The sequence below is a fragment of the Emys orbicularis genome, chromosome 15, assembly GCF_028017835.1.
Source record: "Emys orbicularis isolate rEmyOrb1 chromosome 15, rEmyOrb1.hap1, whole genome shotgun sequence".
NCBI lineage: Eukaryota > Metazoa > Chordata > Testudines > Emydidae > Emys > Emys orbicularis.
Window position 1 is genome coordinate 11957515 of NC_088697.1, and position 70980 is coordinate 12028494.

The window sequence follows — 70980 nt, forward strand, 5'->3', positions numbered from 1 at the left end:
GCTGCTTTTTACAGGGGTTAAAAAGGGGCAAATCGGAGCAGGGGGGTGGCCAGGGTCTGAGCAGGGGGTGGAAATTGACTGGAAGGGGGGTTTGAGCAGATGGAGGCAGGGTTAGGAGAGGGGCTGAGGGGAAAATAAGGGATGGAGTTAAGGAGCTGGGGTTAAGCCCACGGGAAAGGCGCTGCCAGACGGTGACAGAGGGCAAAACCCGGCACAGGCAGGGGCAGAGGGGGTAACAGTGACCCCGGTGGGCTGAGACACCCGTGTTTGTAAAAATAGGGAGAGGGGATTTTTTTACTTCCCCTCCCACAGGACAGCACCTCTCAGCATGGGCTTCCCAGGGCAGGGTTCTTAAAGGTGTAGTAGAGAGGACCTGAGACTTAAGGCCTTGTATCAGAGGCCTGGTATGAGGCCTGCGGCCTGGGCTAAAGTAATAGTCAAAACTTTGCTGATATAAAGCAAAGTTAAGTTGTGAGCAAGAGGCAGGCCCGGCTCCCAGAATCTGGCAAGCACAGGGCTGATATTGCAGAAACACACATTCCTAAGTAGTGGCAGGCACAAGAATATATATGCAAACATATTCCAAAGAGGTGGCACCAGAACACCTCAATACCAGCACATTCACCAGAGATAACAGGAACATGCTGACCCATCTTAAGGATAAGGTCAGGATGACAGCATGATGAATAGAGAAGTTTTGATCGAACCAACAGGTACAAGGTACTGGGCAGGGGTTAGCTATGTCAGAGGGGGCAGTGCATAACTTGTTTGTGTCGGGGTATAAAGATGTATCTCAGAGGACGTGTCTTTGTCTATCCTAGGGAGGAACAAAAAGTCCCGCCGTTCACTGAGCTGGTCCATTCTTACAGGTTTACATGTATTAACGGTCCAGTAGAGCCTGTGGGATACTAATATCGTGCTTCGTCAACAATAAACCTGGCTGGGTGCCTTCGTCCCTTAACGGATCCTGTGGTCATTGGGCAGTTTGCTCGAGCTCTGCCCTGCCAGCTGTCTGCACAGAGCTGGGATGGCACACAGAGGGAACACACACACACAACCAAACATCTAACCACAAAAGGCACAGGCATCCCAATGCCTAGTCACTGCAGCTCCTCTCTATCTGATGTCACCTACTGAGGAGACTTGATTCAGTGAAATATTTTACAGAAACAAAGAATCCCTTATCAGTGTATCTGACTGCATAAAGTCTCACAGCAGTTCACAGATTTGTCTTATCTGCTGCCTGGATTCCCTGAATGACGCTCCCTTTCTTGTACTCCAGTTTAAATATACTTTTGCTCCTTTTAATGTATTAATTTTTAAAATGTTATTTTCATGACTCTTAGCACTTCATCATTGACCTTTGTTCTTGTGCTATCGAATTTATATTTTAATAACAAATACGCATCGAAAATCTGTATAAGCAAGTAGTTGCTAGTAGTTTTAGCAATGACGTCTGTGTTCCTAGTATTGCACTTGCGATGTTTTTTACGGTGATTTCTCATCTGGAATTTTTCATTCTCACCTTCTCTTCTTATTTTTCAAGCACACGTTTATTCTGTTGGATCGTGTTGGAAAGTTGAGAGGAGAAACTGGAGGCACAGAAGGTGATGTGACTTGCTCAAAGTTACACAGCAAGTCAGTGGAAATTCTGGCTCTCAGTTCCCTGTAGTTTTCTGCAGAATCACAATTTAAAAACTTTCTGGAGTCCCCTTGCAAATTCTCCAAAGGCCTGGTGAGTTTAATCTGGCTGGTACAGTCCCCTGCTGTATTTCCAGCAGCAGCAGCTATTATCTGGCAGGTTCATCAACTGAAACTCTCATCTTTCTAAATGTCATCTTGTGTGCATTCGGGTTTGTGCTGAGTGCGAGAAGCCAGAGCGTGAGTGGACTGGGCATGTGCAAAGCTGAGCCGAAAGCGCTGGGACAGAGAGATCTGTGTGATACTTGCTCATATCAAATTCTGCCAGCTGCAGGATTCAGCATCAATTCCCCTCCTCATGTAAATAGCAGGATAGGTTTGTTTATTTTGCTAGGCTGCTTGGCTGGTTCATTTGTTTGTTGGTGGGTGAACCCTGAATCTCTAAAGAGCTGTTCACCTCACCAAACACACCATGTCACGTTTTTTCAGTCGAATTCTTTGCCTCCACATTAAGGTTTGTCTGAGTTCAGGATCCTCCGTAACAACCGTTATAATCATCCTGTGTTGTGTTTCATGGAGATCGTGAGCACTTTACCAACTGGCGCTAAAGCTTGAGCCACGGGGTGGAGGAGGAGAAGCTGGTGCATCTTCAAGCAGTGGTGCTAGGAGGGTGTTTGTGCTGGTAGAAGCCCTGGGGACACCAGGAGCCCTGGGGCTTGCGGGTTGCCCTCGCCAGTGCAGAATAGGTGTATCAGCACACACTCCACACGGCGCCTGGCTCCTCTGGGGTGCTCAGTATAGCTAGTAGGGCCGTCCACCCCTACCCGTTTGCCGTCAGGGTATGTAGGCAGCAGCAACATTATGGCTTCCACATGCAGGGGTGTGTTTGGGGGAATGTGCTGGTATTGGGGTGTGCTGGGACCACCTGGGAAAGGACTTTGTGGCCTTCTTCTCACCTCCACTAATGCCTCTGTGATGGCAGCCATATTTGGACCCTGTAATAAATCGATCAGAACTGCTTCTGCCAGGAAAGATTTCAGGTGAGCATAGATGGTCCTCAGTCAGGGAAATAGGAAATCCCAAATATTTCTCTCGCCTTTCTACCTACCAGAGACTAAAATATACCTGCACGGAGACAAACCCATCTGGCTCATCTTTACCCTACAGATGTCAAAATCTCTTTCTGAACAAGTCCTTTCATCTCCAATGAGCTATTACCCCAGGAGCTTGCTGGAATCTACCCTCCCTTTGATCAGAAACCTCTCTCAGTCAAGGCAGCAGGACAAGTGCATTGCTGCCGGGGCCTGCCTGCCGAGTTGATGAACTGTAATGGTCAGAAATCGCACAAGCATAGAAGTATATCGAAGGCGAACCCTAAAGAAATTAAGAGTTTAAATTATCTGCCACGTGACTCGTATCCCACTACAATGAATCCAACCCACAGGTCACTTGGGCAGAATTATCAATTCCGGATGCTCCATTGTGAGCACAGTAAATGAAGCTGCAAAATAAATGATGTTTCAATGACCTCAGTGGTCATTTAAAGGTTGCAATTGATACATATGTACATCAGGCAGTAGCAAATGAAGACAGAGAGCAGTTTTTCACACCACAGCTCGGATATTGCAGATTCCAACCGTAGGGCTCTGCAGGGAGAAGGAAAGATTTAGGATGTCCCTTAACGGAAGAAGGGAGATGATTTTTGAGAGGGACGGAGGCCTCATCGTAAGGGCGATTTTCTGTCACTTTCTAGTGATTGTTCCTTACATGAATGCAGCCTTCGCCCCCATCCCCACACCCCCCCGCTGAGGAACTGTGCAAAATACCAGCGCTTTGCACAGAAAGGAGGGAAAGGAAAGGGCCACACGATGGTGCCAGAACCTACGAAATGAAACACAACTGGCTTTTTCTGGGCACATTGATTCTGAACAGTGAACGAACCTGACTCCCCTATGATGAAAAGCCAAAAAGCCATTTCTTTCTATGGCCGGGAACACTAGGAGAAAAGAGTCCCAATAATTGCTGCCTGGTTACTTATGAATTCTTTTATACTATAAAGAAAATTGTAACAAAATTAGTCTAATATTATATTGAGATATCCTATCTCCTAGAAGTGAAAGGTCATCGAGTCCAGCCCCCTGCCTTCACTAGCAGGACCAAGTACTGATTTTGCCCCAGATCCCTAAGTGGCCTCGTCAAGGATTGAACTCACAACCCTGGGTTTAGCAGGCCAATGTTCAAACCACAGAGGTATTAAAAGCTTGTTCCCCGATTCAGTTCCAAATATGCTGATAGAGACACCCCCAGGTCCCTGCTTACCCCAGTAGGGGCAAAAAGAGAACCCCCCCAATGGGCGCTGCCCTTAGCTGCAGGCTGGTGGGAATTGATTGTTTGCAGCTGAGGAGGGAGGCAGTATAGGCCTCGGGTGCCCTGCTCCTAGCATCTGCCCATCGCAGGCTGTCTGCTGGCCTCACCTCCTGCCCCTTCAAACATGCAGGGCCCCCAGGGGGACTGAGGCAGCAGCCTGGGTTGGGCTGGGGAGATGCTGGGAGGTCTCGTTCCCCCAGAACTGGCCTGGCTCCCTTCTCAACAGCAAACCAATCAATCCCACGCTCCCTTGCCCCTCCCCCCCAGTATCTAGACAATAATACTCAGCCCTTCACTGGCCATGAATGAAAACCAGGTCTGCCGTAGGAGAGACAATAATGCTACTGGAGAACCACAAATGTTCAAACTATAAAAACGTGACCTCTGCATTATAGGCCACACTCACAGCTGGGGAGCTACTCAGAGATGGGGCTGACACTCAGAGGGTTTCTGCGTTTCTGGTCGAAATGGAATTATTTGGACATTAATTCTATGGGGATGAAGGGGTTCTAGTTACCGGGGCCCTGTCCCTTTCAGGGATTGGAGCAATGCTGGAGAGAAAAGATGGGCACGGAGCTGGGGAGCCGTGTGTGCTCCAAGGAGAGGAGTTGTGCTCTGGTGACACAGAGCGGGGGTGGGGATTTTGCAAGCCGTGGTGTTTGTATAGAGATAAAGTTTACTAAACGCCCAGTTTAAGCCCATCCCTAGTTTAGGCTCTGTTGAGAGTCTGGCTCAGTGGTTAAGTGATTGCCTGTAGGATAATAAGTTCCTTGTTCAAATCCCTGTGTTTCCATTCATAAACTTTTTTCAATGAAAATCTATTTCCATCCCCATCTCCAGTATGTTCAGGAGTTCCGCTGTATGGGGATGATTGAAACACTCAGCATTTTCCTACGCAAATGTATAAAAACTGAGCAAACCTGTCCATCGGCTGAAATCTGTCCCAGTCCTGTGTGTCTCTAAGGCCTGGTCCACACTAACCCCCCACTTCGAACTAAGATACGCAACTTCAGCTACGTTAATAACGTAGCTGAGGTCGAAGTACCTTAGTTCGAACTTACCGCGGGTCCAGACGCGGCAGGCAGGCTCCCCCGTCGACTCCGCGTACTCCTCTCGTGTAGCAGGAGTACCGGCGTCAACGGTGAGCACTTCCGGGATCGATCCGGGATCGATTTATTGCGTCTAGACAAGGCGCGATAAATCGATCCCAGAAGATCGATTGCTTACCGCCGGACCCGGAGGTAAGTATAGACGTACCCTTTGAGGGACACTCTGTATTGGAGGCATGTGGGACACCTCTGTGAGGAGGACGGGTGACAAAATGCTGGATCCAATGAAAGATGAGACCATAGGAGGGGAAGGTGAACAGCAGCACCACACAGGTCATAATACTCAGACACAGGGTCTCACTGTTACCTCCCCTGGGTTTTCCATCAGTTATACCCTGACACACCCTCACACACACTGTCACACACACCCTTTTCCCCTTGAGCCCCATCCAACCGTACCCCTACCCCTCTCCCACACACGCTCCATGGGATACAGCCTCTCGGTGACACACCCAAATGGGGGCTTGCGTCTGCATCTCCCCACCAGGGGAGCAGAGAGCCTGAAGGGCCACAGGAGACCAATGGAGCTAGGAAGGAATAGAAGGGACTTTCCTCCTTTTCTTAAAAGTCCCCTTAATCTCACCCATGAGAAATTCCAGCACTGGGTGGGCTTAAACCACCCACCTGCCCATCAGCAGCTGATGGCAGGAACCAGCTCCAATCACACAGAAGGACAGACACCCGCCTCTGTGCCTGCCATCCTGCAGCCTTTAACATGGATTTGTTTTAGCTAATGCAACCCACCCCACTCCCCCAATCCATCGTGAAACACAGAGAGAAGCCCCCCTCCTCCCCCTCAAGCTGTGAGCTCCAGTGGCACAATGAGTTAGTGCTCAGTACTTATAAAGCAGTGCTGAGTGGAGTGATGCTGAGGTTGTGAATTCAAGCCCTATCTAGAATATCAATTTCTTTAAGCAAATGGCTTCTGCTATTCATTTTGCCCTGAGTAAAATACAATTCCAGCTCAGAAGACACCGAGGTCCCCTTCATACAGAGAGCAGGGCAGATTCCACAGAGTTACAAGGCTCTGCTCTCCACCAGCCACCTATGTCAGGGGGGGACAGAGGGATAGCTCAGGGGTTTGCACATTAGCCTGTTAAACCTCAGGTTGTGAGTTCAATCCTCAAAGGGGCTATCTGGGGAAGAAAGAAAAATCTATCAGGGACAATACTTGGTCCTGCTAGTGAAGGCAGGGGCCTGGACTCAATGACCTTTCAAGGTCCCTTCTATGAGATAGGTTTCAGAGTAGCAGCTGTGTTAGTCTGTATCTGCAAAAAGAACAGGAGTACTTGTGGCACCTTAGAGACTAACAAATTTATTTGAACGTGGGCTACAGCCCACTTCTTCGGATGCATAGAATGGAACATATATTGAGGAGATATGTATAAACATACAGAGAGCATGAACAGGTAGGAGTTGTCTTACCAACTCTGAGAGGCCAATTAAGTAAGAGGAAAAAAACTTTTGAAGTGATAGTCCAGTACAGACAGTTTGATAAGAAGTGTGAGAATACTTACAAGGGGAGATAGATTCAATGTTTGTAATGGCTCAGCCATTCCCAGTCTCCATTCAAGCCTAAGTTAATGGTATCTAGTTTGCATATCAATTCCAGCTCAGCAGTTTCCCATTGGAGTCTGTTTTTGAAGCTTTTCTGTTGCAAAATTGCCACCCGCAGGTCTGTCATTGAATGACCAGACAGATTGAAGTGTTCTCCTACTGGTTTTTGAATGTTATGATTCCTGATGTCAGATTTGTGTCCATTTATTCTTTTGCGTAGAGACTGTCCGGTTTGGCCAATGTACATGGCAGAGGGGCATTGCTGGCACATATCACATTGGTAGATGTGTAGGTGAATGAGCCCCTGATGGTGTGGCTGATGTGATCTCCATATGTTTGTCTTATATTTAATTACCTTCCCTGTCAGAAAGCTACACCTTATTTCCAATCTGAATTTGTCTAGCTTCACGTCCAGCCATTGGCTCATATTAGCCATTCGTCTGCTAGATCGAAGAGCTTGTTACCAAGTATTTGTTCCCCATGTAGGTACTCATGGACTGGGATCACCACCCTCTAACCTTTTCCGAGCTCTTTGTGTCTATCTTGACAAGGCAGGTTTTCTAAGCCTGGCATCCTCCTCACGGCTCTGCTGACAGTGCCAAACACCGAGGTCAAAGGACCTCTCAACACCAAGTTGAGATCCTGCTGTTCCTGTCAGCATGGCTGACGTTGGTCCTAGATGTACACGCTTCCATTTAGCCTTAGCCGCAGGAAATAGTCATCAGGACTACTCTGAGCTCTCCAATCTGAGATGTATTTCTCAGTCCCTACCTAAGTATCTCCTTAGGATACCCAGATGGATGCCTCCGCTGGCTGGAACAGATGTTCCTGCTTCCCCTCCGAAATCTCCAGGCAATACGTGTTCTTCAGAGCTTGCCTTCCCAGACAGGATTAATATATGGAGATATACCTATCTCATAGAACTGGAAGGAACCCCAAAAGTTCATTGAGTCCAGCCCCCTGCCTTCAGTAGCAGGACCAAGTACTGATTTTGCCCCAGATCCCTAAGTGACCCCCTCAAGGATTGAACTCACAACCCTGGGTTTAGTAGGCCAATGCTCAAACCACTGAGCTATCCCCACCCATAGCTTAGAATTAGACCCCTCCTAACCTCCCCGCAGGGAGTGTGCAGACACAAAACAGCTCATGGGCTAAAACCACCCCAAACACTTGCAGCCAGCTGCGAGGCGGGCAGACAAGGTATCCCACCAATCACCGTGGAGCACCGTCAGCTGACGAGGTGTTAGGATCCCTGGGATATGATCGTGCACACCGCACAGGCGCTGAAGTTCTGACTCCAGTTTGCATAGCGCAGTGTGGATGCGGCAGCGCAGTGTGGATGCGGCAGCACGGTTGTGAGGCTGGAGTTTCCAACTGCAGTCTGGATGCTCTAACACTGGCCTGGCCCCACAAGCCCAGGCCCCACAGAGCTGTGTGGATATGCCCTCAGTATGTCAAACAAGAAAGTCATTACTTCATTTAAACTCCCTGGTAGAAGGGCCTGGTGATACTGGAACTCACCAACCTGCAGTTACAAGCCCAGCGTCCTAGCCACTGAGCGACAGGGCCTGCTGTGGAAAGAAAAATTTCACAAGCGACAAAGGGAAAAGAGAGGCGCTTGTCTATTGGGCCAAGCCCAGGTACGCCTCCCCCTGCAATGAATAACTTTTCTCTCGTTGTCCGTCTGTGTTGGGGCAGGAGCAATAACACGTCCTACTGCGTCTGCTATTTCAGAGAGTCGTTGCTGACGGTCTTCTCAAACACACGGTGCGAAACAGGACTCAAACCTGACTGAGTGTAAACAAGAACAATACAGCTAGACTGAGCCAGCGGAGCATTCAGATGGGCCCCTTTCCTAGAGTGATGGGGTGACCTGTGACGGGACTGGAAACTTGACCTACCAATTTTTAACTCCCACACGGTCGGCAACGTTCCTCTGAGTGCCTGTCCCTGTAGTTTAAATGCTCCAACGCCGGACTCTCTGCCAGCCCTGGGCCCGACAAGCTTTCCTTGTGACTAGCTTCTGCACAGCCGGGGGTGCAGGGATCCAGCACGTGCGTCTGACTCCTTGGGGAGGTTTTGCTTGCAAGGTGTGTGTGTGAGTCTTTGTGTGTCGGAAGCAACGAATGTGGCCCTCTCACTGAACCGACAGAGGGCGACAGTGGTCGGAGCGAGACAGCAGAAGAATAAAGGGACCACATGAACGGCATCACGAAAGGGGCTTTAATTACTAGGCTGATGCGCTTGCTGTCATTTAACTGTTTCTAAGGTCTCTGATTCCTGTCCTCTTTCCCCAAGTTCATTGCCTGGCTGGGCACGGGAGGGTCTGTACGACTGAAAAACACTAAGTGACAGGGATAAAACACTCACATCCCTCCTGGTGTGGGGAGCCAGGTTTGCTCTTCAAATTCTGTCGTTGGTAAATGGCCAGGTCTGGGAATGTCCCACCACAGCATTTCTAATGGGAAGCTGCCTGCAGAACGTTAAACTGCACAGAGCTCCTATGGAGGGGAGGGGTGGGTTGGGAATTAATAACATTTTGAGGATTGTTTGGGAAATTAGCCTTTGCTGACAAGGTTTGTCTCTGTTCATATTTCACCTTCGGGTGTTATGTAGAGGGATCGTAACGACGTTTTGTGAGATTAATAACTAACTCCTCAACTTTATTTACTCAAACTTCAAAATTGGGGTGATCTGATTTTTGCACCTCCCAGTAAAAAAACACAACCAAAATTTGTGGCTTTCTGCAGGGTGTCGTGATATTAGTTGGGGAATTCAGTCTCTGCACTTGTGGGGGGTGTTAATTCTTTACAGCTGACTCAGAGCTTCCAGCCTCGGGCTGCCCCTGCCTCACTGCCAGGCACACCGGTCTGTTAGCTGCACCCACTGTCCTTGCCAGGGGCCCTGCTGAACCCTGGGGGGCTGCACTGCAGTGCTGGGGTGACTCTGCAGGGGGAGACGCTGCTGTGGAGCAATGTAGAGCAGGGGCAGGAAGGAGCCGGGGTCACTAGTCACATTCTGAACTGCCCAATGTTCCACATTTGGGAATGGCCGAGAACAATTCTAAGGGGAAGGGGAATGCAGAGCAGTGACACTGGAGGTGCCCAGGCCTCCACTGGGGGCAGCGTGGAAATTCATAACGGGAAGAGCGTTTGCGAAATTAGTCGTCACTGACAAGATTTGTCTCTGTTCTTATTTCACGTTATGGTGTTATTTAGGGGAATCGGGACATATTTTTACTATATTAATTAAACCCTTAACTTTATTTAATCAAGCCTAAAACTTGGTGTCACTTATTTGTTTATATGAGAAACAATTTGCCTTGCCCAGATTCATGAACCGCAAAACCTCCCTGTGTCTCTTGTCTGAGACATTTGAAACCTTCTCTCCTGCAAGGGCAATGGTCAGACAGAGAGGACGTGGCACCTGCATCCCTGGCAGTGAGACCTTCACTCTCCTCTTTCTTCATGCTGCTGTTGTTAGTCCATGAAACATCAAGGGTGGAATGTAAGGCTGAGTTCACGCATCAACCCCCTGGAAAATGTCAGTGCCCCAGAGAGAACCTGACGCCGGCTATTGGAATGATGGGCTGGAGATTTGAACGGGAAAGGGACTGTCTGAATTGTAACCCTGGGGAATGAACAACAATCTACAGCAATGTCGTTAACACAAACACACTCTCATCCTGCTCCAGCCGGAAGGGAAACGGGCAGGAATTCTCGCTGTTCAGCCAAGGACACACTTACACTGATGCGCAGCGGTGAGTGTGCCGCTCCGGTCGGCTGGGAGGGAAGGACGCGGGCTGCCCTGCCGGGCTTGCTGCAGGGCGCTCCCGTCCTCTGCGCCGCCGCCCCCTACAGGGCGGCCAGAGCGTAACAACACACACACACACACACACAAAAGCGGCCGTGTCGCCCTAGGATTGGGCGGAATGCCGCCTCCTACAAGCTGCCGCCCCAAGCACCAGCTTGCTCGGCTGGTGCCTGGAGCCAGCCCTGGTTGCTTACACCGCAGGGATCAAAGGCTGCTGACTCATGTGAGAAAGTCAGCAGCCATCTGCTCTTTGTCCATTGCAAGGGAGAAATCAGCAATCAGTGAGGCTAGAACGTCTTTGTACCATGTCCAACTCATAAGTCCATCTGCAAAGGAACAAGGACAGATGAAGGCTCCAGATTACCTGAAAGTCCTCAGTCCCTTGGTTAGAAGGTTCCCATTAGTAGATGTTCATAGTCCAGAGGCTGGAGCAGGAATCAAAAACACTGTTTAAACACCTTCCATTCCCCCTCTTGAGGACTCCTGACCAAGTTAACAGCACAATTAGGGTGACCACATATCCCGATTTTATAGGGACAGTCCTGATATTCGGGGCTTTTTCTTTTACAGGTGCCTATTATCCCGCACCCCCTGTCCTGATTTTTCATACTTTCTAGCTGGTCACCCTAAGCACAATACCCACCGCGTCCCCCCTTTTAAAAGGTGCCTTTTAAGAAGAGGGAGGAGGAAGTGTCTCTTCCATTCCTGTCTAGCCCCACCTGTCTCCTGTGGCCCTTCAGCCTCTCTCCTTCCCTGCTGGGGAGATGCAGAGACAAGCCCCCGTCTGGGGGAGTCACAGAGTGGCTGCATCCAATGGAGTGTGTGTGGGAGAGGGAGAGGGGGTGCGACTCTCTGTGTGTGTAGAGGGTGTGTTTGTTAGGGAATGAGTGATGGAAAACCCAGGGGAGGTGACAGTGAGGCCCCGTGTCTGAGTATTATGACCCTGTGTGGCGCTGCCATTCACCTTCCTCCCCTATGGTCTCATCTTCTTCACACAGGGCAGAGTCAACTTGTGGAACTCCTTACCTGAGGAGGTTGTGAAGACTAAGACTATAACAGGGTTTAAAAGAGAACTGGATACATTCATGGAGGTTAAGTCCGTTAATGGCTATTAGCCAGGATGGCTAAGGAATGGTGTTCCTAGCCTCTGTTTGCCAGAAGGAGGTGATGGACGGCAGAAGAGAGATTACTTGATCATTACCTGTTAGGTTCACTCCCTCTGGGGCACCTGGCATTGGCCACTGTCGGTAGACAGGATACTGGGCTGGATGGACCTTTGGTCTGACCCAGTATGGCCGCTCTTACGTTATATTCTTGTCTTTCATTGAATCCAGCATTTTGTAACCTGTCATCCTCACAGAGGTGTCCCACATGCCTCAAATACAGAGTGTCCCTCTTAGACAGCAGAAGCAGATCACAAACTCATGTCGGGAGCTATGGGCAGCTACCTTGTCACTCAGCGCTTCACTCATCTGGAAGGTGTTTCACAAAACACAGCCCTTCCCCTCGGTAAGACACACACCCACACCCACACCCACACCCCCCATTCCCACCACCTCCCTTGACTCTCCATGGGGCTGTTTGCCTGAAGGACCTGGCTCTCTCTGGGAGGTCCATGGTAATTCTTAAAAAAGCATTTGAGGAGCAGGAGTCATCCTGGAAATCTCTTCACTTCTTTCTCAGGGCCACCCGCTTAGCTCTGGCTTTGGGGTTGGCTTTAGCCTGGATCTCTCCTGACTTGGTTTTAGGTGGGATGTTGACCACCTTCTGGGCTTGGCAGCTTAGACCTTTTGGGGGTTTTTCTCTGCCATTTTGGTCCCTGCTGAAGCCACCACTTTCTTAGGGCTATTCCTGGCCCTGGGCATGCTGGCCTTTCTGGGGATCCTGGCAACTCTGCCCAGCTTCCTGGTGGCTATTTTCCTGTTCAGAGCCACTGGATTCTTCCATGCCTTGTCCTGGGGTCCCAGATGCTGCTGGCTGAGTGTGAAGGAGCCAAGGTTCTGGTGACTTTAGCCTGCACCAAGGTGCCTTTGCTCGTCAGATTCCTCAGCCCCAACTGGATGTGGGTCTTGTTCAGCACATCACAGCCCGTGGTGACCAAGGACCTGCAAATGTGCACTCATATTATACCTTTGTTTAATCGATGAAAACACAAGCTAGAGCCTCAGAGGACTGGAATTGATTTCAGCTGATGGACGGGTTTGCTAAGTTTTTATACATGTGCATAGGAAAATGTTAAGTGTTTAAATTCATTTCAAGCCCCCCCATTCAGTGGAATTCCTGAACATACTGGAGATGGATATGAAAATATGTTTCCATTAAAAAAAAAATACCAAAAAGGGAGTATCTGGATTTGAACCAGAGACCTCTTGATCTGCAGTCAAATGCTCTACCACTGAGCTATACTCCCTGTGACAACAAAGTATTGGAGCCAGTGATCTTGAGGATTAGGAAGGACACACCCTCGTTCAAAAAGCTCCTGTTACATTCCCAGACATGGATGGTTTTGAAAATGGGGTTTCATTGAATTTTATATATACACATAAACACCACAGCTTGCACAATCCCCACACCTGCTCAGTCTCACCAGAGCAGAACAACTTTTGAGGGACCACACCCCGCTACCCAGCTGTGTGCCCTTTAACCTCCTCACCATTACTCCAATCTCTGAAAGGCAGAGGGCACATGTAACTTGAACCCTTTAATCTCTATATCATTGATGACTTAATTCCCAAAGAACTCCATTCTGACCAGAAGCCGAGAGCTCCCGGGAGTATCAGCCACACCCCTGTGCCCTGTAGCAGAGAGGGGCTGTGGCAGCGAGCAGGGCCCATAGTGCACCGGTCACTTTTTATATTTTGCACACTTCTGGTTCAGTGGGAGAATTCTTGTCTCCCATCCAGCAGGCCTGGGCTTAATTCATGGCCAGGATGGACCTGAGCTTTATGCTTAGATGTAGAAATTGCAGAATTTAAGCTTGAAATATGGGCCGGTTTCCCCCCCTATAGCATTTCACATCTTTACAGCCAAACACGATGACTTTCTGAGTGATCTGTCCTCGTTCAACCATAAGGTGTTGGGGTCCATGTAGGACTCACTGGGTAAAATTCTCTGGACTGTTAGGCAGCAGGTCAGACCAGATGTTCAGAGAGATTTAACCTGCCTTTAAAATCTATGAATAAACACAAAATACGGTGTCATATTAACCCTCAGAAGCTGCTTCTCCCCTATCCAGATCCCCAGCAAAGTGCAATCCAAGGAAGAGGGCTGTTTATGAAGGATAGTAAAAGGATAGCCTTCTCCTGCTGGAGAGATCAGACTCCAACTTTGTTACCTGCTGAATTGGTTTCTGTTCCCACTCAAGAGCTGTGCGTGGTAGTGTACTTCCTTAGACGAAGTAGGTTTGAATCCTATTTCTGATAACAGGCTGAGTTTTTCTTGAATGTGTTCTCATACAACATATTCCCCTTCATTTTAACAGAGTCAAATCTTTAATGAGGTGTCACTTTCTCCTCCTCATTCTCAGATTTTTTTTTCAGCCTGAAGGTTCCTGTCCTCACAGCTCAGTGAGAGGAGGTGATTTTGGGAAGGAAGGTGAGGCAACTCCCTTCTCTTCATGTGCCGGTATATTTATGCTTGTATCTGTAATTTTCACTCTGTGCATCTGAAGAAGGGGATTTTTTACCCACAAAAGCTTATGTCCAAATAAATCGGTTAGTCTTTAAGGTGCCACCGGACTCCTCACTATTTTGGGAAGGGGTTTTCACTCTGAAGTTTCCACGACAGGCCCAGGAGCGCAGAATCTCAGATCTGTGTGAATAAAGAGAGAAAATAGGAACCGTTCACCCACAAACTGCCCGTCCACACGCTCTGCTTCATGCAGCGTGAAAAGATCCCGCAGCATGAGTACATGGGGTTTTACCTGATATAAAGGTAGTTCAAAATGACCAATCAGCAGCCAGATTAAAGACAAATTAAACACTAGTTGACTTTAATTTGTCTTCTCAGGCTCCAGTGCTGTAGTGATTCTGCCGTTGGAGAAGCAATGTCTAGCAATGTTAGTAGATACAAGGAGAAGACCAGGTTCGCTATTCAAATTCTGCATTTCACAGTTTTCCAAGTCTGGGAATATTCAATAGGTTGCTGAAGGCTCCGAGAGGTGCGAATCCAGGAGTCGGTGGAGCCTGGGGCTTAACCCCCCCGAGAAGGGCTGTCACACTGAAGGGGGTTCCCCCCCAGGGACCATGCGGAGCTGAGAGAGAGCACACGTCCTGAGAGTCCATGACAGGAGTGATGATCAACGATTTCCATGAGATTGTCTGCGGTGCCTGGGCACTTCTTGACATCCAAGGTGGTCCCATGCATCCAGGGTGGTATGGACGTCCCCACCCAGCATGTTGTCAGTTACAGAGGGGAAAGGGGGGAAAAACGGGGGTTGTTAATTGGCTTATAGCTTGTTGTAATAAGCCATAAATCCAATGTCTTTATTCAGTCCATTATATTCAGTATCTAGCAAAGTTATCAATTTAAGCTTGAGTTGTGATGGTGTTGTGCAGGCTGCCTTTCAGGGTGAGGACTGAGAGGTCAGAGATGGAGATGTTCACCCACCGGCGATCGGGTGGTTTTGTCTTATCGTTTTTCTGTGTACATTCCTTCGAGGACATAGTGATTGTCTTGCTTCCCCCACCTCCTTCAAAGAGTCTGAATAAATACACAGGATTAAAGATTTATTACAACCATCTAGAACCCACTTTAATCCCCCACCTCTGTTTATCTGGAGAAAGTCCAGAGAAGAGCAACAAAAAAGATGAAAGGTCTAGAAAACATGACCTATGAGGGAAGATTGAAAAAAATTGCGTTTGTTTAGTCTGGAGAAGAGAAGACTGAGAGGGGACATGATCACAGTTTTCAAGGTTGTTACAAGGAGGAGGGAGAAAAATTGTTCTTAATCTCTGTGGATAGGACAAGAAGCAATGGGCTTAAATGGCAGCCAGGGCGGTTTAGGTCGGACATGAAGAACCACTTCCCTACTGTCACTGTGGTTAAGCACTGGAATAAATTGCCCAGGGAGGTTGTGGAATCTCCATCATTGGGGATGTTTAAGAGCAGGCTGGACAAACACCTGTCAGGGATGGTCTCGATAATACTTAGTTCTGCCTTGAGTGCAGGGGACTGGACTAGAAAACCTCTCGAGGTCCCTTCCAGTTCTATGATTCTCTCTCCTCTCCCCCTCATGATTGGAGAGGTGTTAATAAGCCACTTCGCCTTGCAGGGTCCCTTGAAATACATGTTAATTACTTACGTTAAACAATCTATTCCACCTCGCACTTCGCTGTAACACTCGGAATACGTTTCCCAGACCTGATGAAGAGCTCCGTGTAAGGGCAAGCGTACACACTACAAAATTAAATTGACTTAAATTACGTCCACTTAGGCCCTTGTCTACACTACACAGCTTTGTTGACAAAAGGTAGCTTTTGTCAACAAACCAGTGGAGGTGTACACACTGCAATGCTCCTCCCACTGATTTCACTTTCCCGCTTTGCCGAGAAAATAAAACCACCTTAACCAGAGGCATGGAGCTTTTTGCAACATCGGCTGCTGTCTGAACAAGTGTTCAGGCTGGTGAGTGCGCTACTTAAAGAGACAGTGCGCCAACAGACTCACTCTTCCCCAGCACACACACACTCTCACCCAAAACACACTCTGTCTGTCTTTCACACACACACACACACACACACACACACACACACAGAGTCCTCACCCCCAACAACTTCTGTGGGCTTCTTGTGTTAAGTGATCAGCAATGTCAGTTTGGCCATGTGCTACTTTAAAAAGGTATTTAAAATGCGTTACATTTCGGGCACACACAGCCATCATTACAAGGTTCATAGCACGGTGCAAACAAACAATGCCAGGCTCAGCACACTACAGCAACACACATTCCTGTGGCTCAATGTTAATCATAGAAGATCAGGGTTGGAAGGGACCTCAGGAGGTCATCTAGTCCAACCCCCTGCTCAAAGCAGGACCAATCCCCAACTAAATCATCCCAGCCAGGGCTTTGTCAAGCCGGATCTTAAACACCTCTAAGGAAGGAGATTCCACCACCCCCCTAGGTCACCCATTCCAGGGCTTCACCACCCTCCTAGTGAAATAGTGTTTCCTAATATCCAACCTAGACCTCCCCTACTGCAACTTGAGACCATTACTCCTTGTTCTGTCATCTGCCACCACTGAGAGCAGTCTAGATCCATCCTCTTTGGAACCCCCCTTCAGGTAGTTGAAAGCAGCTATCAAATCCCCCCTCATTCTTCTCTTCTGCAGACTAAACAATCCCAGTTCCCTCAGCCTCTCCTCGTAAGTCATGTGCCCCATGGAAGGATGGGATAGAGAAACCATCATCATGTGATGCTGTCCCTGCCCCCATGAGGCATTGCAAACCCTTCCCAATGCACCCTGCGACCAGGTGCACAGTGCGATCGCTACCCACAGCGCACTGCTCTCTGTGCCGATGCAAGAGCTGCTCGTGTGGATGCTCTCCGTCAACCCAGTTAGCGTAGTGTGGACATATAACAGCGGTTTAATTACACCAGTGGCTGAATGTCGACGTATCTTAAGTCGACTTAACTTTGTAGTGTAGACTTAAGCCTTACAGCCATCGCCGTAATTAAACCGTTTTTGCATGTCCACACTTTGTCCCTTGTGTTGACGGTGTGTGCCCTCAGCAGGTGGGTTTGCCTCGATTTAGCTGTCAGCATAGGGCATTGTGGGACGGCTCCTGAAAGGCAGAACAGTCAATGTAAGCAACTCAGTGTCTTCACTGACACTGTCGACCTAACTCCATCGGCTTACGCGCTATGCCTCGTGCAGAGGTGGAGTTGTTATGCCAATGGGACGGCTCTCTCCTATCAGCATAGAGCAGTGATTCTCAACTGGGGGTACAGATACCCCTGGGGGGACGCAGAGGTCTTCCAGGGGATACATCAACTCATCAAGATAGTTGCCTAGTTTTACAACAGGCTACATAAAAAGCACTAGAGAAGTTTGTACAAACTAAAATTTCATACAGACAATGACTGGAGTATACTGCTCTATATACTACACACTAAATGTAAGTACAATATTTATTATGTATCAGAGGGGTAGCCGTGTTAGTCTGTATCCACAAAAACAACGAGGAGGCCAGTGGCACCTTAAAGACGAACAGATTTATTTGGGCATAAGCTTTCATGGGTAAAAAAAACCCCACTTCTTCAGATGCATGGAGTGAAAATTGCACATACAGGCATATATCTATCTATCTATATCTATATCATATATATCTATATCTATTTATGCCTGTATCTGTAATTTTCACTCCATGCATCTGAAGAAGTGAGGTTTTTTACCCACGAAAGCTTATGCCCAAATAAATCTGTTCGTCTTTAAGGTGCCACCGGACTCCTCGTTGTATTAGTACAATTTATATTCCAGTCGATTTATTTTATAATTATATGGTAAAGATGAGAAAGTCAGTAATTTTTCAGTAATAGCGTGGCTGTGACACTTTTGTAGTTTTGTGTCTGATTTTGTAAGCAAGAAGTTTTTAAGTGAGTTGAAATATGGGGGTATGCAAGATAAATCAGCCTCCTGAAAGGGGTACAGTCACGTGGAAAGATTGAGAGCCACTGGCATAGAGCATTTTCACCAACTGCACTACGGTGGTGCAGGTGCACCAATGTTGTGCTTCTACAGTAGACCAGCCCTCAGTCGATGTAGTGAGCGAGTTACATTAGAAGGAGCTGCATTTAATGTAGACACTTGCAGAATAAGGTCAGTGTAAACGGCCGTACATCGAGCTAACGCTGTAGTGTAGACCAGAGCTAAGATCAAAAGCATGCCTAGCTCACCAACAGAAGCTGGTCCAATAAAAAAAGATATTGCTCACCTTGCCTCTCTCTTTTAGCAAAGGATCATTTGTCGTAAAGTCCGCAATGAATCTTAGCTATATTCTGGCAATCTAATATCTAGTTATGTGACCACACGGCCTTCAGGAAAAAATCCACATCCAACAGATCTGTAAGACACTTTCAGTTTCATATCAAGTGAAATTCCAGAGCAGGTTGCGTTTGATGACCCAGAATCAGGACAAGAGATTCACCCACTGCATTCTCCTCTAATCTTTTCAAATCTGCTTCCCAGAGAAGTCTCATTAGTATTATTATTAGTTATGTTATTTAAGGGTTAGAATCATCATAACGGGAACAACAGTCTACATTTCGACCTGTAAACAATCCGAACTCAGCAGGAAAAAGTCCAGAAGTGGCTTTGTAAATACACAGAACCTGCGATTTAAACTCTGAATGATCACATTGTGTTTGGGATCCATTCAAATTCCCCTTCCAGCTCGGTGACACTTTCATCTCCAGCCCTAAGGAGTCTGATTTAGGATCAAAGAAATCAAAACACGATTCCAAAACCCAGAGGAGGGCTATTAGGATGATCAGAGGAATGGAGAACCTACCCGATGAGAGGAAACTGAAGATTGATTTATTTATAGAAAGTAATCCTGAGACATAAAACCCCAGGGAGGGAGAGGAGGTTTTTAAGTTGGGCCCTGTGTGAGAACAAGCACAAATGGATATAATCTGGCCCTCAACAAATTTAGGCTTGAAATTACAAGAAGGTTTCCAACGCCCAGAGTAGAGACATTCCAGAACAGCTTGGTGGGCAATGGGGCCAAAAAACCTGACTTGTTTCAAGGCTGAGCTTGATAAGTTTATGGCGGCGACAGCATGATGAGATTTCCTACGGTGGCATATGCCCCCCGGTGGCATATGCCCCCTGGCATGATTGCTGTTACAAATATCTCCAGTGGCCAGAGATGGGACACTAGGAGGGAGAGGGCTCTTAATCCCTACAGAGAATTTTTTCCCACATGCTCACAATCTAACTCATCGCCATATTTGGGATAGGGAACAAATTCTCCCCCAGCTCAGATTAGTAGAGACTCTCTGAAAGGGGCAGAGAGGGGAGGGGATTTCCCTTCGTCTGCAGTGTGGGGAACAGGTAACTTGCTTGTTTGAACTAGAGTAAATTGTGGAGTCTCTCACTTGAAATCTTTAAATCATGATTTGGAGAGGTTCTGTGCCCTGCCATATGTAGGAGGTCAGACAAGATGATCATGATGTTCCTTCCTAGACTTCAAATCTACTCGCCTCCGAGAGCTGAGGACACGGCCTCGTGGGACAGTTTGGGAGGTGGAGAGGCAGAATGGGAAAAAGATAAACTCTACGTGGATCAGACAGAAGGTGACACTGCAGGGGCGATGGTGCAGGAGGGAATTCCTGCAAATCGCCCCATTGCCTTAGGATGTCACAGAGGCTGAAATGACATTTTTTTCTCCACCGTGTTCCTGCTCTTTGTTATATTTAAATATATTTTAAATGAGGAAAAGGGTATAAAAATCACCTTCAGCACTTCCCAGGGCAATGTGTGAACAACTGGGAATGAGACGATCTGTTCCAAAGGGTGAACTCAGTGAAGTGGGAGGAAGAGTATAAATGTGACGCTCCAGCTTGGCTTTGACCAGGAAACGGAGGTTAAGGCAGGTGACGAGGCAACGCGCTAGATAACAACGGACACGCTACACACTTTGTCATTACTGCAAGAATAGTTGTGTTTTTACATCAGGGTCGCTAACTCGAGCCACCTAACTCCATGGAAAGTCCTACTGGAGGTGAGGCCCAGGTAGATTTTACATTGATATAGCTAGTGGAAATCACCCACACCTTGAGCTGATGGACGTTCCTGGTAGGAGGGACGCACATTCTCATGACTGATATAGGATTATAGAGTTTACAGAAAGGACCATGGGAAGGGCTAGCTGCGAAAGACAATAGTGGGCAACCACATGGGGAGCAGAGGGCCCCCGGTGAAGCAAACAGCCTTAAAGGTCTTGACGTTGGAATCAGGAAAAGTATGAAAGAAAGAAAAAATCATTTGCCAGCCTTATATACCGTTTTTATGTTTTTTTAGGAGTGCTGGTGATAATGTAGGATTCAGGTCTGTATTTTCACCTGAGATAGAATCTTAGATCTTGTTTGCCCGTTTGATTCTTGATACACTTATATCCTTACTAATATGTGTGAACAAAGGACAAAGACACAGTGAATGTTGCTGCTGCCTAGCCAGATGGGTTCGTTAGTGTAATGGGAGCAGATAAGAACAGTTAAAGTGTTACTGGGCATGGTACACTTGAAGACTGCCTCTACTCCTATCTCAAGGCAAGGTCAAGCAACCAGTCGGGAGGGGACTGGGGGGAAGGCCTAAGAAATGTCTTTGTCTGTAGCACAACCTCACTCCTTATCCCTCCCATGGAGTACAAAAGAGGTGGGATGAAGACCCCAGACCCATGGCTCACCATAATGGAACATGACCATAAGTTGTAAGGAGTCGGACTGTGGGTGTGCATTTCCGGTATAATTATGCCTGCTGAGGAGGGGGGAATGGGACACTGGGAAACAAGGCAGGAAACTAACCCCAATAAATATCCCATTGCCTGCACTTTGAACTTCTGGTCTGCTTTGTGTCTGCGTGACAAGAACCAGGGGAGGGGGTGAAGGCAAAGCCCTCTACCATGGTTGATGATTTCCCTTGTGGATTTTCTGATGGGTAATAAGGTTTGAACGCCGCGTGAAGGTTTTCCCGCACTCAGAGCAGGCGTAGGGTCTCTCCCCCCTGTGGATTCCCTGATGAGTAATAAGGTGTGAGCGCTGAGAGAAGCTTTTCCCGCACTCACAGCATTCATACGGGCTCTCGCCTGTGTGGATTCTCTGATGACTAATAAGGTCTGAGCTATGAGTGAAGCTTTTCCCGCACTCACTGCATCCATAGGGCCTCTGCCCCGTGTGGATTCTCTGATGTGTAACAAGGGCTGAGTGCTGAGCAAAGGTTTTCCCGCACTCGCAGCATCCATAGGGTCTCTCCCCCGTGTGGATTCTCTGATGTGACATAAGGGCTGAGCGCTGAGTGAAGCTTTTCCCGCACTCACAGCATTCATAGGGCCGCTCCCCCTTGTGGACTCTTTGGTGTCTGATAAGGTTTGAGCTCTCACTGAAGCTTTTCCCACACTCGCGGCACTCATAGGGTCGCTCTCCGGTATGGATTCTCTGGTGACTAATGAGGTGTGAGCGCCGAGCGAAGCTTTTCCCGCACTCCCCGCATTCATAGGGCCTCTCCCCTGTGTGGATTCGCTGATGACTAATAAGGTCTGAGCTCTGAATGAAGGTTTTCCCACACTCCCCGCATTCATAAGGCCTCTCCCCTGTGTGGATTCGATGATGACTATTAAGGTCTGAGCGCTGAGTAAAGGTTTTCCCGCACTCCCCGCATTCATGAGGTCTCTCCCCAGTGTGGATTCTCTGGTGTCTCATAAGCGCTGAGCGCTGCACAAAGGTTTTCCCGCACTCCCAGCATTCATAGGGCCTCTCCCCTGTGTGGATTCTCTGATGCGTAATGAGAATTGAGCTCTCACTGAAGCTTTTCCCGCACTCGCAGCATTTGTAGGGTTTCTCTCCCTTGTGGTTTTTCTGATGTCTAATCAGGTTTGAACGCTTATTGAAGCTTTTCCCGCACTCGCTGCATTCATAAGATCTCTCTGCCGTATGGATTCTCTCATGATTAATAAGGTGCGAGCGTCTACGGAAGTTTTTCCCATACTTGGTGCAGGGTTTTTTTCTCTCGCCTGCGAGGACTCCGTGCTGGCCTGTGGTTCCCTTGAGGTCTTTGTGAGTTGCCTGACAATTAACAGATTTACCCCCTGGCTGCTTTGTCCGCTGCCTCGCTGGCCTGTGCCGACTCTCACAAGATTGTCCTTGCTCAAGACGTCGGGACACATTCCCTTTGGCTCTTCGCAATAACACCCTGTCTGGTCCCGCTTGCTCAGCATCCGTCTGCTGAAGCTTCCACTCCCTGTTCTCACTCCCCATCCCACCACCTGCTGGGACAGAGAGAGAAACCTCAGGAACAGGAAGGGAAAAGAGGAGAGGAAAACAAAGGAAGTGCTGGGGAGATGGGGAAAAAAATCAGGAACTGAATTCCCCAAACTTTCCCCCAGAGGGGAGAGAAAAGGGATCAGTTCTGCACCCCATCCAAACACTCAGGATGACAGGTCAGGGAGGGAGTTACGGCCGGTGTCAGGCAGGAAGCCCTGAGCGATATCTGCCCGGAGGGTATCACACATGCCGGGGACAATCCTGAACTGAGACAGCTCCCAAGGTCTCTGCGGGGAATCCCAGCTCCTTCCTTCAGGCACTGACAGCTTTTGAGTTCATTTAATGATTCCTCACCTGGGCAGGTGCATCTCCGGATCCTTTGTTCTTCTGAGTCCTGGAGATCTGGGACCCACGGCTCTTCCCCTTTCTCCAGCTGGGAGATCACATCAGGTTTGGGAAGTGGAAGCCCTGCTCAGGGGAAAGAAAACAAGGGACATCAGGTGAATTCATGGGACACTTCTCCGAAAACAATGTTCTGTTATTTTAACCCCAGCCCATGATAAGGCAGTAAAACACCAGGGCCAGCTCCCAAGTTGCTCAAAGGTGCTGGACGCTCTGCTTTTGGGGGATTTAACCGTCCCCATCTCTCCTGTGAGCACACAGAGCCCAACACTCATCAAACGGGCTCCTAAAACACAGCAAAGGTAATTCCATGTCCCAGACAGTGAAGACTCCAGACAGCGGGTAAATCCCCCGAGAAATGCTTCTTTCTGGCAGAGAGAGGAGCAGAGACTATGAGCCATAGGAGAGCTGGAACGGGGGAGCATTGGCTGGTGGGGTTCAGCACAGTAAGGAAGAAGAGGGAGTGCAGAGGTCCCAGAATGCAGTATGTCAGGGTATTATATGTCAGGAAAGAACATTTTGCAGAAGTAAGGACTCTAGTAAGTCAGGAAGGGAGTATGAATATCCCCCAGCGTGTGGATAGCTCCAGTGAATTAAATACTATAATTTAGGAGTGACAGAGTCTGATGCCTCTGGGAAAGGAGAAAGCGAGAAAGAGGAATCAGGCCCTGGGACTTCAGGAGGGACTGACTCGTAGATCCCAGGAACCTGCAGGGAAGACAGATTGTGGTCATTGCAGAAGGAGAGTGGGTGAAGTGAGACCCTTCAGTCCCCAGAACTTTCCCTACCAACTGAGGACATCACAAGAAAGCAGACGTTTGTGGCAGGGAAAGAGTGTATTGTCTTTGCGAGGAACACAAGATTTCAGCAAAGGTGGCTGGGTCACAGGGCATACAAAAGATGTGTGTGTGTGTGTGTGTGTGGCGGGCGGGGAAAGGCACTGAGCAGTAAAGACAGGAGTACCGTAGAATCGTAGGACTGGAAGAGATCTTGAGTTGTCTTCTATTCCAGTCCCCTGCACTCGAGGCCGGAATAAAAATGAGCTAGACCATCCCTGTAATGAAAGAGGTGCCAGGACTCAAGCTCGGACAGACAGCTCCCCAACCTGAAGCAAATACTCACCAGCAACTACACACCACACAACAAAAACACTAACCCAGGAACCAAACCCTGCAACAAACCCCGTCTGCATATCTATTTAAGGGACACCATCATAGGACCTAATCACATCAGCCACGCCATCCAGGGCTCGTTCACCTGCACATCTACCAATGTGATCTATGCCATCATGTGCCAGCAATGCCCCTCTGCCATGTACATTGGCCAGACCGGACAGTCTCTACGCAAAAGAATTAATGGACACAAATCAGATGTCAAGAATTATAACATTCAAAAACCAGTCGGAGAATACCTCAATCTCCCTGGACCACTCAATAACAGACTTAAAAGTGGCAATTCTTCAACAAAAAAACTTCAAAAACAGACTCCAAAGAGAAACTGCAGAACTAGAATTAATTTGCGAACTGGACACCACGAAATTAGGCATGAATAAAGACTGGGAGTGGATGGGTCACTACAAAAACTAATTCCCCCCCTGCTGATACTCACACTTGCTTGTCAACTGTTTGAAATGGGCCATCCTCGTTACCACTACAAAAGTGATTTTTCCTCCCTTGGTATTCTACTGTAGAGAATAGCCCACTTCCACTTTAATTGAATTGGCCTCGTTAGCACTGACCCCCCCCCCCCCACTTGGTAAGGCAACTCCCATTTTTTCATGTGCTGTGTATTTATACCTGCATACTGTATTTTCCACTGCATGCATCCGATGAAGTGGGTTTTAGCCCACGAAAGTTTATGCCCAAATAAATTTGTTAGTCTCTAAGGTGCCACAAGGACTCCTTGTTGTTTTTGTCTCCTGACAGTGGCCAATGCCAGGTGCCCCAGAGGGAATGAACAGAACAGGGAATCATCAAGTGATCCATCCCGTTGCCCATTCCCAGCTTCTGGCAAACAGAGGCTAGAGACACCATCCCTGATTACGTGTCAGTAAAACTTTTGTTGGTCAGGGGTGTGGTGAACCCCCCCCCCGACCGATATAAGTTTTATTGACAGAAGTGCTAGTGTGGACATTGCTATGTTGGAGAGAGACACTTTCCCACCAACATAGCCACTCGTTGGGGGTGGTTTTATTAGGCAGAGGGTACAGCTGTGCCACTGACAGGTCTGCAGTGTAGACACAGCCATAGAAGTCTGCTGTGAAAAGTGAAACTTCTTTGTTTGTTAGTATCAAATTCACAGCAAGCCCCGGGAGAAATTAAGCCCTGGATAACAGGTTAGAGGGGAGGCAGCGGCAGCCAGGGGAGATGGGGGGGGAATCGATGGGAGGCCGGCAGGGGCAGCAGCGGCCAGGGGCGATGGCGGTGGTGGTGAGCCCCACTGCCCCGTGGCCAGATCTGGGGTCCCCAAGTCCCGCTGCTGGAACCTGCCTGAAATCCAAGCCCCACCACTCCCCTCAAAGGTGGGTCAAGAACTCACCTTGATCCTCCAGGGCTGGGCCCCATCTGTCTCCAGAGGCAGTGCAGGGTGGAGGGGGAAGAGCCGCAGCTTTGTCCCACCCGCCTCCATCACCATCCAGGAGGCCGCTGGTGGCCACATTTGAGAAACGTTGGCCTGGACCCTTCCTGACAGATTTTGGCCTAACCCGGTCTAAAACACTTTGAGTGATGGGGATCCCACCGTCTACTCGGTAACCTATTCCAGTACTTCTCTATCCTCACCGTTAGAATTTTGTTCCCTAATATTCAACCTAAATCTCCCTTGCAGCAGATGAAGCCAATGACTTCTTGTCCTACCCCAGTGGACATAGAGTCATAGAAGATTAGGGTTGGAAGAGACCTCAGAAGGTATCTAGTCCAATCCCCTGCTCAAAGCAGGTCCAATTCCCAACTAAATCATCCCAGCCAGGGCTTTATCAAACCTGACCTTAAAAACCTCTAAGGAAGGAGATTCCACCACCTCCCTAGGGAACCAATTCCAGTGCTTCACCACCCTCCTAGTGAAAAAGTTTTTCCTAATATCCAACCTAAACCTCCCCCACTGCAACTTGAGACCATTGCTCCTTGTTCTGCCATCTACCACCTCTGAGAACAGAGACATGGAGAACAACTGATCACCGTCGTCTTTGTAACAGCCCTTAATGTATAGGAAGACTGATATCAGGTTCCCTCTCGGCCTTCTTTTCTCACGACTAAACATGACCCATGTGGAAAGGTTGAAAGAACTGGGCATGTCTGAAGATAGCGAGGTAGCTTTGTGAATGTTTACTTCTGAACGGATATGAGCCGGGCAAGACTGCCTTTGTCAAGGTTGGAGAAAAGGACGTTGGGGTAACTGAGATGGGGATGATCTCCTGCACACGCGCTTTAGCTGTGTGGATGGGTAGCAAGAGCCCCATTTTAGCGACATTATGCAGAAAGAAAACACAAGATCTAGACACGGCCCTATGGGGGGTCCGTGGTGAAGACGAGGCACAAATTACGGGCCTGCGTGACCGGCAGGATAATGATGCTTTCCACAACGATAGAGAAAAAAAGAGATGGTGGGATGGCTGGGGGGATATTAAGAGCTCTGTTTTAGCCATTTTAATTGTTGAGTTTGAGCTGATGGACAGACATTCCAAAGGAGAGGTTAGAGAGACCGGAGGGGACTTTAGTTTGGACAGAAGGAGACGGGTCTGGAGTAGAGAGGTAGATCTGTGAGTCACCAGTTGTATTTCAGTTTGTGGATGAAATTACCCAGAGATCAGGTGTAGAGGAAGAAGAGACCAAGGAATCCCCACAGAAAGTTGGCGTGGGGAGGAGGAGGACACGCTGAAGGAGAGATCAGAGAGGTAGGGGGAGAACCAGGAAAGGACAAAGGAAGACAAGATTTCAAGAGGAGGCGTATGGGCAGTGGTGTCGAGGGTGACAGGCCAAGGAGGAGGAGGATGGAGGGCTGGTTCTGAGCTGTGCCTCGGGATGGGGCATCACAGACTTCGGCAAAAGCCGTCGCAGTGGCGTGCCCCAAATCTCTGCCTCCTTGAAACCTTCCCTTCTCACCCCCACCAGACCCTCCTCACCAGCGCTGGCTTTAGGGAAAACGGCGCCCTGGGTGAACTTGTATTTTGGCGTCCCCCGCCCCATCACCCCTGGCCCCCCGCGGGTTCCCCATCACCTCCAAGCCCCACTGCCTCTTCCTAGTGCTTAATTTGTATTGAAAGAGGTGGCAGAGCTCAGCCGCGGCTCAAATTAAGCCCTGAAAGGCAGCCTGAGAGCAGCGGCGGCTGGCTGGGTGCCCAGCTCTGAAGGCAACGCCACTGCCAGCAGCAGCGCAGAAGTAAAGGTGGCCTGGGATATGGTGTATTGCCCCCTTACTTCTGCACTGCTGCTGCTTGCAATGCCTGGCACTTGGCCTATGGCTCAAGGCGAGGTTCGTGCTGTCACACGGGGGCTGCATCTTGCCAGAGCCCACGGGCCTCCCGCAGCCCTCTGGCCACTCCTGCCTCACCGGGGCACCATTTCCGGTTCTGTGGGGTGGGGGGTAACTTTAACCGTCATTCCAGGGGCTACTGAGGCACCTGAAAACTCTCGGGTTTTGTTGCTGATAATAACGTAGGAATTAGCGGACAGGAGCTCTGTATCTCATTGTTATATAGAGAAAGAAAAATATATACACACTCCAACTAAAGCCACATTTTAAGCTTATATGTCAATTTAGATCAGGAGATAATACAGCAAGATATTCCCAATCCCAAACCTTGAGTTATCAATTCTGGAGCTTTAACTAACAAACACACACACACACACACACACACACAACCCCAAGAGTTTTCAGGTGCTTCAGCAGCCCCTGGAATCACAATTCAAGTTGCCCCCCACCCAAATCTGAAATGTGATGGGGGGCAGGGGCCTGAGACGGGGGGGGTGACCGTGGCGGGGGGAGGGGATCTGATTCATTTCCCCAGGGCGCTCACCCTTCCCAGACCGGCCTGGGCCTGGCTGCTGCGGCCGAGCGGAGAAAGCCCCTGCCCCAGTGCGCGCTGCCGTCTGCGTAGGTATTGGGGGACACAAGAGTGGGGCTGGAGCAGCTGAGAGCGGGGGAGGCAGGGATCCTGAGAACAGAGATCAGATCCTGTGCACCTCCTGAAGTTATGTACAAGGCGCTGCTGCTTCCCCGCCGCGTCCAAGCTGGGGAGAGACTTCCTCTGGGCCCAGCCGGGGTGGGGAATTTCCCTGGCTAGGACGAGCCTCCCCTAGGGCAGCCCTGGGCTCTGCCACCTCAACTCCTGAGTCGGTGACGCCAGCGGACGGAGAGACCTCGGGGAAAGTTCTGGGGATGGGCAGGAATTAGTGGCTCCCATAGACTCCTAGAAGATCAGGGTTGGAAGAGACCTCAGGAGATCGTCTCGTCCAACCCCCTGCTCAAAGCAGGACTCTTGTCACAAAGGACTCAGGGGACCTCAGATCTCACAGCCTCTGGGAATCTTCTCCCGGCTCCTTCCTGTGTCTGCAGCTGCTCTTGTCCTGACTCCCTCCCTTTTCTTCCTTACACTGAACCGAATCCTCCCCGATTCCCTCTCATCCTAGTCCTCTGCACACCCCTCCCCCTGCTCTCAGCCCTCCCTGCTTGGGACACCCCACGAGCACCAGCTCCCCGTCATCTTCCCCCCTCCCACTGCTCCCTGCTCCTCGTTCTCCCAAGGACTCCTGGAGAGGAACCTCACCCTGTCTCCCATCAGCAGATGGTCCCCCCTGGCTGGTCACACCCTCCCCACCTCTGGGAAGCTGTTATAGCAGAGTCCCAGCTCTGCTAGTGTTAAGGCACAGCATTGCGCTCTCTCACTCCCCCAACACCCCCCCCCCCACAGCATTGCTTACTGGGTATAGGCCGACTATTCTAATTCCTCTACAACCCACATCCGCGCTCAGATTTTATTCACATTTGCTGCTCATTATAGGGGTGCAGGGCAGGGTTAGGGGTGCAAATATGGGATTATCTGATCAAGTCAAAGGGATAGAGCCTCCCCCCCACCCCCTTCCAAAAAAACCAAACAACCCCCAGCCTTTTACCAAATCACCAGCTTCTGGTAACATTTTCCTGCACACACCTATTAAAATAAAATTATTCTAATTACCGTCAACACTTCTCAGTGCCTTGGTATTTATCTCAGCTCGTACACGGCCCCCTCCGCCTCTCTGGGGAAGCCATATTGAAAAAATAAATAACTGAAGATTTGGAGTGGCACATGGGCAGGAGCCGACCTGAGAAATCACAGAGCTTGCAATGCTCATGTGCAGCAAGACGGAGGCTCTGGTAACAGCCAGAGGGTTTCCCGCGATCGGCTCTCGCTGTCATTGGTTGGCATAAGAGGACACGCTGTGGCCACAGAACCAGGGCGATGCCCAGGCATTCGCGTCTGAGCCGGGCCGCGCCTCACTGTCAGGCAATGGGCATTGTGCATTTTTCTGCAGAACGGAGGGAGTTTCTCTTGGAAGTTTGGCCACCAGCTACCAAATTTTCTGGATTCAGAGTAATATTTTAAAGTGCTCTGAGATCCACATGCAGACAGTGGCCTGGTCCGCACTTCAAAGCTTTGCCAGCATAGCTCTGTTGGTCAGGGGTAGCATAAAAAAACAACAACAATCACACCCCTAATGGACAGAGCCCTACTGGCAAGAGATCTGGTGCAGACACAGTGATAGTAGCGAAAAGTCAATCTGGGGAAAAAAGAATTAAATGCCCATAAACGACATTAATGCCGTTAACATTGCCCAGAGCTGCCTCGTGTCTTTCCAGCATGTGGATCGCGGCTAAGCTGAAACCTGTGAAACCCAGGACATGAAGAGTTAAAGTATAGGCTGTCCCTGCAACATAACCTTAACTCTGCCCCCAACTTCAGAGCTGACAATAGCGCCTGGGAAGAGTTCACTCAGGGTGACGCAAAAGTTAACAAAACTACCAAGGGAAACAAAGGAATCGCCATCTCTTCAAGTCCAGATCGGATGCCTTCCTGGAAGATGATGTCATCAGACACAAGGCATTCAGCTCAGTACAGCAGGAACTGGATGAAATTCTATGGCGTGTTATACAGGAGGTCAGACTACATGACCTGATAGTCCTCCCTACCCTTAATCTGTGAATATATAAATTATCCTGGGACGGAATGCCCCCCTGTATTCACACCCTGCACACTACCGTGATAATCTTTGTACAAAATATGCCTGGTAAGGGATCATTTGAGAACTATTAAAGTGCTGGTCGGTATTATCATGGTGAAATATATGTAGTAACATCGCATGTAAAGTTATGAAATTCCCCTGTATGATGTTAGCCCATGTTCAAAACCCCACAGCCCTTCCCAGGCAGAAGTCAGTAAATAGGTCTGACCTAAACAAAGCAACGTGTGTTCGACTTAATTTGCATGTAAGCAGTAAACAGGGTCATCCAACGGCAAAAGGGAGAATGCAGGCAGGAAGGAAAAATCTACATTTCAGCATACACAGGTGAGCAGAAACAGCATGGAGCATCTTTTGCCATCAGACTTCATGTCTCCTCACTCTCAGCTGTGAAAAACTTTACCAAGGGGTCACGCTAAGGAAAATGCCCATCAAAGGGTGACTGAGTCAATCACAGTTAACTCAAGAAATTAACTAACTCAAAAAAAAAATGAATCACAGTTAATCGCAATGTTACACAATAACAGAATACCAATGTAAATGTGTTATAAATATTTTTGGATGTTTTTCCTATTTTTCAAATATATCGATTTCAGTTACAACACAGAATACAAAGTGTACAGGGCTCATTTTACATTATTTTTTATTACAAATCTTTGCACTGTCCTATTCTGCTCCTGGGCTCTGTTCCCAGTGTCTTGGGGCAGGGCAGGGCCCAGTGCTGGTGTGTGCATCATTGGCACGTTGGGGTGATGCTGAAACAGGGCAGAGTTAAGGTTACATTGTGGGGGTGATGTGAACCTTAACCCTTCATTTCCCCTTCTAAGAACCGAGGGGATGGGAATCCTTACCCAGCGAGGTCACATTCTCGTAGTTCTCCTCCATGACGGCTCTGTAGAGGGCTCTCTGAGCAGGGTCCAGCAGAGCCCCCTGTTCCCTGGTGAAATACACAGCCACCTCCTCGAAGGTCACCGGCCCCTGAAAGAGCAAGAGCCCCTCACTCAGTACCTGCTGCCCCACTCACAGCCCCACTCTTCATGGGGGAGCAGGGCCAACTCAATGCAAACTCTGGGGGGTTCATGGTCAGCAGAGTCCCACCCCGACCCTGTTCAGAGCAGCCAGGGATTATAAAGCTTAACTGCAGCTGAAGCCCGGCTGGGAGAGGGGCCAGGGCCAGGAAGCGAGAGCAGGACGACTCTGCAGTCACTCCCTGGGGGGAGAGGGAGCTGGCCAGGGACAAGTAAGAGATCCGGGGAAGGGGGAAGCTGGGAGTCCTGCCCTGCCCTGGGGAGTCCAACAGGAGACCGAGAAGGGTGACGGAGCCGGGGGAAGAGAGGAAGCTCTGGAGGGAAACCGGAGCTGGACAAGGAGATGGAGAGGTGGGGTAGGAAGGAGCCCAGGGAAACAGCCCCAGGGTGTGAGACTGAGCAGACCTGGATTGCTTGTCAGTGGGCCCCTGGGCTGGAGCCCAGACCTGCAGGGTAACTGGGGTCCCCGACCAGCCACGGGGACAGCAGGACAGGACCTGGGGACATCTGAGGTGGCCTCAGGGCAGCTTCTCCAGTGGGACGTGTCCCCTCTCGGAGTGACCGGGCTGGGGGGCTAGGCCATATGAAGGGAGCACGCTGAGCACAGACCGGGAGGGGCCGCAGCCCAGGCGAGCGATGGCAGGGGGTGGCAGATGGGGGGAAAGCGAATCCCCAGACCCAGCCACAAGGAGACTCCCCTGCAGCGAGCGGGACGGGACCCCTTTCCACGCTAGTGGGAAGCTGGTCATTTTCCCCCAGCCTTCTCCAGGGGGGTTGTTTCCTGTGCCACAAATTTGGGAACTTCCACCCCCGCAAACTCCATGGATCCATTCCTGGATTCATGGGCCCAGGTGAGACAAGTCCTAGCAGGTTTGTCACACCCTGACCCCCTCCTTTTATCCACCCTGGGTGTTTCCTGCCCTCTCCCACCTCCACACCAAACTCCCCTCAAGTTCCTCCCTCCTGGGTATTTCCTGCTCCTCTCACTCAAACAGGAACCCCCCGTGACCCCTACCTGAGCTGGCTCCGTCGCCGCCGGTTCCCGTCCCTGTCCCCGGGGTGGCTGGGAGGAGCTGGAGCAGGCCATGGCCAGGGCTCGGCCGCCTGGGAGGGGGAGAAGGGAAAAGGGGAGGAATTCAGAGCAGGTTTTAGTTCACGTCCCAGCACAGTTCCCCCGGGGGCTTTTCCCTGCAGACAAACCTTGTAGCTTGTGCCAGGCCGAGCAAACGCTTGGTCCCGTTTTTATTACAGAACTCCAGCCCCTCCCAGCAGCACGAACCCGAGGGAGATTTTGAAACTCTCCCAGGGATACAGACTCTGACCCAAATGGCAGAGCAGAGACGAAGGAGCCATTTTGGGGGGTTCCCCCTGGTCCCCAGGGCCGCCCACACCCCAGCAGGGGGAATAGGGAGAGGTGGGGACTGGCTTTTCCTCCTTCTGCTCCTCACCTTGTTCACCAGGACGGGAACCTGCCCAGAGATGCTGCAACAAGTGTGTCTGGGCAGGTTCGAGTCCTGGGAATCTCTCCCCCTCTTTCCCCATCTCTCCCCTTCCCCCCTGGCCCGTCTCCCTCCCGCTCTGGCTGGGAGAGGCTGAGCTGTTTGGGATCAGCTCCTGCCCTTGTTAACAGGAGGGGAAATGAGGGGGGAAGAAGGGGGGCTGCTTGTGATTGTGCAGCAGCGTCACTTTCATGCCTGTCCCCAGCCCTCTCCGAATTATCTGGAGTCTGCCCTCAGGAATTGATGTTGGCAGAGTGTGGGGCTGCCTATGGGTCTAGTACCAGCTGGCAGAGGTGGCACCAGATTCCTCCCGGTGGGGGTAGAGGGGGCGCAAAGGTGAGCTAGACAGAAAATTGGGGGGAGGAGCGGTCCTGCATCACTGTATACATCTTGTGAGCACACACTTATTTTTTTAACAATACGCAGTTAAACGTGCGTTTTATCTATGTTCTCCTCAAAAAGGGGAATAAAAAGATAGACTGATGACTTTTAAACTTTCATCTATTGCAGCTCACTGTTGCGACATTTATTCCCAGAAAAATCAATAGGAAAAAAACCTAAGCCAATAAATAAATTAACAAACAACAACAAACAAATGCAAACTGAGGGGGAAACTTACTGGTTAAATCACAGTAATAGCGAATGACTTAAAAATCAGAGAAGGTCCTGTATTATATTTTAAAATGAGTCATTTGCACATGCCGAGAAAACAAAACATCCCAAACATCCTTACTAATTAAAGCAAAAGAAACAACCGACCCAAACTCAGTACACCGTTTTTCCCTCGCCGACCGAGCCCGGCTTCCCATTCCACTCACATCAAAACCCAATCTGAACTTTCAAAACATGGGGGTTTTTTGGGCGGGGTGGCAGGTCACTCTTTCTGGGACTGTTCTGCACCTACATTCTTTGTTAAAGTAACAAGAGCAATTTGGCTCTTAGCTAAACGAACTGCCAATTAATACAAAAACAAACAAGCACGAAATCAATAAATCACGTCCAATAAAGCACAAAACCAGCGTTCGATAGGCAGCAAAAAATCAAGATGCAGATACAAGTAATTTCTTACACATACGGCGGCCGGGTCCCCTCCTCTCCAGAGCTGCCACCTCCGCTTTGCCTTCCTGGGGGCTTGGACACGTTCTTGCCTGGGGGAGAGCAGGGCATGGGGGGGTCAGAGCTTCAGTCTCCAGCAGCAGCCGGAGCCCACGTTTAAAGGACTCCGGAAGGAAACCCCAGGCAGCAAACCCGCATGAGGCCAGCATGCCAACCCCCCACTCCACCCCTGCTGCCGAGCGCAGGCTGCCCCAGGGGAGAAGAGGGTAGTGTCAGAGGGAACAAGCCAGCCTGGCCTTGGGGAGCAGGTGTCCGATCCCCCCCATACTGCCAAACATGCCGCCTGGACTCCCAAAATATGCCCCACGCCGCCCCCACCCTAAAACATCCACCCGCACGTCAGATAGAAAGTTACCGCCAGCACCTGCCGGCCATCCACACCGGCAGAGGGAGCCCTGGGGGACGCTTCTTGAACAGGAGAATGGAGGACACGGAGGAGCTAAAATAGTTAAGAAATGCCCAGGCCCTGTCACTGGCAGGTAATTGCCACTGATCCACCCCAGAGGTGGCTGCATCTCAGTGCTGCGGGAAGGAAGACCATGGAGACCATGCGGCACAGGGTTTGGGGATAGTTCTGGTCATAATCATCAAGTCCAGTGGTGCTTAGGAAAACCTGCCGCAGTGTATCCGTTAACACCGCAATCGCAGTCACAAATAGTTGGGGGAATTCTAAAATAGCCACAAGTTACCTTAGTAACTGATTGAGGTCAGTGTTAATGAGGGTAAGAGGAACTAAAGAATTAGTCTATGGAAAACGGGCACCCCAAATTCGGTGGGGTGTGGAAGTACCGATAAGGAAAAGGGGGTGGTGCCCTTATACATATGTATCAGACTTAGTGGGTGTAACACCCAGCTTGTGCGTGGCGGGGCGGGGGGTGGATGACACAGTGGGGAACGTCCAACAGACGACCACCTGATGATCATAGAATCATAGAAGATCAGGGTTGGAAGGGACCTCAGGAGGTATCTAGTCCAACCCCCTGCTCAAAGCAGGACCAATCCCCAACTAAATCATCCCAGCCAGGGCTTTGTTAAGCCTGACCTTAAAAACTTCTAAGAAAGGAGCTTCCACCACCTCCCTAGGTAACCCATTCCAGTGCTTCACCACCCTCCTAGTGAAATAGTGTTTCCTAATATCCAACCTAAACCTCCCCCACTGCAACTTGAGACCATTACTCCTTGTTCTGTCATCTGCTACTACTGAGAACAGTCTAGATCCATCCTCTTTGGAACCCCCTTCAGGTAGTTGAAAGCAGCTATCAAATCCCCCCTCACTCTTCTCTTCTGCAGACTAAACAATCCCAGTTCCCTCAGCCTCTCCTCATAAGTCATGTGCTCCAGCCCCCTAATCATTTTTGTTGCCCTCTGCTGGACTCTTTCCAATTTTCCCACATCCTTCTTATAGTGTGGGGACCAAAACTGGACACAGTACTCCAGATGAGGCCTCACCAATGTCGAATAGAGGGGAATGATCACGTCCCTCAATCTGCTGGCAATGCCCCTACTTATACAGCCCAAAATGCCGTTAGCCTTCTTGGCAACAAGGGCACACTGTCGACTCATATCCAGCTTCTCGTCCACTGTAACCCCTAGGTCCTTTTCTGCAGAACTGCTGTCTAGCCACTCGGTCCCTAGTCTGTAACAGTGCATGGGATTCTTCCGTCCTAAGTGCAGGACTCTGCACTTGTCCTTGTTGAACCTCATCAGGTTTCTTTTAGCGCAATCCTCTAATTTGTCTAGGTCCCTCTGTATCCTATCCCTACCCTCCAGCGTATCTACCACTCCTCCCAGTTTAGTGTCATCTGCAAACTTGCTGAGGGTGCAGTCCACGCCATCCTCCAGGTCATTAATGAAGATATTGAACAAAACCGGCCCAAGGACCGACCCTTGGGGCACTCCGCTTGATACCGGCTGCCAACTAGACATGGAGCCATTGATCACTACCCGTTGAGCCCGACGATCTAGCCAGCTTTCTATCCACCTTATAGTCCATTCATCCAGCCCATACTTCTTTAACTTGCCGGCAAGAATACTATGGGAGACCGTATCAAAAGCTTTGCTAAAGTCAAAAGATCATCTTACCCATTCCAGCGTTCCCCAAGGGGATGTGAGTGGGAACGTATTGATGCTGGACATTATGTACTTTCTTTCCATCTCCTGTTATGTTCCAGTGCTTTGGGCTTTCTTTATCTGCTCGGTGAAATGATTAATAAACAGACGCGTGATAACCAGTGATTGTATCCCCTCTAAGAGTTGTTCCTCGCGTCTTCCTAGAGTCTCTCCATCTAGCGATATGCAGAGCAGTGGTTCTCACCCTGTCCCAATGGGGAGGCCAAATCCTTATTGCAAATCACTGCAATTTAAAAGACCAATTCATTATTCCAGTCAATCAAAGGAGGCTACAAAACCAACACCACCCAGCACCGGCACATTAAACCCAACAGCCGAAAAACAGACCCCAGGAGACCAGCCCGAGGGAGACGAGATGATTCTGCGCCAAGGGAGAGAACGGACGGGGCTGAGGAGCGCCAAGGCCTGAGGCCCCTGCAGTGGCAGGGGAAGAGTTAAGTGAGAGAGATGCAGATAATCCTGGCAAGGGACCCAGACCCCAGGCTGCAGACCCAGGTGACTTCCCCCCCTCCACCAATGTGCCAATCTCACTGGGGGGGGGGGGAATGTCTTCCCGACCCCACAGAGGGCAAATCATTTACACCCGGAGCACGGGAGCAAGAACCTGAGAGAGAGAAAGCTCAGAGCCACGTCAGAGCACTGGCTCTCCCTGTCCAATGTCCCGTCTCCAGCCCTGGCCGAATCTGACGCTTCAGTGGAAGGAGATGAAAAATAACACACACACACCCCAAACTCCAGCCTGCGTGTTCTTGACCCCACGACGGGCCGATAAAGCTCTGAAAGCGTGAGCTTTTAGGAACACAACACATGAACTGGAAGGGAGCCCAGCTCCACCATCACCAGCAATTCCAATCATACGTCACCCTCAGAAATGCGTCCAACTCGCTCTTAAAACAAACGGAGTTGTTTGCCCTCTGAGGGGCGAGAACCTTCATCCCGGGGCATCTGGGGGAAAGGGTCCAGCCAACTTTCTTGTTAGCAGCTAACAGACACCATTCCCCTAATCGGGGGGCAGCGTCTAGCTTTGGCGTGTAGTAAATATGGGGCCACTTTCATCAGTAAACATTTTAACTGTGACAGAGGGGAAACAAATGATTCTCAAATGAGGGGAAAGGTGATGATGGGGGAATTTATCCTCCATGCGATTTCCAATATAGAGAAGGATGCAGGGCAACAGGTTCCCCCCAATAAAAGGAGAAGTTACCGCATTTAAACACGGGGAACACCTCCAGACCTGAGGGGATTTTTAACTGATATTTCATAATTACATAGAAAACAAGCGAAATCCGAGATTGGGTATCCACGTCCCGTACTGAAAGAGAAGGGTGGGAATCGGAGGTATTTGGGATCAGTGGTCACACGTGAGAGGAAAGCAGAAAAACGTGAGGGGTTTGAGATAACATCAAAACACCAAGAGCAGAGGGAAATTCAATCATTAGAGGGAAAAGGGGGAAAGTGGGAAAGGATTGTATCGGATTGTACAATAAACCACCAGAAAGTGACGGTTCCCCTCCATCACCGCCAGTCCCAGGGGCAGCAGGGAGCCCTTTGTGAAGGTGTTTTAAGAAGGCCAGGAAGGCTCCCTGGCCTTGGGGAGGGAGCAGCAGGATGGGAGGGGCAGGGGACAGGCAGCTGGTGGCTGTGGGGTGCTGCACTGGGGAGACAGAGGGGTGTGGGGGGCAGCTGCCGGGCCTGGTTATTCCACTGAGAACAGTCGCTTCTCCCTTCCCTTCCTGTGTCCCTCCCAGGCCCTGTTACTGGCAGAGACCGACCAGCCGCCCCGTCCCACCCCAGAGCCAGCCGCGTCTCCAGGCTCCCTTCACTAACCCCCTGCCAGTTTGGGGGAATGACTCAGGGCGACAATTTCCCACCGGAACAAGGACAATTGGCTGCAGATAAAACGGGTGGGAAAATTTCCCCAGGCCGAGGAGATTTTAATCTAGCGTGTGAGAATTAGAAACCGGGGCAAAACCTCAGGAGACTAGAGACATGGACAATCACTGGAGAGAAAAGTAACAGCGTGTGTGTGTGTGTGTGTGTGTGTTCGTGTTCCCCATATTTGATAGTTAGAGAAAAGGGGGAAGAATTCAGGGGAAATGATTCAGTCTCTGAGACTGAAGTGACAAAACCAGAGAGAAACCCCCCTGCCCCCACCCGCGATCTCCTGTCTGCCCAGAGCCAGGTCCCCCCCCCTCGTTCACACGGCCTGCCCCCCTCCCTTCCCGGCCCCCCACCCCCAGACACACCCAGGGGAACCCCACTGGAGCCCGGCCTCTGGCCCCATCTGACCCCCCCGCCTCTGGGGCAGCCCCTGGCTGGAGGGGGGGCAGAGGGGGGTTAGCGGGGTCACTGGTGTGAACGCAGCTCGGAGCCTGCCCCAGGGATGGGAATAAACCAGGGGGCCGGTTCCCAGGGGCGGGGGGGGGGGATCTGCCGCCCCCCGGCCTTTGTTAATTACCTGCGGGCTCCGGCCCAGGGCTGGTCCCAGCTGGGGAAACCCCCCCCCCCGGCCGGGCAGGGAGGGGTTAATGCCGGGCTCCCCCCCAGCACGGACCCCATGGGGGGGGGGGGGGCAGCGTCTCGTATTGCCCCGCCCGGAGCTGCTGCAGGATTTTCCTGCCTCCACCCCCGGCTGCTGCATCCAGCCCCTTCCTGCGCCTCCTGCAAACCCGGGCCGGGGCTGCAGCGTTTGCAAACACCGGGGGGCGCGGGGGGGATGTTTGGTTTCCCCTCCCAAAGGGCAGCGCAGCCCCCGCTCCCTAGGGCGGGGTCGGGAAAGGCGCAGGGCCCCCCAATGCCAGACACTGGCGGCTCCTCTCGGGCTGCAGGAGACAGCGACACCCCGAAAACTCCGGGCCCCACATTGGGGGTGTTTCAATGAAGGCCTGAGCAGGTGCTGGGTCTGCCTGGGGTCTCCGAGCAGCTCCCACCTTGTCCAGTCTGCCCCTGGGACTCCCTGAGTGGCTCCCTGCCCTGCCAGCCAGTTTCAATCTCCTTTTGCGCCTTCGGGTTCCTGTTTAAAATGTGATTTTTATTACTCTCGGCCCTTCCTCCCCCACAGTGAAGCCAGATGTCAGGGTGCCCCTGAATTTGTATTTTAAGAGCAAATACTTGTTGAAAAAATTAAAAGAAAATAGTTGCTCGAAGCAACAAAGCGTCCTGTGGCACCTTATAGACTACCAGATGTATTGGAACATAAGCTTTCGTGGGTGAATGCCCACTTCGTCAGAAGCATATACGGTGCCACAGGACTCTTTGTCGCTTTTTACAGATCCAGACTAACACGGCTACCCCTCTGATAGTTGCTCGAAGTTTTAGCAATGACCTCTGTGTTTCTAGTACAGCACGTCCCATGTTTTAATTGTGATTGTTAATTTGGAATTTTTAATTCTACATTTTTCTTTTTATAGCACATGTTTATTCCGTTGGCTCATGTGACTTCCAGTCAGACTGTGTTCCTGGCCTGGTGTCAAAACTTCTTCATTTGCATGATCCACCAATGGGGATTGCCTTTTGCAACTGTTATTTTGCCTCTCAATCCAGCCCTTAGTGCTTTTTCGCACGTCACTGCTGGTGTGTGGAACTTGGTTCCCATATATTCACCAAGGGCCGTATACGATCTCCTAGTAAACCAGGGGTAGGCAACCTATGGCCTGTGTGCCGAAGGTGGCATGCGAGGTGATTTTCAGTGGCACTCACACTGCCCGGGTCCTGGCCACCGGTCCGGGGGGCTCTGCATTTTAATTTAATTTTAAATGAAGCTTCTTAAACATTTTAAAAACCTTATTTACTTTACATGCAACAATAGTTTAGTTATATATTATAGACCAGGGGTTGGCAACCTTTCAGAAGTGGTGTGCCGAGTCTTCATTTATTCACTCTGATTTAAGGTTTCGTGTGCCAGAAATACATTTTAACATTTTTAGAATGTCTCTTTTTATAAGTCTATAATATATAACCAAACTATTGTTGTATGTAAAGTAAATAAGGTTTTTAAAATGTTTTAAAAGCTTCATTAAAAATTAAATTAAAATGCAGAGTCCCCCGGACTGGTGGCCAGGACCTGGGCAGCGTGAGTGCCACTGAAAATCAGCTTGTGTGCCGACTTTGGCACGCGTGCCATAGGTTGCCTACCCCTGTTATAGATTTATAGAAAAAGACCTTCTAAAAATGTTAAAATGTATTACTGGCACGTGAAACCTTAAATTAGAGTGAATAAACGAAGACTCGGCACACCACTTCTGAAAGGTTGCCGACCCCTGTATTAAATCCTTCTCAAAGGGAAAAATCTACTGTAATTTTTACTGAACATACGAACGGCCATACTGCGCCAGACCAACGGTCCAGCTAACGCAGTATCCTGGCTTCCGACAGTGCCCAATGCTGGTGCTTTGGAGGGAATGAACAGAACAGGGAATCATCCAGCGATCCATCCCCTGGCGTCCACTTCCAACTTCTGGTAGTCAGAGTTAGAGACACCCAGATCACGAGGTTGCATCCCAGATCATCTTGGCTAATAGCCATTGATGGACCTGTCCTCCAGGAACTGGTCTAGTTCTTTTTTGAACCCAGTTAGAGTTTTGGCCTTCACAACCTAATGAATACACCATAACCCAAAGATCACAACCTAATGAATACACAGCCATAAGCCCAAGATTGCTTGACTACCACAAGAATTCAAAAATCATGCGTTTATTATACACCCTCAAGTCATGACATTTAAAAAAAAAAAAAAAGAAATTATATCAAGTTCTTTTTAGGTGCCTTTTTGTTCCGGAACCTTTAAGGTGCAGGAGGCCCAGATCCACAAAAGTAGGTGTCTAAATACCTGAGTGAGTCTTGGCCTAGCCTTATACTTTTGCTGTCACCTCTCCTGAACAATTCAGACACCTCAGGCCATATCTGCACGACAGACTTACGTTAACTCAAGTTCCGTCAGCAAACAGTCACCACAGTGAGTACGTCACTTGTGCGTGTGCCTACTTGGCTCCTTGTGCTGGTGGTGAGTGTCCTCCCGAGGAGCGTTTGTACTGATGCAGAATATGGCGCATTGTGGGTAGGTATCCCACCGTGCAACTCGCCACTGTCAACTGCACTGAATTTTGGAAAATTTTAGCAACGCATGCCGGGGCCCAAACAGGTTGCACAGGGGTGACGGGGAAGCGTGGGAACAACTTCCCATAATGCAATGTTCACCATCCCATCATTTTATACATCTCCCATCATTTTCACACCTTTTTTCCTAAGTCCCACACACCCTACTCATTGTCTGCCGTCTCTGACAGCAGCACAGAGCCCGCACGGCGCTGCGTTATTGTTACGAGCGTTGTGAGCCCAGGGTGCACGATCCTGCAGCATTTGCAGAGCCGCGCGAATAGACGTAGGGGGAGATGACGATTCCGTGCAGAGCAGATTGCCGGGGGACACAGTGACCATTAATTGAAGCTTGTGGGTGGCATTCCCGGAGCCGCTGCAGATGGTGGCGCTCCAGTTGTGGGCCCGAGAAACAAGCGCCCACGGGTGAGATCGCATCGTCATGCGGGTTTGGGATGATGAGCGGCAGCTGCAGACCTTTCGGATGCACAAGGCCTCATTCCTGGGTCTACAAAAGTTTTTTTTCTCCTGCTGATAATAGCTCACCTTAATTGATGAGTCTCGTTAGAGTTGGTATGGCAACCCCCATTGTTTCATGTCCTCTGTGTATATATATCTTCCTATTGTATTTTCCACTGCATGCATCCGACAAAGTGGGTTTAAGCCCAGGAAAGCTTATGTCCAAATCAATTTGTTAGTCTCTAAGGTGCCACAAGGACTCCTTGTTCTTAGTCCTGGCTCCGTGTGCTGAACTCACCCCAGCCCTCTAGTGCAGGGACACCAAAATGAGGCCTGCACGGACAGAGGAGAAGGGAGAGTCGCTCGCACTGCGGAGACTTTCAATGCCAGCCTGCTACCAGTCAGGGAAAGCCTCTCAGCTAAATACACGGTGGGCTAGATTTATCATAAGGCGTTAGATATTATATGAGACCACAGCTGGTCTGAACTCCATTCTTTTTGCAATCAACATCGACAACAAGGACTTAAATGGGCAGAGCAAATGCACTCCTACCGTCTCTGATCTCTTAAAAGAATCCACGCAAAATGTAACCTCATTGTTGAAGGAATCCACCCAAGGTGTTAGCAGCCTTCTAAGAGAGATAACAGCATCCTCTGCTGTTTCCATTTTAATCAAACCCGATCAAGACACTGACCCGCTTCCAGTTCTATCAAAGAATGTTAGTGCTGGTAAGCATTTTGGTGATACTAACATAATTAAAAAGTATATAAAGTGCTCAAATATTTAATTTTTTTAGATTAAGGAAGACTCTAAAAGAATATCAAGAATAAATTCTTTAAATCATTAAAGATATTTGTTACACATAATTTAAATATCCTGTTTGTTACAATTTAAACTTAAAACTGGTAGGTTCGTTTTTAAGAAAAGTACTTTGGAAATATTGGTGTGAAGGAAAATGAAAAGCTCTTCTGTATAATTGATATATGCATTGTGCTATTTGTATCTCTGGGAGCAGAAAATTATAATCTCTTGAAGACAGTTTGGGATTTTAACTTGAAATTTGTTATGGCACACTTCTAAATCATTATATCATACCTGGCAGATGCTAATTTCATGACTCATTGTCCCTTTAATAATAATGTGTTTACTTTTGGCACATATCCTTACCTATCGGTGATAAGTACAGTGGGAGATGCCTATGCTTGTATACCTAGATTACAAACTCCAGCTTGATTGTTAACTGTTTGGGCAGACAGTGTATATAGTCTATAAAGTCCCTTAACAAATAATAAATAATTATGCTTTATAGATCATAGTTTAGCCACACACGGTTAGAATATTTGAATGTGCTATTGCTATGCTACAGCTAGCACAAACATGGTAGATAATAGTTTTGGACAGCCACTCACAGCGTCTGTGAAGACTTGAGTCTACTGTAGGTTTAAAATAGTGCAGTAAGATGCAGCTTTCACTTATATGTAGTCTGCTATGCAAGTATCAAAGGGGTAAATTTTCATCTCCGGAAACTGAAAGTTGCAAACATAAAGCACCATTTTGGCAGTCTTGTTAACTCATCAAATAAAAAGTCTAACTTTGAGATGCTTAAGTAGAATTGCTTTAGATGATAGAAGAAGAGGACCCCACACTACAAGAAGGATGTGGAAAAATTGGAAAGAGTCCAGCGGAGGGCAACAAAAATGATTAGGGGGCTGGAACACATGACTTATGAGGAGAGGCTGAGGGAACTGGTATTATTTAGTCTCCAGAAGAGAAGAATGAGGGGGGATTTGATAGCAGCCTTCAACTACCTGAAGGGGGGTTCCAAAGAGGATGGAGCTCGGCTGTTCTCAGTGGTGGCAGATGACAGAACAAGGAGCAATGGTCTCAAGTTGCAGTGGGGGAGGTCTAGGTTGGATATTAGGAAACACTATTTCACTAGGAGGGTGGTGAAGCACTGGAATGCGTTACCTAGGGAGGTGGTGGAGCTCCTTCCTTGGAGGTTTTTAAGGCCCGGCTTGACAAAGCCCTGGCTGGGATGATTTAGTTGGGAATTGGTCCTGCTTTGAGCAGGGGGTTGGACTAGATGACCTCCTGAGGTCCCTTCCAACCCTGATATTCTATGATTCTATGATTGCATGTTAAGTGGTCAGCTAATGCCAGTCAAAGGGGCGTTAGTGGGTTACAGACTGTTGTCTCTTGCAACTCCGGGGCAAGGGAATTGGAGCGAGGACCCAGATCCTTCCCCTATCTGATTTTGTAGTGCAGAAGCCAGGAAAGTTCCCCACAACAGCAGGACCATTCCCCCATTTACCTAATTAGCATCATCAACAGGATACTGTCTGTAGGCTCCACCCCATTAGTTGACTGGTTGCGTTCTGGTAGCACTGTCCGGGTCTGGTTGAGAACCCTACAATGGCTGGAATTGAAAAACGACAGGTCCCGTTTGCTGAACTTCAGTGCAAATTATTGGACCAGGCTGGGGCATTACGACAAGCTAGATCTGAGCAGAGAGAAGTTTTATTGTTGGCCAGCGTGGTAACAGACCTCAGCTTGCGCCCTTCCAGCCCCAGGGACCCCCTGAAAAACCAGCCTGGAGCAAAGGGCAGTGCTGAGGATTTCTTCTTTCACTCCCACTGCCATGTGCAGGGATCCCGGGGGCGTTTCTGGAAGAGCATTTGGAACCAAATTGGGGACACTAGCCTGTCAGGACAGAGAGCTCAAGTTTAGACTATTTTTTAACATTTGTTTAATAATATGATTGAATCCTTCAGACCTAGTGTCACAATCAATAAAATTGTGTCAGCCTTGTAGGTTACCAAGGGTGAAACCAAACAGTGCTTCAAATACAAGAGAGAGGCGATAAATCACTTCTCAGAGTCACTGCGCATAGAGGAATCCGGTTGTTACATTCCTTGTGTCCTGGCGCTTTTGTGTGACCATTTCCTTTCCCTCCTTTCGGAGAAAAGTTTTGTTATTTTGCACAAAAACTTTTATTTCCTCAGGAGAGACCCAGGAGTGGGGGCTGCCTCCATCCATGTACCAAACACCCAGAGAAGGTGACAGACAAACACCCTTAAGACAAAGTGATTATAGAATCATAGACTCATAGAATATCAGGGTTGGAAGGGACCTCAGGAGGTATCTAGTCCAACCCCCTGCTCAAAGCAGGACCAATTCCCAACTAAATCATCCCAGCCAGGGCTTTGTCAAGCTGGGCCTTAAACACCTCTAAGGAAGGAGATTCCACCACCTCCCTAGGTAACGCATTCCAGTGCTTCACCACCCTCCTAGTGAAATAGTGTTTCCTAATATCCAACCTAAACCTCCCCCACTGCAAACTTGAGACCATTGCTCCTTGTTCTGTCATCTGGTACCACTGAGAACAGTCTAAATCCATCCTCTTTGGAACCCCCCTTCAGGTAGTTGAAAGCAGCTATCAAATCCCCCCTCATTCTTCTCTTCTGCAGACTAAACAATCCCAGTTCCCTCAGCATCTCCTCATAAGTCATGTGCTCCAGCCCCCTAATAATTTTTGACACAGCCTTGTCACTAACAACTGCATGGTGTAGACAAGCCCTAAGTTACCGTCACCTGAGTTCAGAAAACAATTAGACAATTTCCTACAGGATAGGTCCATTGACGGGCAGGGATGCAACCCCATGGTCTGAGTGGCCTCAGCCTCTAGCTGCCAGAAGCTGGGAGTGGATGACAAGGGAAATGGTTTATGCCCACAGACCCCAAGGATTGGAATCAGCAGCAGCAACAAACCCCTCTGTACGCAGCAGGGACCAACACAAATGTTTCCTTGAAAAGGAGCTGTCTCTGCTCAAGTTTGTCATTCTGGTGATTGATCTTCATTTCCCTTCTCTGAGGGGAAGGGTGGGTGACCCTTCACCCCGGGATGTAGCAGCTCCCTCCCCATCTTTCAGGCACTCTGGGAATCTCTCTCTGCTCACAGCTGACAGGCTGCCTCCAGCCCACACACCCTGCTCATTAGCTGTGCAGGAGTGAGTCATTTTGTTAGGACATGTGACATGAGGCAGAGCTATCCTTGCTAGATGCATTGGTGGTATAGTGGTGAGCATAGCTGCCTTCCAAGCAGTTGACCCGGGTTCGATTCCCGGCCAATGCAGGGATGTGTTTTTTCCTTCTCTGGAACTGGTTTAATTTCAGTCACATTGGGCGATAATCCCATTGTCAACACAATGAGCAGAGAATTTATGTCCCAAATTCCAGCAGGTGATTAAAGACACACTGGGGTGGGGGTGGGGATGCAAGGAACAGGGCTATAGCCTGAGCTGGAGGAGTCGTCCTTGTGTCTAGAGCCCTGCGCAGATACACAATTTGTATCCACAATCTGCAAAAATTGTCCGCAGATTTGCAAGGTTTCACTAATAGCTCCAGTGACGCGGGGCCATGCCAAACCCCGGACCACCAACCATCCTCCACTTCTCCCCCCGAGACTTCCTGCCCCACCACCCGCTCCACCCCAGATAGCCGCGGATTTACAGGGCTCTGCGTGTGCCATTTGAGAAAGTCAGAAACCGTGGGAACATGCATCTGTAGCTCCTTGTCTTCCGTGTTTTAATTTCAGCTGGCGGAGGTGTTTGTATCCTGCTCACGCATGATGGGGAGAAAGTCGAAATATAAACTTTTGTGTCCGTTTCTGGTGCTGCAGATTCTCTTGTGGTACAGAAATAAGGATGTAAACAAAAGGGAGAGGGGAGTAAAGGGAAAAATAAACCAAAAATTGTCACACAATTAGGTAAACAGAAGATCCTGGTTAAGCCAAGCCCTTCAAAATAATAATAATTAATAATAAAAAGGACGGAGAGAAGAGCTCAGGTATGTTGAGATCCCACTGATAGCTGAACTCAGATTGCTAGAATAAAAGTTCAAACCGTCACACTATAGCCTATAGGGCTAGTTTAGTCTTTATTATATTTAACAGGAACAGGAGGCACCTACAGGCCTGTATCCTGAAAGACATTAGCTTCAGCAAGTTAGCATACGTGTGGTAGGCCTGTGACTCTTGGCATAGCTACATGGCCTGCAGTCACCCTTAGATTTAGGGGAACTAGGAGTAGCTTGCTCAGTAACAGGAGTTGGAACCTAACAGTACCAGGCAATGGCAGGAACGCTGAAGTGACCCTGGGCTGGGATATTTGAGGATAGAATCGTTGGCAGATGTCAAACCAGCAACTTGCCTGAGCAATAGGTGGTGTGCGTGATAACGAGTTAACTGGCATTAATATGTATTGATAGGTTAACCTATCGGCTAGGTGCACCCCAGTATTATGAGGGTGAGGAAGTTAGATTTGGACGTGGAAGGCTGGGCACGAGGATGAATATTCCTGGCCGCGCTCAGGCCCTATAACAGGGCAAACCACCGCATTGAGGGCGTTTGCTTTGCATCCTCTGACCTTTCAGCTCTGTTGTTAGCTACCATCAATCTTGGGCATTGAGGAACCTGGACCGTTCCTGGCCAGAGACAGGGCTGGTCCTCTGTCTCTCACCACCAGGTCCTCAAGGAGGGGTGTGAATACGTAAGTCCCAAGTTCATATGCAAAGAATGACACCACCGATAGCCCCAGTCCTGGATTCTTGCTGTGGTTTGGAGCTTTTCTGTCTCTTTTACTGATTCGAATACAAATCACGATGGCTTGGCTTTGCCCTCAGTGCGAGCATCCTTGCCGTACCCCTGGAGGTTCCTGACAAGATAGCGAACGTGCTGGTTTTAGTTCTGTGTAGCCTGGATCTGGGACAAGAACCCTACTACCCTCAGCTCATTAGTCAGGATCAATTGGTGATCAGTGCAAGGATTAACCATTCAAATGAGTCAGGCATCAAGAAACCTGCTACTGAACACCTGTGATAAGCAGGATTGAGCTGGGACAACCTCCTGGCTTCAGCCACTGAGTGTTTCTTTGTGCTCCCGGTCCCTTTCTCTCCCCTTCCCCTGTATTTCTCACCTTCACTCTCTCTGCTGTTCCCCTCCTGCTCTCCCTCCCCCTGCACTTTCTCAGGAAATCACCCCACAGCATTTAGGAAAAGCCAAAGACTCTATAATTTGCACAAGTCAGAGGGGATGTGACCCACTCACCAGGAGAAAATGAGCCTTTACGGGAAACTATTTCACACACCGCACAGTCAACCTGTAGAACTCCTTGCCAGGGGATGTTGTGTAGGCCAAAACTATCACTGGGTTCAGAAAACAATTAGACAATTTTCTACAGGATAGGTCCATTGACGGGCAGGAATGCAACCCCATGCTTTGAGTGGCCTCAGCCTCTAGCTGCCAGAAGCTGGGAGTGGATGACAAGGGAAATGGTTTTGTCCGGGTATGTTATGGTTCTGGCGCCCGCGAGTGGCCGTTTTCTTTCGTTTGTTTCAGTTTAAAGCTTTAGCATCGTGCAAAGACGTGTTATCTCCCTGGGAGAGAGCCATGAGTAAAACCAAACCCAACCAAACCCAACAAAAAAAAGTGCCGACAAAGTACCGAAAAAAAGCATTCACACACGCTGACTTTTAGCAACAAGGTTGTGTCATAGAATCATAGAATATCAGGGTTGGAAGGGACCTCAGGAGGTATCTAGTCCAACCCCCTACTCAAAGCAGGACCAGCACCAACTAAATCATCCCAGCCAGGGCTTTGTCAAGCCTGACCTTAAAAACCTCTAAGGATGGAGATTCCACCACCTCCCTAGGGAACCCATTCCAGTGCTTCACCACCCTCCTAGTGAAATAGTGTTTCCTAATATCCAACCTAGACCTCCTCCACTGCAACTTGAGACCATTGCTCCTTGTTCTGTCATCTGCCACCACTGAGAACAGCCGAGCTCCATCCTCTTTGGAACCCCCTTCAGGCAGTTGAAGGCTGCTCTCAAATCCCCCCTCACTCTTCTCTTCTGCAGAATAAACAATCCCAGTTCCCTCAACCTCTCCTCATATGTCATGTGCTCCAGCCCCCTAATCATTTTTGACACAGCCTTGTCGCTAACAGCTGCATGGTGTAGACAAGCCCTAAGTTACCGTCACCTGAGTTTTGCCTGTCCTAGTAAGCATGGACTTTTGTAGCTTTCTGAAGGATTAAACTTGGGGACTTCAAGCTCTGTGTTTGGTGGTTGTTGTTTTCCTCTCACCCATCCTAGCACATACCGAAATACTTACAGGGATCTAAGGAGGGAGATTAGACCCGGGTTGCGGATGGTCAGACACTAAACCACCCCAACCATAACATGAATGCTGCATAGTCAGCAGGATTCAAAGCCGTGTAGGGAGACCCAAATGGATTTTTTAACAGATGGGGCTTAACAACTTGGCCACAAGCAACTGACACCCAGTTTTCTCAGTACGCTGCAGTTGTGTTCTCTTGGGAAGTCACTTCTAGCCATTGATATTTCCAGCTGCCGTGCAGTGTCACAGTGTCTATTAGTTGGTGTTGGTCCTGCTTTGAGCAGGGGGTTGGACTCGATGACCTCCCGAGGTCCCTTCCAACCCTGATCTTCTATGATTCCATGAAGAATAAGAATTCTCGGCGTGCAAGTTCCCTTCTGTCCAGAGCATGATTAGAGGGTGTTGGGGGTTAGTGATGTTGCCGTAGATAGTTGTCAATTCTCCAACTTGGGCATTCAGACAGTGCCTTTCCCAGCCATATCTCCAGCAATAACAACAGCAGAAGAAAGAAAGAAAGAAAGAAAGAAAGAAAGAAAGAAAGAAAGAAAGAAAGAAAGAAAGAAAGAAAGAAAGGACAAGGAGTAATGGTCTCAAGTTGCAGTGGGGGAGGTTTAGGTTGGATATTAGGAAACATTATTTCACTAGGAGGGTGGTGAAGCACTGGAATGGGTTACCTAGGGAGGTGGTGGAATCTCCTTCCTTAGAGGTTTTTAAGGTCAGGCTTGACAAAGCCCTGGCTGGGATAATTTAGTTGGGGATTCGTCCTGCTTTGAGCAGGGGGTTGGACTAGATACCTCCTGAGGTCCCTTCCAACCCTGATCTTCTATGATTCTAGAAAGAAAAAAAGAAAGCAAGCAAGCCATGATCCCACTTTCAGGGCAGAAGGTAGCCATGTACCATCTGCTATTTGCATTGTGGGAGAGAAAGTTTCAATGGAATTTAATGCCCCTGGTCAGAGAAGTGACACAGAGAGATTTTGCTATTCAGTGACTTGTGCAAAGAAAATTGTGTTTCTGTCTGAAATCGAGAAGGGAAATGAACCAGCCACATGGTGGCACCATACGAGAAAGAATGACCATGAAGGACTCAGAACGGCTCCCTGGGAGAACTGAATTACTCCATTCCCCTGGGACTGAAGAGACATTTGGTTCTTCCAAGGAGACACTGGGGAAATCCTGACATTAAGTCAGACCTGGGGGGGTTCAGGCTTCTTTATTTCCCTGTAACAAAGGGACCTTGATTCCCAGGCAGGGAGAAAAGGCCTGGAGCTGCCGTTGGTCGCATGCAGGGGTCTCCTGGGCAGGGTTATCATATGCCCGGGTTTTCTGGACATTGCCTCTTTTTTGAGCCTCTGTCCGGGTGAATTTTTCAAATAAGAGCCAATGTCTGGATTTTCGCAGAGCAGAGGCTGAAGCTCAGAAAGAGCCCGGATTGGTCCAGATCCCGATTGGCCTTCCCTTGCATCCGCAGCTGATTGGTCCATTCCCCTGCATCCGCAGCTGATTGGTCCATTCCCCTGCATCCGCAGCTGCCAGATCACACCCATCCAGGCCCTGCTCCCAGCCCTGTGGAGGGGGGTCCTGCAGGGAGTCACTCAATGATGGCTGTCGCTGCATCCTCTGTTTGCACCTGCCACCGGGACAGGGAGTAACCCTGCAGCAGGTACCCGTCCAACAGCCCCAGTGCCCTGAACTGTGATTCACCCACTTTTCTCTTAAGTGTGATCATGGGGAAAGAGACATTTATTTGCTAGTCTCAGTTTTGTATTTTTCTTGTATCAGGCTTTTAAAAAAAAAAAATCTATCTAGTTAATGGCATGTTTGGTTAGCTGACTTTTGGAGGAGGAAGCGTTTGCATAGATTTCTCCAAGCAAGGGGAAACTGGGAGGGAAGATGTTGCTTTTGACTCAGCAGACTGTTTAGATTTGGTGATCAAAGACTCTAAACTCCACCTAAGCATTGGGGGAACTCTGAGTTTCTTCTCGCTGTATTTCTGTGGGTTAGATTGGGATAGCTCAGTGGTTTGAGCATTAGCCTACTTAACTCAGGGTTGTGAGTTCAATCCTTGAGGAAGCCACTTAAGGATCTGGGGTAAAATCAGTACTTGGTCCTGCTAGTGAAGGCAGGGGGCTGGATTCAATGACCTTTCCAGTTCTGGGAAATAAGATATCTCCATTTATTTATGTTTACGTATAATGGTGAAGATCATGTAGGTGGATTATAAAGTAGCCATGTGATGTTGTAGAAATTACAATGCAGTGATTTATTTTTCAGGTTTCTCTATCGTAAGATTTTATAATGCTGGCACTTAAGAATTAAGTTTCTCCCTTTTGTTCTTTTGGGGACTTGAAGGTGGTGAGGTTGACCCTGTGCAGTCCTGGCTGAAAAACCTGAGAGACTAAATTTGGAGTTTCTAGGGGTTTTTCTATGGCTATGACGTAAACTCCAGTCCACCCAAAGGTGACGCTGACTCAGAGCTGATCAGCAGGAGGGTTGCTCTGGGCTCTGCAGGGTGGTTTCAGCTGGGAGAAGGGTGAGACCAGGGAAGTTTGTCTCTCATTTATCGGAGGCTTTGCCAGCAGGGAGGCTGTGGGTCCCATGTTGGGGGGTATCAGTGGGGTCTGAGCTGGGGCAGCAGCGGGGGAGTTTGTCACTTGATCACAATGAAACTGCAAAACCTCTCCCTGTGCTCCAGCAAAAGACTCTCCTCTATCCCTTAACCCCCGTCCATGAAAATCTCCATCCCCTGCTCTGACACTCACTCCCGGGCAGATTTTTAGCTTTTCTTATTTTCCCTTGGCCTCCTACAAACATTTTTTGCCACCCAGATGATCGACGACATTTACGGTGAGAGAAAGAAACAAAACCAATCAAAAACCCAAACCTGTTTGGAACCCACTTATCGTTTTGGCCTTCACGCCATCCCCTGGCAAGGAGTTCCACAGGTTGACTGGGCGTTGTGTGAAGGAGTTTCTCACAAAGGCTCATTTTCTCCTGCTGCCTGGTTATGAGCTGGGTCACCTCCTTGATGACACATCAGCACGTACAGAATATGGAACCTCTGGCTTTTCCTTAATGCTGTGGGGTGAATTCCTGAGAATGGGCAGGGGGAGAGGGAGGAGGGGAGAGAGAGGGATCGGGAGCACAAAGAAACACTCAAGGACTGAAGCCCAAAGGTTGTCCCCGCTCAATCCTACTCATCACGGGTGTTCGGAGAGAGTGGCAGTAGCAGGTTTTCTATGGTGTAAAGGTCTGAACTTTGATTCTGGCGATCTGAGTTCAAATGTCAGTGTGATCTCGACATACCCAGACTCTGTCTCTCCCCCTTTTTCTTGTTAATTATTATGTTGAAGTGTTTGGCTTAACTTTGATCTTCTCCTTACCTAATAGTATTATGATTTGTGGCTTATTTTTCCTTTTTCCTTGACTTCCCTCTCTCTTTTAGACTCACAGACTTTAGGGCCAGAAGGAACCATCTTGATCATCTAGTCTGACCTCCTGCATATCACAGGCCACAGAACCTCACCCACCCACTCCTGTAACAGACCCCTAACCTCTGGCTGAGTTACTGATGTCCTCAAATCACGTTTGTGTTACAGAGAATCCACCATTTGCACTAGTTTAAACTTGCAAGTGACTCATGCCCCATGCTGCACAGGAAGGCGAAAAAGATCCAGGGTCGCTGCCAATCTGACCCAGGGAAAAATTCTTGCCTGACTCCAAATACGGCGATCAGTTAGACGTTGAGAATGGGATTATCGCCCAACGTGACTGAAATTAAACCAATTCCCGGCCAAGAAAAGGGAACATCCCTGCATTGGCCGGGAATCGAACCCGGGTCAACTGCTTGGAAGGCAGCTATGCTCACCACTATACCACCAATGCATCTGGCAGAGAGCTATTCTCCTAGATGCTACTTATGCAAGCAAAAGGACTCATTGCCAGACACACAGCAGGATGGACAAGGCAGGAGGCAGCCTGTCAGCTCTGAGCCCAGACAGGTTCCCAGACCCAGAGTGGCTGAAAGACAGAAAAGGGGCTGCAGGCTGGGGGTGGAGCTGCATCACCCCCAGCCTGGGGGGCAGGCTGTGACTGAAGGGCCTGGGGAGCATCTCCGGCCTCAGCTCTTTTGGGGGTAGATGAACTGAATGCAGCCGTCACGCCTGAGTCTCTTTGTGTCATTACACAAAGTAAAACTATTTCCCCAGGCTCATTTTTCCCCTACTCTTCCTCACACCTTCTTGTCAACTGCTGGAAATGGGCCATCCTGATTATCACTACAAAAGTTTTTTTTCTCCTGCTGATAATAGCCCACCTTAATTGATGAGTCTCATTAGAGTTGGTATGGCAACCCCCATTGTTTCATGTTCTCTGTGTGTATCTATCTTCCTACTGTATTTTCCACTGCATGCATCCGATGAAGTGGGTTTTAGCCCACGAAAGCTTATGCTCAAATCAATTTGTTAGTCTCTAAGGGGTGTGGGGGGGCAGAGGCTGTTTTTGTTCTTCTCACAGGACGCTGCAGTCAGCCCCGGAGCAGGGGGCGGGTTCCTGGGACTGGGGTCTTAAAGGCATAGGCCTCCAATTCCTAGCCTGTCAAAGCTTAATCAACGCAGCTCCTCTCTATCCTATACAAGTGTTGCAGGGCCAGGGCCAGGGCCGCCCAGAGGGGGGGGCCAACTGAGGCAATTTTCCGCAGGGGCCCCCACGAATATGTCGGAGGCTGCCCCCGCCTTCGTCTTCCCCCGGTGTCTCAGCGTGCCGCGTCCGGGAGCGGCCCTGGCGCACTGCAGCGCGGTGGCTCCAACGCTGTCTGGGGCCGCTCCTGGTCGCAGCACGCTGAGGCTCCAGGAGAGGGGGTAAGCGGCATGGTAAGGGGCGGGGCACTCCCCCCCCGACCCCATCCCAACCATCACCATCACCCAGCAACAGCCCATTATGTAATTGCAAATGTATACATACCATGAAAGCATTTAATGTTTTTAAATAATGTATTTAGTGTTTTTTCAAATTATTACAAATTAATTTTTGAATGTATGTCACTGGTTATTTTTTACATTTCCAAATACATGTTACTGTAGTATTGCAACTTTTTTTATGGAAGGGGCCCCCAAAATTGCTTTGCCCCAGGCCCCCTGAATCCTCTGGGCGGCCCCGTACACGGCTACGTTACTGCTCCAGCCAGGAGACTGAATGCGGTGAAATATTGTACAGACACTCCCTCCCTCCAACTCTGCCTCTCACATTTTGGATATGTAAAAGTGTCTTCTATCAGTTTCTATGCCTATATGAAATCACTGCAGCTCATTTCTCTTATATAACGTGCTGAGTTGCTAACTCCCTCCCAGAGCCCACATGTCTGCACCCCCTCCTGTACCCCAATCCCATGCCCCAGGTCAGAGCCTGCACCCCTCACTCAAACTCCCCATAGCCTGCAACCCTCCTGCACCCCAAATCCATCCCAGAGCCTGCACCCCAAAAAGGGCTGGATTAACTTTTTGTGGGCCTGGTGCTAAACATATTTGTGGTCCCCAAGGGGGGAAATGGGGACATGGGGCAGGGGGGGCAGAGTCCTCAGAGCGACGGGCTGGCCGGGGGCAATGGGAGATGGGTCATGGCACGGCAGGGATAACCCTGCTCCACCCAGCCCAGTACAATGGCACTGTTTACAAACCGGGAGCTGCCAGACGCACACTGGCCAGCCCGGCCCTGCGCTCCCATCATGCTTCTTCCCCTTCGGGGCGGGCCCATGACCCCAAGGTGATACCAGAGTGGCCCCTTTGGTCCATCTGCTTCCTCCTGGCTAATGTGACAAATTGATCTATTGTACGATTGAGGCGTGCTGTTTCACGTATTTGTGTGTGAGTCCGTGAAAAGGGAGGTAAGCTTTGGGGGTACGGAGCATGCCCCTGAGCCCAAGGTGAGACCAGAGTGGCCCCTTTCATCGATCTGCTTCCTCCTGGCTAGCATGCCCCTGAGCCCAAGGTCATACCAGAGTGGCCCCTTTCATTTTTTCCACTGGCTTCTTCCTTCCTTATTTCCAATGACTTGGCTGCTCATGCACCTGTCACTGGTCCATGGGGTTGCGAATCAGGAGGGATGGGGTTTGTGGTCAAAAACACTCCCCGTCTGCTTCCTCCTGGCTAATGTGCCAAATTGATCTATTGGACAATTGAGGCCAACTGTTTCACGTTTTTGTGTGTGAATACGTGAAAAGACCCCCACAAACCCCCATGCCCAGTGCCCTCCCACAGACCACTCTGAACCCCCCCAGATCCTCTCACTGCCCAGTGCCCCCTAGCTGTAGACCCCCCACAGCCCTCCCACAACTGCACAGTGCCCTGCCCCTCCCCGCCCAGAGCCCCCCCACAGATTCCCTCACTGCCCAGTGCCCCCCACCGCCCCACTGCCACAACTGCACAGTGCCCCACCCAGACCCCTGCACACTTCCCAGCGCCCCAACACACACAGATCTCCCCACCCCCCACTGCACAGCACCCCCCCAGACCCACTAGAGACCTACTCTCCCACACCCTAACCCCCAGCCACAATAGCCGGCCCTGATGGGAGGTGACTGTGTCTGCCAGGCTGAGCCGGCAGCGCAGCCAGAGCTTGTCCTGGGGCAGGATAACTCCGGGCCCTTGGGGGTGCAATCAGCCAGGCTGGAGCAGGAGCAGAGCCTACCCGGGCCAGGCTCCCTCAGGACCCACATGCCTGGCAGGACCCAGCTGAGCCTCCCACACTCTCCCCCTCCCCCAGCCGTCCCCTGTGACTGGCTGAGACTGGCCCAGCCTCTGCACCAATCCCAGGTGGCTCTTTCCCTGGGGAGGCAGGTGGGGCCCCACAGGTCCCAGGCAGTGGCAGTGGAGACAGCTCAGAGCTGGAGCAGTGCTGGGGAGTGGGGCATATCCCTGGGACATGACTCCTGAGATCCCACCCACACCCATTGGCCCCGTGACCAGCAGCCCTGCCAAGCCCACATGGTGGCCCCCAGCTGCTGGGTGATGAGCCCCCTACAGCAGCGGCATAGCCAGGTTCTAACATCAGGGATTTCTTGTATTATGTATAGTGAGTGTATTATATAAAAATCAGGTAGTAGGGTTTACAATGTTATAACAAGAGATTATGCTATGACCATTATCCAGTCAACTTGCACACTACTATTTTGAATTAGTGATAATTCAGAGAGAGAGAGAGAGAGAGAGAGAAAAAAGCTGAATTTAGAGAACAATTATTAACCAGATTCTTGGTTATTCACCAGCCACTTTGCTCCAGTCCATAGCACAAAGCACCATAAACCCAGTAGAATCTGGCCAAGAGAATATTCACCTCAAATTGTCATCTGCTACACTCCCCCCTCCCCAGTCACCACTATTCAGCAGGCCGCCCAGAGGGGGGGGGGGCAAGTGGGGCAATTTGCCCCAGGCCTGGAGTATGTTGGAGACTCCCCCCACTTCCGTCTTCCCCCATCCCATCCCCCGGCGTCCTGGATGCGGCACGCTGAGGCTCCGGTAGAGGGGGTAAGCGGCATGGTAAGGGAGGGGCCGGACAACCCCCTGACCCCATCCCCCCACAGCCATGACCCCCAGCTCCAAGCCCAGCCCCTCTGAGCCGGACACCCCCTGACCCCATCTCCCCACATCCCTGAGCCCAGCCCCTGTGAGCTGGGCACCCCCCAACCCAGAGCCCAGCTCCCCCCGCAGCCCTGGGCAACAGCAGCACCACCCTCAGGCAGCGACAGCCCATTGGCACCAACCATCACCATCACCCAGCGACAGCCCATTATGTAATTGCAAATGTCTACATCCCATTAAAGCATTTAATGTTTTCAAATACTGGATTTAGTGTATTTTCAAATTATTACAAATTAATTTTTGAATGTATTTCACTGGTTATTTTTTACATTTCCAAATACATGTTACTATAGTATTTCAACTTTTTTTTATGGAAGGGGCCCCAAAAATTGCTTTGCTTTGTAATAATTTGAAAATACACTAAATACATTATTTAAAAACATTAAATGGTTTAATTGTGTGTATACCAGCTGCTTAGCTGCAGCGCGCCAGGGCCGCTCCCGGACACAGCGCACTGAGACGCCGGGGGATGGGGGAAGATGGATGCAGGGGGAGCCTCCGACATATTCATGGCGGCCCCTGCGGGGCCCCCGGGGCCTGGGGCAAATTGCACCACTCCCCCCCCCCCCTCTGGGCGGCCCTGAGACATTCTCTCACCTAGACCTAGACCAGTTTCAACAGATTTAAAATTTTTATTAAGATGATGTTAAAAAAAAAAAAAGTGAACAGAGTTTGAGCACAGAAGTTTCTGGTGATCAGGGAATACTGTACAGATTACACTGGTCTACAATTTTTGAGAAGTCGTCTGCTTCAGAGATAAAATGTGCTATTTATTATGTATTTTGATGTGCTGAATTCAAATATGACAATTAAAACAACTGATTGGCTACTGTTTCTAAGCTATTTAAGTTTTTACATTTGATGTCTATGTATATTGTGTTGATAGTAGAGTTTTAATCATAAATTGTAAACCTAGGTCTTTTCATGTGTTTATGGTTGCTTTACATGATAATATTTCACCTGTCCTGTTTATGTAACACTTTAAAAATCAGCAAAAGGGTTATATAAATCAAATTTATTATGAAACAAAAGGCAAAAAACTATTATGTATATAGTTTAGTCCTATTCAGTGTCTACTTGGTGCTTCTTGGCTTGTCTCTTGTATTCATTAAATGGAGCATCTCTTGTCACTGTCCAGCAATAGTCTGCAAGCATTGATGGGCTCCATTTGCCCTGATAGCGTTTCTCCATTGTTGCAATGTCCTGGTGAAATCGCTCGCCGTGCTCGTCGCTCACTGCTCCGCAGTTCGGTGGAAAAAATTCTAGATGAGAGTGCAAAAAATGTATCTTTAGTGACATGTTGCAACCAAGGCTTTTGTATGCCTTGAGGAGGTTTTCCACCAACAACCTGTAGTTGTCTGCCTTGTTGTTTCCGAGAAAATGTATTGCCACTAACTGGAAGGCTTTCCATGCCGTCTTTTCCTTGCCACGCAGTGCATGGTCAAATGCATCATCTTGAAGAAGTTCACGAATCTGAGGACCAACAAAGACACCTTCCTTTATCTTAGCTTCACTTAACCTTGGAAATTTTCCACAGAGGTACTTGAAAGCTGCTTGTGTTTTGTCAATGGCCTTGACAAAGTTCTTCATCAGACCCAGCTTGATGTGTAAGGGTGGTAACAAAATCTTCCTTGATTCAACAAGTGGTGGATGCTGAACACTTTTCCTCCCAGGCTCCAATGACTGTCGGAGTGGCCAATCTTTCTTGATGTAGTGGGAATCTCTTGCACGACTATCCCATTCGCAGAGAAAACAGCAGTACTTTGTGTATCCAGTCTGCAGACCAAGCAAGAGAGCAACAACCTTCAAATCGCCACAAAGCTGCCACTGATGTTGGTCATAGTTTATGTACCTCAAAAGTTGTTTCATGTTGTCATAGGTTTCCTTCATATGGACTGCATGACCAACTGGAATTGATGGCAAAACATTGCCATTATGCAGTAAAACAGCTTTAAGACTCGTCTTTGATGAATCAATGAACAGTCTCCACTCATCTGGATCGTGAACGATGTTGAGGGCTGCCATCACACCATCGATGTTGTTGCAGGCTACAAGATCACCTTCCATGAAGAAGAATGGGACAAGATCCTTTTGACGGTCACGGAACATGGAAACCCTAACATCACCTGCCAGGAGATTCCACTGCTGTAGTCTGGAGCCCAACAGCTCTGCCTTACTCTTGGGTAGTTCCAAATCCCTGACAAGGTCATTCAGTTCACTTTGTGTTATGAGGTGCGGTTCAGAGGAGGAGGATGGGAGAAAATATGGGTCCTGTGACATTGATGGTTCAGGACCAGAAGTTTCATCCTCTTCCTCTTCCTCGTCTGACTCAAGTGAGAATGATTCTGGCGCATCAGGAACCGGCAGTCCTTCTCCGTGGGGTACTGGGCATATAGCTGATGGAATGTTTGGATAATGCACAGTCCACTTTTTCTTCTTTGACACACCTTTCCCAACTGGAGGCACCATGCAGAAGTAACAATTGCTGGTATGATCTGTTGGCTCTCTCCAAATCATTGGCACTGCAAAAGGCATAGATTTCCTTTTCCTGTTCAACCATTGGCGAAGATTTGTTGCACAAGTGTTGCAGCATATGTGTGGGGCCCACTTCTTGTCCTGATCTCCAATTTTGCAGCCAAAATAAAGGTGATAGGCTTTCTTAACCATAGTGGTTATACTGCGCTTTTGTGATGCAAAAGTCACTTCACCACAAACATAGCAGAAGTTATCTGCACTGTTCACACAAGTACGAGGCATCTCTGCTCACTTTGGTTAAACAGAAATGTGTCCCTTTGCAAAATCAAACACTGACAAATAAGAGAGCACGACACTGTATGATTTCTAGAGCTGATATAGGGCAATTTGTTCAGCAGAGTGATGTAAGCTTTGTTATGATTGCATCATCCATGACTTCTAGGAATAACATGATGCAATTCATATCATGTATGACGCAATACCAGCTTCTGATTGCATCATTCATTGTTTTGCCTAAAAAGCAAGTACTTTCCAAACCCAGTCATAGATTTATTCATAGATCCAGTCAAAGATGTATTTATTCATTTCTGGTTTAAATTGAGATCCCTTCCCTTTATAACTCACTTATCCTCTGCCATTCCCAAGTCAAGGGTCGTATATACTGACCCAATAGCGTATCTTGAAAACTAGAGCCAATCAACAATTTTAAGCATCATTTTCGTTCTCAGTGACCCAGAATTAGTAAAGTTTGACTACATTTATTTCAGAAGCATTTTGGCTGTAGAGCAGTGCCTATCGATGGTGCAAAGTTTGGTTTAAAATCCGGTGGCATAAGGAATACATAATCTGCAATATCCCCGATTGGGGGTAAAAGGTTGATGGGTCAAAGTACAGGCATTGAGATATGAGGGTATGAAGTTCATATACTGGCTATGTACGGGTGTGGAGTATAATGAGTAGATATAATGATGAGGATGGATTGACCCTCATTTGGTGAGATTTAATGTTCAGGGAGTTTATGGTTCCAGTAATTCTCTACAGATTTGTCACCAAAATCAAGGACTGCAGTGAAAAGACAGCAAGGCCTGTGTGCTGGACTTGTGTGTAGAAGCTGATTCACAAATATTCAGTGTAGTGTATTATATGGTGTCATCTTACATCCTTCCCAAGGGCAAAAAATCTTCTGAAACAATGAAGGCTTGGGCTCATGAGCAGTGGCTGCAGAACTTTTGGATGCGCAAGTCCACATTTCTGGATCTGCGTGCAAAACTCACCAAAATAAAAGCTGCAGTGACAATGGAAAAAAAAAATTGCACTATGGGGATATGCAACAACCGATTCCTATTGGTCAATCAGTGGTCTCTCTCCTAAACCAAGGTGGAATGGATTTCTTTAATGTAAGTAGTCACAACATATTGTTAAAGCTCATTTTATGCTCAATGCTGTGTTAAGATCTCTGCAGTCACAGATAATAACGGTCTTCTTGGGGAATCAGGGCACAGTATCCAGTCTGCAAGACACACACACACACACATACACACACACACACACACACACACACACACACACACACACACACACACACACACACACACACTCCGCTTGAACAAAACCCCATCCCTCCCGTTCTGCAACCATCCCCAGAGGAAGCAGACCGTGAGTGTTTTCGACCACAAACCCCATCCCTCCCGTTTTGCAGCCATCCCCAGAGGAAGCAGACCGTGAGTGTTTTCGACCACAAACCCCATCCCTCCCGTTTTGCAACCATCCCCCAGAGGAAGCAGACCGTGAGTGTTTTCGACCACAAACCCCATCCCTCCCGTTTTGCAACCATCTCTGGACCAGTGACAGGTGCATGAGCAGCCAAGTCATTGGAAATAAGCAAGGAGAAGCCAGTGGAAAAAATGAAAGGGGCCACTCTGGTCTCACCTTGGGCTCAGGGGCATGCTCCGTTCCCCCAAACCCTACCTCCCTTTTCACAAATTCAATGAAAGGGGCCACTCTGGTCAGGAAGCAGATCGGGATTGTTTTTGACCACATACCCCATCCCTCCTGATTCGCAACCCCATGGACAGGCGGTAGCAAGTTAACAAACTGTTTCACAAACTGTCACGTTACATGGCAGAAACCGCACCCAGTTGCAAAACGGGAAGGTTGCATTTCGTGTTGTTACACCGGCTCCTCCCCCGCCTTCCTCCCTCCCCTGGAGCCATGCTGCCGCGCGCAGCGCTCTTGGGGCCGGGGCTCCGCGGTGAGGCAGACGTGCTCCCCCCTCCCCTGGAGCTATGCTGCCGTGCGCAGCACTCTGGGGGCCGGGGCTCCGCAGGGAGTCAGACACGCTCCCCGCTCCCCATGAGCCATGCCGCCGCGCGCAGCGCTCTTGGGGCCGGGGCTCCGCAGGGAGTCAGACACGCTCCCCGCTCCCCATGAGCCATGCCGCCGCGCGCAGCGCTCTGGGGGCCGGGGCTCCGTGGGGAGTCAGACACACTCCCCCCTCCCCATGAGCCATGCCGCTGCGCGTGCAGCACTCTGGGGGCTGGGGCTGTGCGCTCCCGTGGGGCAGCGTTTGGCTCTGCGGGGAGGCTAGGAGCCTCATCTCATGGTAAGGGGTCCGGGGTTAGGGGGGTTGGATAAGGGGTGGGGGCAGTCAGGGGACAGGGTGGGTTGGATAGGGGGTGGGATCCCAGGGGTGGTGGTTAGGGGCGGGGGGGTCTCTGGAGGGGGCAGTCAGGGAGCAGGGGGGGTTGGATGGGGCATGGAAGTCCTGGGGCCTGTCAGGGGGCGGGGGGTGGATAGGGGTCAGGGCAGTCAGGGGACAGGGAGCAAGAAGGGTCCTGGGGGGCAGTTGGGGGGGGTGTCTCTGGAGGGGGTGGTCAGGGGACAAGGAGTTGGGGGGGGGTTGGATGAGTCAGGAGTTCTGGGGGGGGCTGTCAGGAGGCAGGGGTGTGGAGAGGGATTGGTGGAGGCAGGGAGTGGGGGGGGTGTATGGGTCAGGAGTTCTGGGGGTCCTGTCGGGGGTGGGGAGCGGTTGGATAGGCGTGGGAGTCCCGGGGGTCTGTCTGGGGGCGGGGGTGTGGATAAGGATCGGGGCAGTCAGGGGACGGGTAGGGTCCTAGGGGGGCAGTCAGGGGACAAGGAGCAGGGAGGCTTAGGTAGGGGGTGGAGTCCTGGGGGGGCAGTTAGGGGCAGGGGTCCCAGGAGGGGGTAGTCAGGGGACAAGGAGCAGGAGGGGTTGGGGGTTCTGAGGGCGGAAGTCAGGGGGCAGGAAGTAAGAGGGAGTGGATGGGGGGCAGGGGCAGGGCTAGGGCGGGGCTCCCTGGGTGCACACCCTAATGAAATGGGCTGCGCACGCCTATGTGACTGATCCTGAGCTTCTTTAGTCTGCAGAAGAGAAGAGTGAGGGGGGATTTGATAGCTGCTTTCAACTACCTGAAGGGGGGTTCAAGAGAGGATGGATCTAGACTGTTCTCAGTGGTGGCAGATGACAGAACAAGGAGCAATAGTCTCAAGTTGCAGTGGGGGAGGTTTAGGTTGGATATTAGGAAACACTATTTCACTAGGAGGGTGGTGAAGCACTGGAATGGGTTCCCTAGGGAGGAGGTGGAATCTCCTTCCTTAGAGGTGTTTAAGGTCAGGTTTGACAAAGCCCTGGCTGGGATGGTTTAGTTGGGGTTGGCCCTGCTTTGAGCAGGGGGTTGGACTAGATGACCTCCTGAGGTCCCTTCCAACCCTGATATTCTATTATTCTTTCCCCAAATCCCGTTTGCGAGGGCCAAAGGAGCAGGTTCTCCCCTCCACTCTAGCCATCTAACTGCTCCCCTGCGTGCTGGGCTGGGAGACGTCACTGGTAGGTGGGGGCAGGGGCAGTTACTGGGCCTGAGGTGACCCAGGGCAAGTGTGTGGCAGTCTATTCATCCTTTTACTGGACAATGTCAAAGTCCGTGCAAAGTACGCCTTGTCAGATATCATTTAAAACCTCATAATTTGCTGATCATTATTGTCCTGGTAAAATATGTCTGGCAACATTGTATGTGAAGTTATAAGATTCTATTGCATGATATTACGTAAGACATGATATTACACAAGACATTGCAGGATATTACATAAGGCAATTCTGGAGGACAGTCACAAACAGTTGTCCAGAGACAAAAGGCGAGCCAGCGCTCCAGCCAGGTGAAAACAAGCTGGAGGGAGAAGGGACCATTTTCTGCATTACTAAATTAATGTGTTGTGCTTCACACACAGAGAGAAAATTAACAAATAGTTGAGCTACCAACGCACTTCACAGAATGAAATAAACACCTTTACGTGCAACGGGAAGGGTGCATTTAAATAACTCTAAAATCTGTTCTGGGCAATGCATAAAAAAGAGATTGCACTGAACAAGCCACTTGGTATAGTTAATGTACTACATAATATATAAAGAAGTTAAGAAAGATGTGGTTACAAATTAATTTGTTGTGCCTTTTACACACACACACCACTGAATTATTTAAGCTACCCACATTTCCACTTTCTTGTGGCATTTTAGTTCTGAAGGTTGTTTTAATTTGCAGGGGAGGGCCCAGGCCATCAGTTGCCAGGAGACTGGGCATCGGCCATTCTCTGTGCAGACACCATCACACTGGCCCTCTCGGGCTCTGCAACCATCACTGGAAATGGGGCGAAGGGGCTGGTGACTTTAGCCTGCAACAAGGTGCCTTTGATCGTCAGACTCCTCAGCCCCAGCTGGATGTGGGTCTTGTTCTTCTGCACAGCACAGCCCCTGGAGAACAAGGACCTGCAAGTGTGCATCATATTATACCTTTGTTTAATCCATGAAAACATAAACTAGAGCCTCAGAGGACTGGAATGGATTTCAACCGATGGACAGGTTTGCTCGGTGTTCGTACATTTCAACCGGAAAAATGCCGAATGTTTAAATTCATTTCACATCCCCATTCAGTGGAACTCCTGAACATACCGGAGATGGAGATGGAGATACGTTCATTAAAAGAAGCAACTTCTTAGGGAGCACCTGGATTTGAACCAGGGACCTCTTGATCTGCAGTCAAATGCTCTACCACTGAGCTATACTCCCGCTGACAGTGTAGTCTTGGAGCCAGTGATCTTGAGGATTAGGAAGGACACACCCTAGTTCAAAGATTTCCTCTTATGTTCCCAGCCATGGGTGGTTTAATAATGGGGTTGTATTAAATATTAGACATGCATGGAAACACCACACCTTGCACAAGCCCCTCCCCTGCTCGGTCTCACCAGAGCAAACTACTACTTACCTGGGACCACACCCTGCTCCCCAGCTCTGTGCCACTTCACCTCACCAGCATTGCTCCACACCCTCAAAGGACACACAGAAATAGAGCCCACTAATCCCCATTGCATTCATTAAAGAACTGCCAGATAATCCCGTTCTGACCAGAAACACAGAGCTCCCGACTCTGATTTAGAAACACAGAGCTCCCGGGAGTGTCAGCCATACCCCTGTGCCCGGCAGCAGAGTAAGGCCCTGGCAGTGAGCATGGCCCATAATGCACAGGTCCCTTTTTTATATTTTGCACAATTGTGGTTCAGTGGGAGAATTCTTGTCTCCCATCCAGCAGGCCTGGGCTTAATTCACGGCCAATGCTGAGCTGAGTTTCATGCGTATGTAAGTGGGGAAATGGTCCCCCTATTGTGGGGAACTTCCCTGGCTTATACACGACCCCGGTGCAGTGGGCTGGCGAAAGGATCCGAGTCCTAGTTTAGCCAGAGGCCTGCCTGACCTCGAGGACGTTTCTTCCACTCTCCTGTATGGCAGAGTCCTCGTAACCCCAACAAGGCTGGGCCCAGGATTCCTGGGGAGCTCGACCCCCAACCTTGTCGTGGTCACTTAGGGCAGGGGCGAGGGTGTCCCCACTCCGGGGTACTCTCTCCACACTGGACTCTTCCCTGACCCACTGGTCATTACACACAGTTCAAGCAAATACAATTTATTAACCAGCCACCAATTTGAAAAATAAGGACAAAAGGTGAAAGGAAAACACATCACTCCGCTCTGCGACATCGCAATCAGCGTCTCTGGGACGTCAGGGCAGTTCACTGTCTGTTCCTCACATGTCCCCGGCCTCCTGCCCAGGCCCTGGTTGTGCCACGGGCCGGACACTTGCTCTGGCGGTGGCCACGTGCCCTCAGGGTCTAGGTGGCGGGACCCCCTTTTTCCCAATGTTGGCCCCCATGTCGGGGTTACGATTCCCCCCTCCCTGAGTCTGACATGCCAGGCCTTTGGCTGGAGTCATCTCTCTGAGCTGGGCCCTCTGCCCAGGATCCCCCTCGCTCTCCCCAGCTGCTCAACGCACTGGGCTCCAGGCCCAGGAAGCTCCAGCTCACACAGAGGACAGGATCCCCTGGCCTGGTGACTCCCTCATTAGCCTGCCTGCCCTGCCCATCAGGCTGACCTGGGGCAGTGGCCTCTCCCCGTTACCATTGAGGACTGTCAGTCTCAGGGTCCTGGTTTCCCATTGACTTCCCCTTTCTTTTGGCGGTGGGAGAGGGTGAACCAAAACCCCCACAAAGTTTCAGTAAGGGGCCAGCAGAGGTAGAAATGACCGAATTTAAACAAAGGCCAGTTTTCCCAGTATCATTTCAAGTCTTTTCATCCCAACATGGCAACTGAATGAACCATCCGAGTTCAACCATTTTTATATGGAGATATACCTATCTCATAGAGCTAGAAGGGACCTCAAAAGGTTATCAAGTCCAGCCCCCTGCCTTCACAGCAGGACCAAGGGGCCAGGGATGAGGGGTTTGGGGTGCAGGAGGGGGCTCTGGGCTGGGGCAGGGAGTGGGGGTCTGGGCTGGGGGTGTGGGCTCTGGGCTGGGGCAGGGGGCTAGAGGGCGGGCTCCCGGAAGGCGTTAGGGTGTGAGAGGGGGCTCCAGGCTGGGGGTGTGGGCTCTGGGCTGGGGATGAGGAGTTTGGGGTGCAGGAGGGGGGTCTGGGCTGGGGGTGCGGGCTCTGGGCTGGGGAGTTCAGGGTGCAGGAGGGGGTGAGGGGTGCAGGCTCTGGGTGGCGCTCCCGGGAAGCGGCCGGTGTAGTATGAAAAAACTGCTCCCTAAAGTCTCTATCTTAATTTGCTACTTAGGGTGCACGGAGCATGCCCAGTAACATCTGCTGAAGCCGCTGCCCTTCTCCCTGCCCTTCCTTGCCAGCAGAGTTTGCAGACGGCTATTTACAGGGGTTAAAAAGGGGCCAAGGGGGCGAATCGGAGCAGGGAGGTGGCCAGAGTCTGAGCAGGGGGTGGAAATGGACTCGTCAGGGGGGTCAAGCAGCTGGAGGCAGGGTTAGGAGAGGGGCTGGGGAGGGGGGAGCCCAGGGGTGCGGCGCTGCCAGAGGGTAAAACCCAGCACAGGCAGGGGCAGAGGAGGTAACAGTGACCCCGGTGGGCTGAGACACCCGTGTTTGCCAAAATAGGGAGAGGGGATTTTTTTTACTTCCCCTCCCACAGGACAGCACCTCTCAGCATGGGCTTCCCAGGACTGGGGTCTTAAAGAGACAGGGCACCCCAATGCCTAGTCACTGGAGCTCCTCTCTGTCTGATGTCACCTACCAAGGTGCTGCAGAAGATTGATTCAGTGAAATATTTTCCATACGCCCCCCTCAGAAACAAAGAATCACGTATCAGTGCATCTGGCTGCATAAAGTCTCACAGCAGTTCACCAATTGGTCTTATCTGCTGCTGGGATTCCCTGAATGCCTCTTAGCACTTCATCCTTTAGCTTTGTTAGCGGTAGGGTGACCAGACAGCAAGTGTGAAAAATCGGGTCAGGGGGTGGGGGATAATAGGGGCCCATATTAAAAAAAGCCCCAACTATGGGGACTGGCCCTATAAAACCGGGACATCTGGTCACCCTAGTGGGGGGTAATCGGCGCCTGTGTAAGAGACAGCCCCCCAATATCGGGACTGTCCCTATCAAACCGGGACGCCTGGTCCCCTGTTTGTAGGGTGGAGTTGGAGGACAGGAAGGCAGGTCTATAGGGCGGTTTAAGCTCAGGAACGGGACTGGGAGCAGCAGATTTTCACACCGCAGGGGCCGGGCCAGGCCCGGGTAAGAGCCGCCTCTTCCTGCCCCCCCCCCCCCCCAAGGCAGCCCGCCCCTTTGTGTCGGCAGCGGGGCCATGGCCGGGGCCGGGGGCGCCGCGCGGGGGCTGCTCCGGCCCTGCAGCCCGCGGGGCAGCGCGGTGGGTCGGGGGGGGGCGGGGACACGCGTGGGGCGGACACGCGGGGAGGGGCCCGGAGCCCGGCTCGGCTGCAGAGCTCGGAGCCCAGGCGGGAGGGGAGCAGCCGGGCGGGGGATCGAGGGGTCAGAGCCGGGCTGGGGGTCGTGGGGGGATGGTGCTGGGGGTCGTGGGGCTACTTGGGGGGTGTCGGGGGGACAGAGCTGAGGGTTTGGGGTGTCAGTGGGGGCAAAGTTGGGAGATTGGGGGGTGTCAGTTGCGGGCAGAGCTGGGGGCTTGGGGGTGTCAGTGGGGGGGCAGAGCTGGGGGTTTGGGGGGTGTCAGTGGTGGGGGGCAGAGCTGTGGGTTTGGCGGTGTCAGTGGGGAGGCAGAGGTGGGAGTTTGGGGGGTGTCTGTGGGGGGGCAGACCTGGGAGTTTGGGGTCAGGGCAGGGGTACAGCTGGAGGTTTGGGGGTGTCTGTGAGGGGGACGGAGCTGGGGGTTTGGGGGGTGTCAGTGGGGGGCAGAGCTGGGATTTGGGGGTGTCTGTGAGGGGGGGAGCTGGGGATAGGGGGTATTTGGCTGGGGGGGCTCCAGGTTTGGATCCGGCACTGATGTTAATGATGAGGGCTGTGGGTGGGGGCGGGGGCTGATTGGAGAGGGGGAAGTTGGAGGCAGTGTCTGAAGCTGGTTGCTTGGGAGGTGGGTGGGTGCAGGGGACATTGGGGGCTGCAGGGTTGGGCTGCACCCCGGTCACTTCTCCAAGGGGTCCTGTGTTTTCCCTGGGAAACCTGGGCCCCTTTTATTTCCCTCTCTCAAATCTCCCTTGTTGAGGCTGAAGAAGACCTGGGGTGAAAGTCTGAGTCCCAGGGACTCTGCTCGGGCATCTGCAGGGCGGGACGGGAGCCCTTTGCAGCAGCGTGTAACCCCCTCCCCCGCTTCTTCCAGGAGCCCCCACCAGAGCGCCCGGCCCCTCTGCCAGACGAGGGAGAAGCCGCCAAAGCCGAGGAGCAGCGGCAAAGCGAGGAGCTGCTGGTAGGTGCCCAGGGCCCCCTGCCCCTCAGGTTCGCCTGGGATCCCAGAGCCCTGAGTGACGGTGAATGCAGGGCCCGGCCTGCCAGCCTCAGCCGGGGACCCATCCCCACGGGAGCCCAGGGAGAGGCAGGGTCAGGCACGGGGGTGACGTGATGCCCTTAGGGGGCAGGAGGCTGCTGGGCAGGAGAGGGTCAGTCTGTGTGAGCCCAGAGCCCCTGCCCACGGGCTGGCTGCACGTCACAGCGACCGGGGATCCTTTCTAGTGCCCGGGGGGATGGGGAGGAACTGTGGGCTGCAGAGATGGAGCGTTTGGCCCAGGGCAATTTGGTGAGGTTTTGGGGGGATCAGTCCCCCCCTGTGAGCGATGTACAGCTCACCCCTGCCCTGAGCCCTCCACCTTTCCTGGGGTAAATGAACTTCCCATCCCCCAGCACAAGAGGTCCCGTGCTCTTGTAAATAACTCCCCCACCCGCCGGGAGGTGCATTTCTGGTTCTCCCCGGTACCGACCCGCCCTCTCCCTGTGGCTGCAGAAACAGACGGCAGCCGAGAGGCGGAAGATCGTCTGGGAGTGGCAGGAGCTGCGAGGGTTTCTGGAGGAGCAGGAGCAGCGGCTGCTGGCCCGGCTGGAAGAGCTCGAGAGAGCCATTGTCCAGAGAAGGGATGAGGGCGTCTGCAGCCTGTCCCGGGAGATTTCCCTGCTCAGGGAGAGGGGAGGAGATGAGGGGCAGCGGCCGCCGAGCCAGTCCCTGCAGGTCAGACTGTCCTTGCAATGATCCTACGCAGCGTTTCTATGCGAGCATCTCAGCCCCGGACCCCAAAGCACTTTACAAAGGGGGGCCAGGGCAACATCCCTATGGGACAAATGGGGAAAGTGAGGCAGAGGGAGGGGCAGAGCCCACAGTAAATGCCCTGCCAATGTCTAACTGCATTTGGGCCGAGGGTGACACCCCCTCCCTGCCATGCCGAGGCCCCGAGCCAGGCCTGAGGCCCCTCGTCACCCCAGTGAATGGGTGTAATGGGGTAGGGGGCTTGTGGGGCTCTCAGCACTTGTGGGAAGTTCGCTCTCAAGGCAGATGAATATTTTCTTCCTGTAAAGTGCCAGGGCAGAAACTTTCCCCCGATGGCGACGTCCCAGCAGGGTTCCTGGGGGGCGGCAGCTGCTCTCTGAACATGACCCCGAGTTCTGAAATGCCCCAAACGCCAGGCTCCAATGATGGCTCCCCTGCCTGGGACGCCCCCCTGATGGCCTCTCCTTTCTCTCCCTCTCCAGGCTTCCGGGAGCCCTGGGAGCAGGTGAGTCCCCGGCTCCATTTTCACTGCCCCTCGTGCTCACTTACACTTGGAAACTGCACTAAATAGGGAGCTTGCCCCTGCAGTGCGACACGCCGGCTCGGTGCCTGTGATCACGTCTCCCCTAGCAGCTGCCTCGCCATGGGGCAGAGCCTGTTTCTCTCCGACAGCTAATGAGGGGGGTCAGACACATGGAGACCCGGCCTGTCTGGCGTATTTATGTGGCCACCTCACGTATTCCCAGTGTTCAGAATCTCAGCTTTCCGTGTTATCGTAAGTTTCTAAGCCTCATGGTTGGGGAAAAAAAACCCTCCCAGATGCACACGGGGACTCTGTTGTCTCTCTGTGTCTGCCAGCGGCCGGAAGCCGTGGTTGAGACGGGTGTGAACTCCCCTGTCCTCCGTTCATCTCATTGGCGCGTCCGCTGAAATAACGACGCTTTAATGTCAACATTCAATATGCCATGGCTGGTCACTGGGGGGACTGGGACGGGGTGGGAGTGGGGCCCTGGAGGGAGGGGTGGGAAAAGGGAGTTTCTGTAGGGTGCGGAGAACAGAGGAGAGACATGAAGACAGTGGAGAGAGAGAAATAGAGAAATGAGGGTGGAAGGATGGGGAAAGCAGGAGCCCTAGCAGATGCGGGACGGCTATTTTCCCACGGAGTGATACAGACGGTGACAATAAAGGATTTAATAAATGCAGGTAACTAAAAGGTTATTTGCTCTCCGAAGGGCAGACTCTCCCCTTGGTATTTGTGCCTGGGTGTCCCACTGAGAGCAGGGGGTGCCCGGCTCTGAATGGAGCCGCGTAGGGAGTCCGAAATCGACGGCCTGGCCCACTGACCGTCACGGACCGTGGAATACGTCCCTCTCTGAAAAATGCATCGGACACCCCGGGCTTACGGCTTCAGCAGACGGGCTCTGGGCTTTTGGCACTAAAGGGGGCTCTGTCTGGGGCCACCGTGAGCCTGAGACACATGTCCAGTCTTTGGTCCATGTCTCCTTCCTTTCCCGGTAACCCCAGCGCCGGTGCCCCTTGTTCCCGGGGTAACTCAGCGCAGGGGGTGGCTCTGCACCCCACAGAACCAGTGTCCCAGAGAAAGCCCCTGAACCGGTCTCCGTTCCTGGTGTCCCGTCTCCGTGGAGAGCACAGGGCTGAGGGCAGGCGACTCACTCTAACCGTGATCACCTCAGGCTACAAAGCTCAGACCCAGGTTTGCTGGAGTTTGGGGGTTGCTGGGCTCAAGGTCGGGGGATCTGGGCCCATTTCTCACCCCTCCTCCTTTCCCCAGCAGGGAGGACGGGGCGTTTCCGAAGCCGGAGCCGGGGTTTGCGGAGCTGGAGAAGAGACTCGGCGATTTCTCCCTGCAAAGCGTCCACCTGCAGGAGGTGCTGCTGGGATTCAAAGGTGAGTTGGAGTCTGGGGGTGGCGTCTCCTCTGGTTAGAGCGACCCTAGCCCTGGGGAGGAGTCGGGGACTCTAGTGATGTCACTGATCCTCGGCTCCATCTCACAGCCCAGCTCAGCGGGTCGCCCTTCCCCATGGAGTAGCCCTGTGGGGCTGGCTCTGTCTGCAGCGGCTGCGTTATCGGCCTCCGATCTCTGTCACCATCTCGTAGTTAACAGCAGTTACATTAATAAGCCATGGGGATTTCTCCACGAATGCGAGGGCCTGAATTCTCACCTCTCCTGTCTTCTCCTTCCCCTAGAGACGCTGTGGCTGGAGCTGGGGAGCGACACAGGTACGTGTCTGCCTCTGACGGGCCGTGGG

General features: G+C 50.6%; 1 protein-coding gene and 4 non-coding genes across 5 annotated transcripts; 1 reads left to right on the forward strand and 4 right to left on the reverse strand.

Moving 5' to 3' along the window:
• Window positions 1-12825: 12825 nt before the first annotated feature.
• On the reverse strand, window positions 12826-12897 carry TRNAC-GCA (transfer RNA cysteine (anticodon GCA)). Its single transcript has one exon. It is a non-coding gene; the product is annotated as a tRNA-Cys (tRNA).
• Window positions 12898-21103: 8206 nt separating this feature from the next.
• On the reverse strand, window positions 21104-41395 carry LOC135889563 (zinc finger protein 436-like). Its single transcript, XM_065417425.1, has 6 exons — window positions 41179-41395; window positions 32128-32216; window positions 30936-31062; window positions 22820-22933; window positions 21984-22467; window positions 21104-21731 (listed from the first exon to the last, which is right to left on the reverse strand). Exons 1-6 carry the CDS (start codon window positions 41393-41395, stop codon window positions 21104-21106), a joined length of 1659 nt encoding a protein of 552 aa, XP_065273497.1.
• A 4076-nt stretch (window positions 41396-45471) lies between these two features.
• On the forward strand, window positions 45472-45543 carry TRNAG-UCC (transfer RNA glycine (anticodon UCC)). The gene has a single exon. It is a non-coding gene; the product is annotated as a tRNA-Gly (tRNA).
• A 6856-nt stretch (window positions 45544-52399) lies between these two features.
• Window positions 52400-52471, reverse strand: TRNAG-UCC (transfer RNA glycine (anticodon UCC)). Its single transcript has one exon. It is a non-coding gene; the product is annotated as a tRNA-Gly (tRNA).
• Window positions 52472-63703: 11232 nt separating this feature from the next.
• On the reverse strand, window positions 63704-63775 carry TRNAC-GCA (transfer RNA cysteine (anticodon GCA)). The gene has a single exon. It is a non-coding gene; the product is annotated as a tRNA-Cys (tRNA).
• Window positions 63776-70980: the final 7205 nt, after the last annotated feature.

Bases quoted from the DNA above. Each gene is read 5' to 3' on its own strand.
- LOC135889563 (XM_065417425.1), bottom strand. From the start codon at position 41,395: ATGACGATGCGATCTCACCCGTGGGCGCTTGTTTCTCGGGCCCACAAC. The intron at 31,063-32,127 runs GTAGGGGTCACG...TTGCTCTTTCAG, and splicing joins CGGCGACGGAGCCAGCTCAG to GGGCCGGTGACCTTCGAGGA. The intron at 22,934-30,935 runs GTAAGGATTCCC...TCCCCTGAGCAG, and splicing joins CGAGAATGTGACCTCGCTGG to GGCTTCCACTTCCCAAACCT.